At 36.5% G+C, this 72,089-nt stretch overlaps 4 protein-coding genes across 4 annotated transcripts in view; 1 reads left to right on the forward strand and 3 right to left on the reverse strand.

Annotated features, from left to right (window-relative positions):
* The window catches only part of MS3_00011159 (uncharacterized protein), a gene marked incomplete at both ends in the record, with an annotated part of 3,962 nt that extends 245 nt beyond the window's left edge, over positions 1–3,717 (forward strand). The window contains 3 exons of the mRNA XM_051219571.1: positions 472–538; positions 1,971–2,045; positions 3,554–3,717. Coding sequence (XP_051065173.1) covers positions 472–538; positions 1,971–2,045; positions 3,554–3,717 — 306 coding nt within the window. The remainder of the gene's footprint in view (positions 1–471; positions 539–1,970; positions 2,046–3,553) is intronic.
* A 30,232-nt stretch (positions 3,718–33,949) lies between these two features.
* Positions 33,950–38,961, reverse strand: MS3_00009369 (uncharacterized protein). The gene is made up of 2 exons (XM_051217734.1): positions 38,462–38,961; positions 33,950–34,938 (listed from the first exon to the last, which is right to left on the reverse strand). Exons 1-2 carry the CDS (start codon positions 38,733–38,735, stop codon positions 34,838–34,840), a joined length of 375 nt encoding a protein of 124 aa, XP_051065174.1. The 5' UTR covers positions 38,736–38,961; the 3' UTR covers positions 33,950–34,837.
* Positions 38,962–41,270: 2,309 nt separating this feature from the next.
* ALKBH7_1 (Alpha-ketoglutarate-dependent dioxygenase alkB 7, mitochondrial) lies at positions 41,271–57,179 on the reverse strand. Its single transcript, XM_051217735.1, has 4 exons — positions 56,913–57,179; positions 48,737–55,355; positions 44,360–44,645; positions 41,271–41,534 (listed from the first exon to the last, which is right to left on the reverse strand). Exons 2-4 carry the CDS (start codon positions 49,318–49,320, stop codon positions 41,379–41,381), a joined length of 1,026 nt encoding a protein of 341 aa, XP_051065175.1. The 5' UTR covers positions 49,321–55,355; positions 56,913–57,179; the 3' UTR covers positions 41,271–41,378.
* ALKBH7_2 (Alpha-ketoglutarate-dependent dioxygenase alkB 7, mitochondrial) lies at positions 53,930–57,170 on the reverse strand (the record flags this gene model as incomplete). The annotated part of the gene is made up of 3 exons (XM_012944961.3): positions 53,930–54,316; positions 55,128–55,355; positions 56,913–57,170. The coding sequence occupies 3 exons, from the start codon at positions 57,168–57,170 to the stop codon at positions 53,930–53,932; spliced, it is 873 nt and encodes a 290-aa protein (XP_012800415.2).
* Positions 57,180–72,089: the final 14,910 nt, after the last annotated feature.

A 72,089-nucleotide genomic window follows, 5' to 3' on the forward strand; every position in this document is an offset into this window, starting at 1 on the left:
TTTCAAAAGCAATGTTGTGTTCATGCCGAATAGTAACAGACAGTGTATGTTATATGATACTGAACGGAAAGATGCGTTTTTTTCTAAAGCCTTCTTACATCTTCTGATGATCGGCTATTCGGAATGTTTACTGTTTAAAATTCCGAGCGTCGAATACCTGCAGTCGTTCACAATCACATTTCATTTCAACTGACGTAGATATTCATCTCACATTTCACGATAGATAGATAGAGAGTTCATCGACATTCACTAGAGTTGTCGACTGGAATGATTCAAAATATCTATGTATATTAGGTGAAACATACATCATAAAAAGTTTGGGAATATCAGTATGCTTAATGTAAGTGTAATTAGTTGTCTGTAAATAAGATAATCTGAATGATGACACATTACTTCAAAGAATAATTGGTTTCAATATAAACGGTTATGTGTTGAGATAATTTGACTTGAACTTCAAATACTTTTTTCCAGATTCCTACACAATTTGAGCAACATAACATCACAGGAGAAATGTTCCGTCAATTCCAGTGTGAAAAGCGTAAGAAACATTTCAACTAATGTTGTTAACATTTTGATGTACAGTGAAGTACATCATCAAACACCTATTTACTAAGGCTCACTCAACCAGTTTACTTGTGTGAATTAAGTAAGACGGATGAATGTCTTTATTGGAAAAGCTTGGATGGCTATTTGGAGACATTTTATGCCTATGATTACTTATTGACTAATGTGGACCTGCGATAATTGAACGACGGTATTAACCAGACGATATTCACACTCATTTATTCACTCACAAAGAGTACGATAGTCACACTTGCAGTCCTCAGTTACATCATTCTTCAATGCAAAAGCAAGTGTGTCTTGCATGACACATAAATAAACGAATGTTACTTGAAGTTGATATTTTCTTTATAAAATGCACAATCAACATGATTCACTGAAATGTTCACGTGTTATTGAAAGATGTAGCTGAGTTTAAAGACAAGTACTGAATGTAGGTGATAGGGTGTTACATAGCGTTTTATGGTTGAATTTGAGAAACTGAACTAAATGTTAGGTCAAGTGGTACATGTTGCTCGGTTAAAATGTATTACTGAATCTTTATCATGCCCTGACAAGTATATGTGTGACCAGATTGTTCGAAATGTATAGCGCTAATACATCACATTTTTCAGATCAACTCCGTCTTCTCATTGTTCTATCGAAATTTGTAAAAGGGACTAACTGCTTTAAATATCATATTTGTATTGTTTGTTTGAATTTTCCCGTCGATATTTATAACTGCAACTGATCAGTCTGTTATAGAAATACATATGCATCCTAGGAAGATTGTCTGGATGTTGCTTTACGTCACAAGCCTTATGGGAGAAACTGTATAATGACTAGCAGTGGAACCAATTGCAGTCCTGAACATCAATGGGAAGATTCAATAATCAATAAGAAGATGAATTAAAACATCACCCCATTGTACAAGTTATTGTGTATCTGAAGTGATCAGCCTAATGTGCATAACGGGACGGCGTTTGAAGTGCATAGTGCTAGGTTCCAGTCTGAGAGTGAACATCAATTCTTAGATGCAGGAATATCCAGCTGGCAAGTCCTACATAAGACGAAGCACACGCCTCGGACTACACTGCTAGTCATTATTCTTCGTTGGTTTATGAATTTCTATTTTGCCTATTTGCAATTTGAAATGTGAAATGTTGATTGTATTGATTTCTGCGCAAAATAACACAGAACATTTATCGATTTGAGTTTTTGACTTACTGGTTGAATACTGATCAATTTCAAAACCCAGAGTGTGATACACAATAATTTTTGGAAATGTTAGATGATCTCTACATTATCCTTTATGGCAAATGTTCAAGTTTTCTATTTTTATCGCCACTTAGATTATGCAAACAACTTGTCATACATAGAAAACAAATCAAAATCCTAATTGTCTTTTTCTGTTCAATTTATCAAATCAGCTGCATTACATCAATTAACTATACCTCAAAAATGGGCGAAAACTGGAACGTTGGTTGAATTCGAAGTTATCGGGAGTATGTTAAACCTTATCTAATCGGCATTATCTATTTACATATTAAATGGTATCACTATTGTTTAATCAAATTACTAATTTTATGTGTATATATAGTCAGCTATTAAATCATATACAGGTAATTGTGTCAAACGACGTTTCAATTAACATTAATATCTACACGCCGACTTATTGATGAATGTTACAAATGATTACGAGTCCATTTTGAACTAATATTAAAGTGTTCATTTAGATGAAATAAACTTAAGTACATAGTCACGAAACAATAGATGAGATTATGTTAGTCTCGAGAAAGATTAAGTGTCAATCATTTGATGGTGCATTGATGCCCAACTGTCTGTTGTTTTTCATTCGGTATGTGTAACATCAAAGTTAACCTAAGTATTGAGTTTAAATGAACAACCCAAGTCTTTGTCATTACTGTGGAAACAATAGACTGAATATAAAAGTCTCTGTTTCGTTACACTTATCCGATACTTTGAAGGTCTAGTTAGAGGTCGGCTCCAAACAACAATTTATCGTGGATAGTTTAAGAATTATTTTAACTGTGTGAAAATGCATTCCTTCTCATGAATATGTAAATTGAGTAATCACAAACATATTTCAGTTAACCAATGTTTTAGAGAATCACTCAACTATCCAGTGATCAAATAGACTTCAATATTTATTGAATAAAATACGACCATATACTTTTCAGTCAGACAACATGTGACTTTATTTCACCGATATCAATTATAAAGAAACTGTAAAAACCGTCAAAAAATGAATGTACTTCGCAGTGATGTGTAGCATGGTGTCGAGTCGCGACTGACTATGAACGCCACTACAAAGGAACGCGTGCCAGGATATCCATAAAATCCCCCGGAAGCCAAATATCAGAAGGCAGTTAATGGACCAAGTCGAGATATATTTGCTGGCGATCTCGTGGTATCGAAAGGATGCCGAGATCGTGTCAGGATACAAGCTTGGTTACAGAACGTAACCGAGTTCGCGCTAGGTCACAATCGATGTGTGTGAATAATAATGGAAGCATAATATAGCTGTCATTAGCACAGCCAAACAAAGAGCACATTAAACAAGCACAGGTACAATCGGTTATAATAATAATAATAATAATAATAATAATAATAATACTTGTTTTCATTAAACCAATCGTGTTTTCGTGATAAAAAGGAGTCACTACAGATGAACCCAGTGACGGCATCGTGTGTGCATGTCTGAATATCAACAATTATTGAAAAACAGCAAAATTCACTTGTCAAAATTCAATCACCATACTTGACATTCAAAGCAGTTTCATTCAATTCAAAAATGCTGTTGTGAAATGTCAGTGAATCTGGAAGTGTACTAAATATTGCAGTACGAAATGTGATAACAGTTTTCCAGTGAATGAAATAGTCACTTAATTCCAAAATCAATATTGCATTAATGAATTATTGTTACATGTTAACAATTCACTTATCTTTTGTTTGAAAAATTGAAAATTAAATTACCTTACTCTATTTACAGCATACTGTCCGAAATACAAAACACCTGAAACATGTCAAAATGCAGCAACAATGAATACAAAATGCTTCTGGTGTGGAAGGGCTAAAACATGCATTGAAAGTAACGATAAGGCAACTCATGACTTGAAAGTTAATGATTGCCGTGTCGAGGTAACTACTTGTTAAACTTATCAGGTTGTTTTCAATGTCACCAAGTTCCACATTGCGAGTAAATACATCTACTCGAAAGAATATTTTATTGCTATCAATAAGAACTGACGTGTATTCTACTCTGAGTGACTAAACTATAGCTTTCTATACATTGACCATTTCTAATCAGATACAAGTAGCATGCTCTAGTTGCAGGGAAACAGTTAACAATGGATTTATTCACAATTTGGCATCAACGCTTGAAATCATTATAATTTTTCAGTTCATTCAATGTGTATGATGTTTTGAGAATTAGTGAGATTTAGTCAACTCACATTGTTGAAATCCTGAACAAGGATTTCTGATTCTCTATTGAGAACCTGGATAGATTGTTTCAATAAAGCTGTTAATGTTTAGTTTATTGATTTATATTTGAATGGTGATTAGATGTGATATCCAGAATACAGATTTCATCACACAAACGAGTCGTCAATTAGTTGTTGAATGATGTGTACTCATCATTCTGATTGCTCAATTGGTACCACGTGTTCAAATGATTGTACAAATGCGAATTGTGAATAACTAATTGTGGAATCCTCTTCTGTCATCACGACTGACAACATTGTATAATGAATAATTTGATGTTAATAAATGAATGTTACTGTTTTAATTATTCAGAAGATCTCCGAGGTTAATGAATTGAGAACACCAACACCCACTATTCCAAATGAAAGCACTTTGATGAGCACCGAAGTTCAGGTAACTGAAAACGTCAATGAAACTACCGAGGGAACCGGTCAAGACTCGGTAAATATTTATTATTTTCTGATTCATGCAACCGTTATTTTGTTTTTCTTTAGAATGTCATAGTTGAAATAAGCAAAGTGGAAAGTCATAGCAAATCATCCGTCTACTTATATATCGTGATACCATTATTTGTATCATTATTAGTTATATGTATCTGTGGTATTATTTGGAGATGGGTATATAAAAAGAGAAGAAGCAATGAGTGATTCATAGAAGCATCTCATAACTCATTTAAATATTCTGACACGGTTTTTTCTATTCGCTGTTTCATTTGTAAACTTCAGATTTCTCTATTCATTTCTGTAGTTTGTACAATTTCTTCATGGAATTCTTATACTTGATTATGTAATAACTGATGCACTTTTATTGATTAAATAATAAACACAGTTTTTATTAATTATGTAACTGTTTTCATTCAATTGAAACGACTAACTTGTTTTATAAGAGGTTTAAAATATTTAATTTGAAGTTTAGTAGTATCGTGTATTCGTGATTTTGTGACAACTGCAATCAACAATGAGTCCATTGTGAATGTTTATTCTGATGAATTCTCATCACTAGGAAATATCATTCCGTATTAACGACAGTGAATGTTATAAAGTGAGTCGTCGAAGTATCTTATCAATAAGAAATTAGGAACTTCCGTTTTTGGTCACTTGATTATTCATTGCTCAATATATTCTGAGTGACAAGCTATTTTATCTCAGTGTCATTTAGACTAATTATGTTTTCTTCCGTTATTTTATTATTGACACGGCCAGCATACGGTCACTTGTTTCACTCAAAGCTTAGTCTTTGGAAAGGTCTAAACCGGAGTTGTCTTTATCAGGTTCATCCAAGATTCCGATGCTCTGATTTAAGAGTTGATATATGCATTTAAAAAATGATGTAGAGGGATGAGCAGTCAGCGTTGCACATTGAATTCCAATTTTACGGGACACGTATACTCCACAGTTGATGCTGGAGTTGTTTTCAGTTAAGTTCATTATTCTGAAGTGTGCTGTGAAACACATTTCAAGGACGCTTGTCTACAGACCTCGGAAGATAAATTTTTAACAGTTTTGACGACGATTGCCAGTCTTTGTGGTTTATTGAAACACAACTAATAACTGCTTGGTTTAGGTTTTTCGTCAACCGTATTTCAGGAAAGGACATAAAGCTCAGTCAGTGAACTAAGAAGTGTTAAGGCTTTTGTATCCCTCATGAAATATCGTTTGTTCAGAGACTTACATCTGTCTTACATTATGTGGTGAAGAAAAGTATGTCGTACTTCTAAGTTGGTGATGTATTTAGTTTCGAAAGGCCAGATCAACATTTGACGATCATTATTTCGACATTGACATACAGCGACTGACTTCATTTATAAATTAGTCTCCTGAGAATGCTCTCAAAGACTTACTCTCCAGTAGACGCTCTTCAGTATCGCTAAAGTTTTGTTTCCGATTTTCCTCATCGTGGCAGTTCTATTTTTAGTTTCAACATTTAACTCATTTTATGGAGTGTAGAACAAGAGTCTGGTTTTATAAATTCACCCAAAATTCGCTAAAGTGATGGTGTACATTTAACTTACTCCCCTTCTGTAGATTTTGTACTTAATACCTTGGGTGTTGTTATGGTTCCGAGGGATTGAACGATACTTTAAATGTATACAAAAGGGCATCAGTTAACATTGAAATTCTCATCTGAAACGTGAATTTCCTGTCTATTTCGCCAAGTGTCAATGATTATCCACAGGTCATGATGGCATTTCGGCCTAAGTGATTATCCCGTTATCCATATTTTGTTATATTAATTTGTTTCTGGCAATTCATATAGAGCACATTTAGTGTTGGAACAGCTTCATCTTTCACAAGGTTGACATTTCGGCGGCCAGAAATACATTCAAGCATGTATCGCACAGTGAACACTTGTGGAAGATATTATTAGCCAAAAAACCATCTTTCAAAATAGACTCGATAGTCTGTGTCATTTCTAGCCACTATTTGTGATTATAACACACAAGCACTCACAGCGAGTTCACATGGAATATTAGAGAACTGAATGTCAACGACACAAATGTCTTAAATATCTCTAGGTATGAAATGATATACAATTCTCACCGAACATTAGTGCACTATAACTGTCAACTACCTGTCAGGAACAGTTAATCTTTCGTGAAGTTGATCTTTTCATATATTGTAATGATATCATTTTGACTGTCGATTAACTGCTTGAATAACAGTGACTGCCAATAACAAATGTAAATATAAGGAATAACCAAAAGAAAAATGAATACCGGCCAAAGGAAATTATTCGTGCAGTTTAGTTAAATCAGGTGTATACAACTAGTTTGAGTTTATTGTGACCCATCAGGTGTTGACAAATTCGAGTCCTTGCATAGTAGTTTTTTGAAACACTTACAGGAAACAGAATTCGAATTTGAGCGAACCAAAAGTAGACCGGAAATTATTTGGTTAAAAAAACGTGTCCAAATTGTTATAAGTTCTTTTTGAAACGAAAATGGACTCTCATACATTAGGCTTGACTACTCTTATCATCAAGAAGATTTCCGTTCATAGGAATGCTTCTACGTTATAATATTTTGCTATTGGAGATGGTCTCAATTATGTAGATGAAATAATAAAGTTCTTGGGAATGCGTGTATCATATATTCGCAATATAATGATTCAATTTTGTCCAGTGTAATTCATTTCATGGAATGGCAAATAGGAGAAAAAATATTCTGTTGACAGAATGTCATTTATAGTTAAACATTAAAGACAAATGGAATTTTATAGTAAAAACCAGATCCTTTGAAGTAGTTGCATAGGACTAATAAATTCTTGTATACATATGTTCCGAGGAGTCCAACAAGAATTGGTCGATTCAACAATTTGTCAGGTCATATATATCCACAAACAATAGGTGACCTGTCAAAATCAACTGCATAGATCCTATTTGACTGTGATAAAACACGTTTATTATAACCCTGATGTGAGCAGAATAAATGGAAAGACTAGGCTAAACACAAGAATTCAATCCATCACACGATCAAACCTTCAATTACCTTATAAGTTATCCGCAAATCGTAATAACATTCTTCCTCAGTTTGTCAACCATTTACGATAATGGATCTCAGGTTATACAACATTTACTGGCTAACTACGACGAGCGAACATTTATTCTAGCTGTTGGTCAAATCAATGTGAACATTTCAATCCAACATACCGCGTATTTTCCATGAAAATCAATGAATGTTCTAGCTTCATCTGATGTCTCAGCCAAACCACAATCTAGTCGCCTTTAAATTACATAAAATTGAAAGAGATGTTTTTAGCTATTTCACACTTGATTCTTTCTTGCTTAAGCATATAAAGTATGATTGCATAATCGCTTTGAAATTGGAGTTCTACACTAGTAATCAAAGCCAGATGAAACAAAACGCTCCTCATACATTTTAACAGCTAATAAAACGCTTCATTAGTTCCAAACACAGAATGGAAAATTCACGCGAGCATTCTCCATTTCTATGATAAAAAATAATCGTCGTCCAAAAATCGTCAACATTACCGTCAGCAAAATAAAAGTGTTATTAATAACAATAACCACCATTATTATTATCATTATTTTCATCTTTTCAGGTATTGTGAGCAACATTATCAATAACCTCAAACATTTTCATCAACATCTCGATCAATATAGTGATTATCATCAATATCATCTCTCTAAAAATCATCATCATCATCCCATTTGGTACACAAAAGCCAAGCGGAAAACGCGATGGCGTTTGAAACGAACGCCATTGGGTTTGAGTCACGGAGTGAACGTTTACTCTGGGATGTAGGCACTTCCAGTTGACGCGTGTCATATAATACCTGAGAATGATGAATAGTTTCTACAATCATATTGTCCAAATAAATCACTATCGCCACTGAAACACAAGAACCTTATTCGGAACTTTATTCAGCATTCATCCTCTATTTATTAATTTGCACCTAATTTGAATTGTTATTTCACATCTTACATAATTTTCGACTCGTTAATATGTTACCACCTCTCACTTTACCTAACCCACATTGTTTTCTGATCATTACCATGATGATTCCATTTCATGTATAAAATTATTACAAGTCACATGTGATCATTTCTCAACTATGCACTTCACTTCAAGTTTGACCATTATATGAATTTCGATAATGATATTACAAGACGAAGATTATCAGAACTATGTGATATATTAGCGCAATACATTTCGAACAATCTGGTCACACATATACTTGTTAAGAGCATTTATATATAAAAATAAAAGGTCAACTAGACAGGAAACTGGATAAGAGGAGATAAGGATAATGATAAGAATAATAATAGTACTAATGTGAACACAAAGCGAAACCTAATCACTCTGGATAATAAGTCAATATTACCAGGGTAGGTTTAAGGTAAGAACAAACTGTTTTTGAACACATAAGGGGGTTTGAATTTTCGTATGGCTAAGGCTTCAATGAACCTTAGTATACGCCGTTTTACACTTTTATACAGCACTACAAAAGCTGAATTTAGATCAATCTTGAAGCCTGTTTCAATTATATGTTTAGCAATAGAGGATGATGGATGTTTATCCTCTGCTTCTATTGGGTCACTTGATTGTATCTGTTTCTGAAGCCATTTGGGTACATGTTCACTCACCCTAATGTTGAGATCACGATTACTCCTCCCTATGTATGTGTGACCACACACACACACATTTAAATTGGTAAACACAGTGGGATGTGACGCAATCGTTTCCATGTACTTTAAGTTTTGAATGAAGCATGCACCTTGTTCTTTCTTTGATGTGTAAAAGGCGTATATATATGTGTAAAATGGCGTTTACTAAGGTTCATTGAAGCCTTAGCCATACGAAAATTCAAACCCCTTTATGTGTTCAAAAACAGTTTGTTCTTACCTTAAACCTACCCTGGTAATATTGACTTATTATCCAGAGTGATTAGGTTTCGCTTTGTGTTCACATTATTATTATTATTACTCTTATCATTATCCTTATCTCCTCTTACCCCGTTTCCTGTCTAGTTGACCTTTTATTTTTATATATAAATGCTCTTAACAAGTATATGTGTGACCAGATTGTTCGAAATGCATTGCGCTAATATATCACATAGTTCCTGCACATTATACGAATGATTAACATAAACGTAGTTTGGAATCTGTCTAGTAATAATTTACACCTTACATGACTTGAATTGATTTAACAATGAACTAAAAGTGAACATACATGACGTCTGGAGAAAACTTTTTAAAACAGGATCATATAATTCGCGGTGAACCGTGTTTCTGTACTTTAAGATGTCAATCATATCTTCTATGAACAATATTTGTTTGACCTGGACACAACATTTGCTTCTTTCGTCTACTCAAAACTATTCACACTGAGGACTGTCAATTGACGATTCAGTAAGGAATATATGTGGTTGAGTATTACACAGAATCATCACATCTACTAATTGAGTTCTTCTCGTCTAATATGCGTTTCCACATAAGAAATATTTTTCTAACAACAATGATAATGATGATGACCATAATAGTTTACACGACCTGAGAGTGTGATTTTGAGGAAAAAAACATCAGTCTGTTGACCTGCTTTGTTGTTTGTAGCAATGTTAATGATTTATACTTTCTTCTTCCCAATCATTAGATTCTATCTCAACAATCAAATAATATGAAATTCTCTTTTGTTTAATTAGCCTGATATAAAACTGAAATAGAATAAGGAATGTCGCTCACTAATGATGCACCCACGCATACGGAATGAAGATCAATGAAACTTTCATTTTACAAATGACTACTACTTTTCTATAGAGAAACTGAAGAGAAAACAAATAGTTTTCATGTGAATTCATAGGTGGTCTTACTTCAGCTATGCGTCAACTCTGTAACCATTTATACTCTTATTCAAATGAGTTTACTGAAGGTCTTCTTAAAGAATTGTCCACAGTTGACGTTCCGATTTCATCAATCAATGGAACTATGAATGATTATTCTGATGCTTTTAGAATCGATTGATTAATCCATCCGACTTCTATTGCTTATGAGACTAAGATCAGTATTCCAGATAATTACATTCGACTGTTTGACAAATTTGCATTGATGTTAAATATTCAATGAAGTTGAATGTCATGTTAAGGTGGGAGTGATCATAATTTATAGGTGATCAAGTACATTTTTAAATGCCATTTGACATCGAACTTCATGTTATGGATTTCATGGTTGTCTGCTAATTGAGTACCTATGGTCTTCACTTATTCACGTGTTCCAACAACACTATTTATGAATAATCGGCTATTTTTCTTTTTCTGACGAAAATGACGTGTAGAAACAGTTTCAGCCAGATATTTTTATTTGAAAATATTCGTAGATTCCACACAACTCTTGTCAAATCGAACATATATGTAATGAATTTCTCCGTATTGAAGCATTCGTAGTTTTTAATGGTGGATCAATTTTCGCATTACTATTATACGTTTGTTCTTGTTGCTACATTCTAAACCTAATTTTCACTTGAATGTCAGTTGATTGATTTGTTGACTCAGATTTCAACTTAATAACATGTTTTATATTAAGATCGAAAACCATCGATCAAACTAAAAGTGAGTGAGATAGTATCTATCTACCTATATATATATATATATATATATATATATATATATATATTTAGTCGCATATTCAGTAGTTAAACTATTAACGTTCTAATGTGGAATCGATCGTGGTCATGCATTTTGAGGTTTCTGTGTTGTTAGCACCGTGCGCGGTCCTCTCATTCCGAGCCAAAAACACAAAGAAATAGGTAATCACAATGAATGATATCCGGTGTTATGCGCCCACCAATGATGGTAACGACGACAATAAAGATCCATTCTATGACAAGCTGCAAACAATCATAAAGAAGTGCCCAATAAAAGACTTCACCATTTCGATGGGAGACCCAAGTGCCAAAGTCGGAATGGACAACATCGGATATGAAGATGTCTTGGAATGACATGGACTAGGAGAGAGAAGGACGCAGTAGATGCTTAACTTCGAGATCAACGAGCTGGATCGGTCGTTCATAAACCAAATTTCGCATAGACAATTATCGATAAACACATGTATATTCTGGATGATGACATTCGTAGTTCTCCAGGTTCCCGCTGTCTTGATATTTGTATTGGAAATCCTGACCTTAGTGTTGGTTAACAATTGTTTTGCGTTCTAGATGCTCTTCAGTTGTAAAGTTTGCTCTTGCTTTTCCTCTCCGCGCCTTCACATCTGCACCAGGTCCAGAGTGTTCATCATTGATGCTTCCAAATCTGCAAAGGTTGTTTCATCTTTCAAATCTTCTCCATCAGTTGTCATTGCGTTGGTGCACGTTGTTTTGTATCGGAGAATCTTGCTCTTCCTTTTGTGAATATTGAGACCCACTGCTACTGAGGCTGTTGCTTTACTGGTTTTCTTCCTCTGAATTTGTTGTTGTGTGTGCGATAGAACAGTCAGGTCATTTACGAAGTCTAGATCGTCCAGCTGCATCCTAGCTGCTCATTGTATCACATGCTTCCTCCAGATGTTGACGTCTTCATGATCCAGTCGATCATCAGCAGAAAGAGAAAGGGTGAAAGTAAACAACCTTGCCTTACACCTGACTTCACATCGAACGAGCCTGTCAACTGTCCTCCATGCACAATTCATCACTGTAATCCATAATAGCAATTTCTTATGAGATTGACTAGCTTATGAGACACGCCGTAGTGTCGAAGAAGCCTCTATAGTGTTGTTCTGTCCGTGCTATCAAACGCTTCCTCGTATTTAATGAATTTGATGTAGAATGATGAATTCCATTCAACTGATTGATCCACAATGATCCGTAGAGTTGCAGTTTAAACTATACACGATCGTTCCTTACGGAATTCAGCCTCTTGGACTCGGGGTTCGCCATCTTTTTTTCGCTGGTCGTTCAGATGACTACCAGCAAGTTTCTTTGATTTGTCATACAGTTGTCTCACGTTTCCTTCTCTTGCAGCTTTATCCTCCGTCATTGCTAAATCTTCCACATTTTTACGTTTGTCAGTTCTGATGCTTCTCTTCACTTGCTTATGTACTTCTGTGTACTCAGCTCGTGCTTTGGCTTTTTCTGCTCTTGTTCGTTTGGTACTGACTGCTGCCTTCTTGTCCATCCTTTCTTGGATCTTATCCAGTGAATCAACAGTGATCCATTCCTTGTGATGGTGGTGACTCTTGTGACGCAGAACCTAGTTGCATTTTAAAGCAATTGCGCCTTTTATCCCTCTGCAGTTGCTCTCCATGGTAGTTCGCTCTCCATTGAGTCGAATGTGAAAGGCCTGGAACTTATTGTTGAGCGCTATCTTGAATTTGTTGAGTTTGTCAGTATCGCGATCCAAAGCCATATTAAACTTTTGTCAGCTCCGTTGTTCAGTGCGTCTTGAGTTTCCCGACCGTATGTGCTACTTAGAGGCGGTGGTTAGGCCTGATTAATATGATGAGCCAACCGAGCTGTATTGGCTGAATCACATGTTGGTGTAGGTTCTTCCATGGCAGGCAGGTCGGTTGGAGAACGGTAAGACTGAAATCAGTAACTCAAGTTCGTACCCCTGACATTAATAAGGATAATGGTCCAGTGTTAAAAACGGACTCATATACACAATACTACTAATTTAGAAATGAAATGTTGAGGAATTGTTGTGCAATAATGCAGTGACAATTTAATGAATACTATTACGCATATATTAAAACCATGAGTGCAATTTAATTTTAAAAAATTAATCAGTTATTAGGAAAAGAAACACAAGAATGTAAATAGTTCCATAAGGACATTGTTCAAGTTATTGAGATATCAAATAAAAACTATTTCGTCAAAATAATAAGAAAAGTTATAAGACGTTTGTTTGAATCGTTCAATACGCTTTTTATAACTGCATATCCAAATAATACAACAAAGAAGGAGACAACCAAAGGTATTACAATATATAAGTATCGGAGTAATTTATTCTGTTGATTCTCTTCGGTAATTTCGGTAGTTATATTCTGAAGAAAAGCGAAACAATAGAATTCACTAGTAAATATCAAATATTAACAGAGTATTTTTCGGTTTCCTTGGCTGTTCCGTTGAGGTTTTCTCTTACCTGGACATCGTTGATCTCAAAAGTAGTTTCAATGTGTTCGAGAGGTGTTGTTGTGCTCGGATGGATAACATCCAAGCGCTTCTGAATAAATAACAGTACAATTCAATACTAAACATCATATATTATTCAGTTTATTCACTAATGATTATATACTGTTATCAGTAGAAATGATTGGAGAGAAATCAATAAACTGTTACACAATTTGCTTTTGACAATCAGTATGATAGGTCCACACTATCCTACAACTAACTGATGACTCAGTTGTGTGACAATATGTGACAATATCTGAATGTTATATGTAATCATAATCCGAATACATATAAGTAAACGTATATTTGTCGACTTTGAAGATAACTTAAGAGGTGACATATATCTCAACACAGAATCAGAAATTCATGTTCTGGACTTCAACAACAAGAGTCTACAAACTCAAACTAATTACCAAAACGTGATGCAAAATTTCCAACAGGTTGAGCTTCTCCACTCTAAACTGTTTCATTCGTTTTTGTAACAATTTATAAAGATTCATGTATTCATGTTAGATACGAAATGTTAGATGAGAAATAATCACAGATTCAATGAGCTGAGAAAATGTTGTATTTTTAAGCATTGATGTGAAGCGACGCTTCTATGGAAATAAAACACTGTACTTATATCTGATTAATTATCGTCAACGTATGCAAAAATTTAATTAAATTACTGTGGACAGAATGCAAGTCAGTTTTTTATTGATAGGAATAAGTTATTCTTTTGAGTGAATGTATTGACACTGATTGTGAGATTTGATAAAATTGTAAACGACCTCTGACGTCAAACAAATACTAACCTTAACCCGACAATCATTTTCTTTTAAGCTATGACTATACAGATCATTACTGTCAATGCATGTGTTAGCTTTTTCACACCGAACACATGTTTTATTTGGTGTTGTTGCTTTTTGGCATGTTTCAGACGAACTGTATTTTGAAAAATATTCTGTGAAAAGAATAAAGTGGTTTCATTGTGAGTTATGAAACAAAATTTGGATGAATTACAAAACATATACCAATAACTCAAATATATGATGATGATTTCTGCAAAAATTGAGCATTTCATTCAACCGAAAATTGTGGCCACGATGCATAATTCAATATTCAGTACAGTATTAGTTTCACTCACAGCATGTTTGAAATGAATGGGACTACGTTGATTGTTAATTATAAGTGACAAATAACGACAGCTGAATTTTGAAAAGAGTAAAAACATAGACTTTAGCAGAATAACATGAATTTGTTTTATTTCGTCGATTCTCGTTAGCTGCTTGAAACCTGTGATATCTGAAACCATAATTACATAATAGGTTTAAATTAATTACACTTAAGGGTTTAGTCGGTAATTATGTTGACGACACATTAGTATAATATAGGAAGGGTGTAAGTGTGTTTAAAAGTCTGAACATTGTGAATATATAACTTATGTGAAGGAAACTTTTACAACATCGATCGTGACAACAGTTCAAACGGCCAATAACAGGTGACTACATAATGAGTAAACGTTTATAAGAATAAAATGAGTAGAGCTGCCTTTATAAAATAAGATTACTAATGTGAAAGGAAGTTAAAATAAAACTCAATAATATAATAAATTCAAGAAAGAGTTAATAAATGTTAATGGTGCAACGAAAAAATATTAAAAACTATCAACTTTTGAACACATAAGTCAGATTTTTAACAGCTGTTATCAACGGCTTCTTTAAACGTCAGAAGACTGGAGTTTAGCTGCTAACTAATCAACTTGAAGGATTGCAAGTTATCAAACTGATGTTTGGTAACTGTACTGTTTACTGACTTTCTTTTTTTCTGGGACTCTTTGTGACATGTTTAAAGGATCTACGATATGCTTTCATTTCCGTTCGGCCAATGTAGCTGATTTCGCAGGTGCACGAGAACTTATAAGTACAGTTGGCGATAGCATGAAAGAGGGTGCTTGTCAACCTTTGATTGAGTGATTGAACATGTTGTTTTATTCAAAACTAAAAGTTTGACTACCGTGAAAGTCCTCGCTAGTGCAATGTTCAGTCTCTTACTGACTGTGTTTGCGACATTATCACCTTTGAAATCCAGATTGGTTTTTTATTGACCGTACTCTTTTTCGTTTTGTTTTCTTTAGGCCCTTTATATTTATCAATGAACTTATGTAAGTATCAGTTGGCGCTTAGGCATTTTTGTAGCTTTCATAAATTCTTCTTCCAGTTTGTCAGTGACACATATTCTTTGTACCCTAAAAAATAGTGTTCTAACCAATTGCTTCCTGTAACCGATTAGAAAAAACTATTGCAATTCACGTAAAAGTCATTCTAAGCACGTTTCCTATAAATCAAACGTTCGGATGTCCTGTTTCTATTATATCTTATGGTAATAAAGTGGAACACGTCGTTCTGTTAGTGGTTCATAGTGAATTGTATGTTAATCTGCGCAATACTGAGAAGGTTGAACAGGTGAATTACATACTGTTTGTCGTTGAAGACAGTGAACGTGTCGTCAACATATCTGAAGTGTTCCTTCGTTTTGCTAATCGCCTGTTTAATCACTGTGTTGACAAGGTACCCCATAGAAATATCTGGCTTAATTAGACCTAGTAGTCTTTCAATTGTAACGCTATCGCTTTGACAATGTACGGTGTTATTAAACTGGAATTGAATGTCTAATTTGCATGTAAGTAGTGGTTTTTTTAGTGTAGGAAATCACAGTACTGAAAAACTATATCAATAGTTTCAAATGTGGTATCTTGGTGAAGAAGGATGCTACATCAAAATGAACCACGAACCTATCGGCAATACTAATAAGATTTAGTCTATCAGCGAACTGTGACAAAACTCTTAACGTACATGCTGCTAATGTCCAACTGATCGGCTTTATTTTCTCTGCCAACCAACGTGCAACTTTGTGATTAGGTCAGTGGATCATTGGTAAAATAGGTCTAAGGTGAACGTCATGTTTGTGAACTTTGGCCAAATCATACATATGAGGTAGACGTGAGCCATGTGAGCTTAGTTTATTGTAAGTAGAATTGACATTTTAGAAGTTCTCTAAGCATGCCTGCGATTCGTTTTTCCGTTAAATCACTCAAGGCTTTTCTGGATTCATGTACCTTGAAATTCGGTTGATCGTCTACGATTGACTTAATCTTAGTGATATATTCAGCCGTATTCATTAGAACGACAGATGAAGCTTTGTCTGGTCGTCGGACTATCACCTCATTATTTTATCTGAAGTTTCTGTCAGATGTTCATTGGATGGAATATTCGAATTTAGTGTCCATAACTTTGTAGAATTTCAACAGCTGTTTACATTTCAACAGACACACACGATTCTGTTATTAGGTTAAGCAATGCTTACTAGATTGAATGTTCGATGGATGTTCAGTTTCTTTTCATGATATCAGTTTTGTGATTGAAATCAACGCATGAAAATCAGTTCTTCCTAAACACAAAATTCATTTTCAGTTATGTTAATTCAGTTGAATAACAAAGGCAGAGTGATGTTTTTTTCACAATCATCAACATTTTTCTTGAAAACATTCCAGTCGACCTGATATGATTGGAGGTATCAAAGAATGTTGTTACATTCCGCTTGTGTGTTGTCAATTTATGCATCAAACTAGCTAGATCAATGAAAATTCATCGACGATAAAAGTAAGATGTTATTCAACGAATTTAGAAGGCAATGTGGGTTATTTATAGTTTTATATATTCAACACTGAATAGATGTTTAATCATTATTGCTGATTGAAACGTCATTGGAGACGGATGTCTAGATCTCTATTTGTGGCCGAATTCAGTTACATACGGAAGTTTTAATTTGATGAAACAAAAGTGGTTTTTTCAAGTGTAAAAATAGTTAATGCTCAATAAATAAAATGTAACATACTGCCGATCGCTTCATACTCCACTTATGTTCCACTTTTGATCCATTTTGAAGGAACAGGTATTTTATGTTCTATCTCATCTTGCACGAAAAATTTAACAGAAAGAGACACTTAAAACATAGATTACTTTTTAAATATAACGAATTGTTTGCACTATATAAGAAGCGGTCAAATTAAAAAACAGAAATATTTCTCATAAACGATTACGTGGTGAATATACAACATCTTCAAATCTCACAGTTTAAATTCATCTGAGTTTTCAAAAGTGATCAGTGTTTACCCGGTAATTAAAAAGTAAAATCGGTCAACTTCAGTCCTGAACATTTATGTGATGTTAATTGCAAACATTACAAAAGTGATAATTATTTTCATTGTTTAAAATCTCAGCAGTACACCTCAACCCATCAACGTATACCACTTGACTAAAGATTTAGTGCACTATCTCTTATTTCATCATAAAACACTTTATCATACCAAATAATTTACACTCAGTGCTCCTCTTGAAACTCAGCTTCATCTTCCAGCAACAGATGATCATTTCAGTGATGCATGACAACTGAGCATTTCATAAAGGAAATATCAGATCCATGTACCACTGTTTTATTTCAGTTTCATAATAAACACACTTCAATTTGCAATGGGTGGTGGTATGAATGCGGAGTGCAACTGTGACTGTTTTACTAATAATGAGTCAGTAAATAAATGTGTGTTTATATCGTCTGCCTAATGCCATCATACATATATCCTAATCTGGATGAGTTTATTCATAATTATAGGCGTGAGACGTCTGCAAATATCACTCCAAACATTTGCAATAAATACATTCGTGCAGTTTGGTCATTCTACTAAAAATATCTAGTTAAGTAAGCATCAGCTTATGTGGATCGTAAAATCCATTATCTATAGTACTTAGCACAGAAAGCTTAAACAGCAATAGTACAATCTCATTGCAATCACTCAAATCATTTGTGTGACATTATCACGAATGATAGTTGTTAATTTAGTTTATTAAAGTGATCCTGTTGTTAAAAGACTTGGTCACAAATATCAAACACTTTCAGAATTCCTTGACATTGTCAGTCATAATTAGGTATCATAATGCAAACTTGCCTCAATAGTCGTGAACATTTATTTGACATGAAATGACCGATATTCAGTAACATTGTGACATTGAGTTTACAAATAGTATCCTAACGTCATTTTGCACAAATATCAGCAAAACCTTCAATGACGTTTCCTTCAACTGAAATATAAAAGAGAACAAATGGTTAACGTATACTGTAAGAAAGCTATAATAGATCACTCTGATAAAATTCACGAATAATATGTACATCAAAATGTTAACAACATGCGTCGAAATGTTTCTTACCTTTTTCACATCTAAAAAATCTTCCGGTTTCCGTTAGTTACCCACCTATTTCAATTTCTGTAGGAATCTGAAAAAAAGGTATTCGAATTTTGAGTTTAGATATGTCAATAAACCACCATTATTATAGTAGCCAAATAATCTTTAAAGTAATGGATCATCTTTCAGACAAACAACCACACTCACATTAAGCATGTCGACATTCCCAGATTTTTGTCTGTGTTGGTGAAACTATAATGTGTGAACCACCTTTGCGGGACGCCGGAGTGACCTTGAGTGTATCTTCCGACGAACTGTGACTACATGAGTGTTATAAAACAGTTTGAAGAATAAGGTTTATGATTTACAGTTGATAGTTAGGAATCAGATTTAGCGTTTACATCATGAATTGACATATAATGCCATAGTGTCCAGGTCCTATATCGCCAGGAGAACGAATGAATTTCACTCCAAAATCTAAGACCTGTTATACTATGTCTGATCGATTCGTTCGTAAATTAGTCACGCAAATGTAGGTTTCACACAATCTGCATAGATATTTGAATCACTCTAGTTGTCGACTTCCGTTAATGTCAAAGAAATATCTGTTTGTTAAGAAATGTAGGGTGAATATCTCCATCAGTTGAAACGAAATGTGATAGTGAGTAACTGAAAGGATGATGAGATCATAATGTTCAACAGCGAGCATTCCGGTCTTCAAAAGTCGAAGTAAAACATGACAGAATATTACTCTGTTTGCACAGTACTCTAACATACACTGTCCGCTAACATTCGAAAAGAACATATTATTGTTTTCTGTGAGAGCACCTAACTTCAAATTACTATTTTTATAAAGTGCTTGGATAAAGTGTGTTCTTAAGGGATTATTATTAGTGTCAAATTGTCTACTTGCACATTACAAAATGTTGATCTATTTTTATCGTGTTCAATCTAACTTTATTTATCCGACAGTACTCATAATCATGAACTAGTAGAATAATATGAAGAACTTGAAAAAATTGTATTTCCATTCAATTGTGCAACTTACGTTCTCATAATAGATAGATATCTTCCCATTCGGTTGTATCTGACAAGTAATTGTGACTGTATCCTCTACAAGTAGAAGATTATCCATACTTTACATTTGAAAAATAAATAGTAAGCGGGCTATTGTCATGTGAATGAAACGATCATGCACCTTTTGAAATGAATGTCAAATGCTTGGTTTTTAAAGCTGTATTACTATTGTATCATTATTAAAAGAATAAATCGTCAAGTTTACCATTAAGATCTGATAGTCGGAGTGGTATATATGCACAATTCGCACACACTATGAGTAATCACAAGGAGTGAAATAAATAAATGTGTAGGTTTCACATGTGAACAATAAAGCGTTTGATGTTGACTCACGTTTACCATTATATTCTACTTTAGAAGACCATCTGACAGCGACTAATTCATATGAAATGATGAAATAGATGTTTCAATGTCAGCAAAACGAGTATCTACCTCTTCCAATAAATGTACGTTTTACCAAGGACTGCCATTGTATACAAATTATCATCATTGTCCTGCGATTTAAATGACTCTAGAAGAATAAATTACTAATCACTTACTATGAGGACGTTGCAAGAAATAATAACAGTCGAACGATATGATGAACGTCTCGATGCAATCAACTGAGAAGAATATTTCACTTCCGTAAAATTTGTCCCATAAGCTTTTGACTGAGCAGGAGGCCGGTAATTTTTACCTTACAATACCCATACAAGATCAACTTCTGACATTCTGATAACTGGCAAAATCGAACAGGTGTAAACGTCAAGTTTCGAGTGTTCCAGTTCGAGTAATTGAAATTGTACTAGCAGACAATTCAGATTCGTTTGTTGTTCAGCTATTTTAGGATGTGACTGGATTCGAACTTGATAATCATGCGACTATGATTACGAAGATAGGGGTGAATATTTGTTGACTAACAGACAGTATCTCAGAAACTTTAAACTTTCATGAATCTGGTAAGTGCTAGAAAAGTATTGGAGGAAATGAAATATGATTTGGCAGGTCAAAGGTTTCAATAATCCAAACTGACTTCTGTCACATCATTGCTTATTGTAGCACATGTGATTGATCTGATCCATTTCGGCAGCCGAAAAGAACCGTGTCGGTAAGATATCTCCTTTACTGAGATGTTGAATGACAGGAAAGTCGGTCATTTCCACGTTGACATTTGGGTCATTTAGTTGGTAATTTCTACGCATTCAGTTTCTGTTTATTTTGAGAAACCTATCTTCTTTAATTACCATAATCATTTAACGGTATTCTATATGGGTTCAGGACACATATTCTGGTTCGAAAATAACACGAACCAAATAGTCTCTGTGTACTGGTCAACTCTCGTGTAATAATCAAGTTCATGGGTTAATCAGTTATGTGGACTAAATGTGACAAAAAAATGTAGGATATATTTTACTGAATAATATGAAAACTCACTCTCAGAATCTCATGTTCATAATAAAAAAACTGCCTGGTACAAAATTTCCATTTTTCCACCGTGAAAGTACGTTTCGCTCATGACAATAAAAAATTTTTGAACTTGATGAAAACATACAAGTTTGTTGATAATTTTACATTCAATGAATAAATGATTTTGAATTAATCTACTGACTTAAATAAATTATACAAACTGTATTTGGTCTACTGTAAGACGTCATACTATCGACCCTTCAAACAGGAATAGATATCCATAAACTATTTCCAAGTCACAGCGGGCATAGAAATTGAATCAAATTTTATTAATGGGATGAAATAGAATCAAGAAAACTCATTATCAATTTTAGTTCAACGATAATTATTGACTTCCCACTAGAGTAAATTGCAAAGTTATCAACGTCAATATCGTAAATTGGAAACGGGAATTTCAGTTCTACATCCTAAAAGGATGCGAACATATATTTATATACCTCTTCTACAAAATGTAGTCAACTCACTTGACGATCACGATATTTATTGAAACCACAATTCACAACTCGATGAGACCGATTAATACTAATTCTCACTGAGTAATTATAATAATGAGACTGAGTATGTGGATTAAAATTGAACTGATTACCTACATAATGATATGAGACATTCTCAAAAACTACTACCTTATAGTGCTGTAATCCAGGTTTCGCACAGATATCCTGACACTCGAAGAATTTGTAAAGCAAAACGATGGCAAAATAAAGTGGTATATATAGATTTGACGAAAAGGTATATCTAAAATGATTCAGATGAACAAATCAACGTTATCTCATCGAATCAACTTTCAATTTTTATGATACACTCATTTAGTTCGCGTGTTCAGCTAACACTCACCTCATCTCCTTAGATGTACTGAGTCAAATTTAACTGAAACTCTCCAGGTTTATATACAAGTTAATTGAGTTTTGTCTCTTTTTATTCGTTGATTCAAAGTAACTGTCTAGAAGATAAATTTTGTTAAAATCACATGCTCACTGTTAACCAATCATGGAGCAAGATGAACTAATCGTTATTCCATATTCTTATGGCTGTTGAAAACACAAGCTAATATGTATTGACCGGTGGATAGAATTCTTCATCCCTATGGGTGAAAACATTTTTGGATATGATTATCAATACTCTAAAATAAGTGATTGGTTAACTTGGAGTTCAAAATGTGTGCTCATATGTACGGGAATGAACATTTTGTTGCCTGTTATATGCTGTCAATTGACCGTCGCTGACTGATGTGTTGTTTTGATTTGATTGCACAAAACTAGAGTAGCACAAACTGCTTTGATTCAATGCCTAAATTTTCACTTTAACAAGTGAATGAAAACTTTTTGTCAGACGATTTAATCATCGTTTAATATGAAACCGTAACTCCTGAACAAAGCCACGTCTATTCAATCAAACCACTAACTGTCAATAGGTGTTCAGAATAAAACAGATCATCAATTTGGTATTGATAACAAAGAAATGGATGTGAATGTTTTCAGTCATGAAGATCAAAGTTGCCAATGATTGTAATAAGAATAAAACGACTCATATCATTGAATCTGAACTGCTGATAATTGAGAACGATTTCTTGAACCAGACACACATTTGCCAATACAACAGTGACTGTTGAAAGTGAAAATCAATAAAAATGAGTATAAACCGCTGTGATCAGATAATGTGGAGCGTATATCCCACTCATGGTAAATATGAAAGAATGATGAATAAGTAAACAAATAATAATTTCAGCGAGATATTTCAGAAATATTTGTGTCTCAGTGTTATTTGCACATAGCTTATCTCTTTGTATAGTAGAGGTGTGATGTTTCACTTTAGGAAACTGTTGATAATGATCAACATGTTTCACTGAGTGTGACCTGCTGTAGTTGGATAAACACTTGTTGCGTGTTTTCGTGAATTCATCAACATCACAATTGTTTCCATTGATAAATTATCCATTTTTGCCCTTGGTAAATATCTCATCATGAGATGAAAACGTATCTGCATATGTAATAGTGGAAATCATTACTGTGACCAGAAACAGTATAATTCAGATTATGACATGTCTCTTTATACCTACTTGTGAATTTGACATATTGTTAATAGCAGACCCGTATTTGAGCAGTATGACTTACTTCATTTTGAGGTTACATGCTTTTTAGGATGGACGACATGAACTGTTACGATTTACTAATTCTTCCATATAATCTATTATTGTTTACGGTCGCCTATTATCCTTTCAAAGGCTTTTGAAAGAAATACTTTTCTGGATTTATAAGAGAGCCGAAGGCACCTAGCAATATGTGTGTTGAATCTTTCAAGGTGATCAATAATATGGTTGTGCATGGACATCTAATGTCTTGCTGAAGCCTGACAGGTGTTATCTTAATAGACACTTACCATCTATTAAATTCATAGCTCTCTACTTGTATGCCTTCTAGTAGATCGCGACGTCATTACATTAAAATCTGTGTATGCAACCCAAAGCATGAAAGCCAAACAATATCTTATCTAGGAAATATACTGTGTGACGAACAAGTTGTTTGAGTTTACCTGGTCAATAACATGTATTCTTACACATTTGTATACACGAAAACGTTGTTCATCACCTCACATTGACACCTCATTCAGTTACAATCAGTTTATCTACTCAATCAGTTAATTTCAATTTTTCTCATTTTGTGGAAGAGTGTTCCAGTTGTCATCCTCAGTAACTTGTATTATCATATATGTTTTTAAATAGATTGCCAATCTTCTCAAAAAGACATTTCATTCAATTCCAGATAGTTTATCTATTCAACATATGTATGCGGTTATAAGTGATATTCATTTATTTGGATACTTTGCGCTGAGAATTCTACATTGAACCAAACAAGTAATATCGAAAAATCCATTGATCATAACAACAACAAATCATTAACTCAATTGCTCAATGTCATTTCAAGATAACAGCACAATTGATTGTCATGTTTTAAATGCCTACAATTACAGTTCGCGGATTGATCACGATCTACTTAATGTCGTTGAGTTTTCATAAAATGTCATTTAAAAACAACTCATTCGTTATATGCTATATTCTTCAGTAAGTTTTATTAATTCAAAGATTATTCGGTGGTAGATCATTGCATTCTTCCTCAGTGAATCTTCAAATGAGACTAATAAACTATTTGTACTTATTATCAATCTGTGAATATTTTAATGCCGAACCCAAAATAGCTCTACTTTCCGATGAATAACGAGTTTTCACAACTAACGAAGACGTAGGGAGTATTAGGTGTGAATAAAAGGGAATTGATCTTATTTGTAATGTCCGTTGTATTATCAGCTGATTAATTGTACTGAGGTTAACTGTTTAGATTGAAATAAGCAGCATGTAGTCCTGGTCTTAAAAAATACCTGAATTCACCAGATGAGCAAAATTAATAAGATGAAAATTTGCTTTCCAATATTACATTTATTAATCATTTAGGTACACACACGTGTTACTTCTCTTGAAATGGCATATGTGGCCACCAGTATTCTCTATCCAATCCTGTCCTAGTAAATTAATCCCAGTTGTCTCCAGTCGCTGGTCATCGTTTTGATGTCCCCCACTAGTTCACGACTCAGTGTGTTCTTTGTTCTTCCACTTTTCTGTTTCCTTCAAGGATTCCAAGTTAGCACCTGCCTTGTGATGCAGCTAAATGATGTCCGCGATAATATGAACTATTCACCTTCAATGACGTTTCTTGATTTTCCCTACATCTCCTTCAGAAGGCTGTTGCTGATTATATCCAACCAAACATCTTTGAGCATCTCACGTAGACAATAATTTATTAATACATGTACTTTCTTGGTGACGATTGAAACAGTAGAAATAATGGTATTTCATTCGACACCAAACTGTGTTTCGCAACTAGAAAGAATTATGGAAGTTATCTAGAAGGAAATACTGTCCAACAAAAGCATATTATCCTCAATAAACAGAATTTATTTGACATGAACACAATATGCAACGAGTTTGTCCTCCAAAAAAAACACTCAGATTGAGGACTATGACTTGACGATTCAGTCAGGAATTTGTGCCTGAATATTAAATGTAATCATTACATCTACTTTTTGAGTTTTTCTAATCTAATATGCATTTTGGCATAAGAAATATATTTTTCTAAAACTGAAAACAATGATAATAATATTTTACATTATCAAGGGAAATGATTTGCTAATATTTGTCTGTTGACCTCAGTTGTTGTCGGTAGAAAAGTGAATGTTGATACTTTCTTGTTGTTTATCAACATATTCTATCTTAATAATGAAATTACTTGGCATTGTCAATTTTGAAGGAAGCGTGATGTAAACCGTAGTCAGAGTAAATATTTCGCTTTCTTATGTTGTGTTCATATGACTGAAAACTACAGATAAACATAGAAAAAATAATGAATGAAATTCTCATTTTACAAATGATTACTACTTTTCTGAAGAGAATATAAATGAAAAAACAAATAATTTGCCCGTCAATCTGCAGAGATTCTTTCCAAAGCTCTGAGAAAACAATGTCGCCATTTATTTTTAAAATGCGTTCACAGATCCATCTAGTTTTTACATCTTCAATATATCAACTACTTTGTCACTTTAACAACAACGGACCTCATGTACGACAGAGATGTTCATATTTATTGGTCAATGCAGAATTATGGATGTCGTGTTTGTCTAGTATACAAGTACTTATGAATTACTGCCAATCATATGTCCGATTAACAATCATTAATATAACTAATTATCGTTCATTTTATGATGAAAATGACATCTCGTGAAGGTTACGAATAGATATTTTCATGTGGCAGTTTTCACAGGTTTCATACAACACTTTACTCATTCATGAAAATGTAATGCAACAGAATAACATGAAGTCACTATATTTCGCTTGTTTTTCGTCGTCTGCTTACAACTTGAAATTATGACAAGTGAACGTGGTACTTAAAAAGGACAGCGGCATTTTACCTATCAGTCCCACTTGCACTACGTATGATTAAATAGCTGGTAGAAATACAAAGTTAAGCGAAAGGATCTAATTTCGACAAATTTACTGTCAAGCCGTATAATCGTATATATATGAAAATGTTTTATTAATGTACTAATTCCGTGGAGAAATGTGAACATAAATAACCAATATGACGTAATAGAAAGATTATAATACTAGATTACGTAATACGTATAATAACAACAGATTTAGATTTAGTGAATGTAATCAAATGTTTTTGTAACAATCATGAAAAGTCATAGATGAATAAAAATAAATAAGGCAATATGATAAACAGAAGAAATAATTAAAGGAGAATGCAGTAATAATAATGAATAAGTCAAAGTAGCGATGAAGATAAGATGTAGTTCTTTTCTACACACAGTTCTGGTTTGATCTCATGGATGGTAAGAGCTCCAGTTAATTTAAGAAGTTGGATACCAAAATATCTAGGTATATATGAATGATTCTTATAAACAAACTTGTAATCAAACTGTGGATCGATAGAATGAGAACAGTTGATTAGATGTTCATATATAGAACTCCTAACAGCTTTCCTTCCACCCTTGTACAACCAACGTAGGACAAGTTCTCGTATTCGGTTTGAAATCAATCGCTATATACGACAAATGTGTCTTCCTACAAAAGAGCAGGTGCACTAGAAGATGCAAATGAAGGCGACCAGATGAGCAAGCTTATAGTTTATGGATACAGGGAATAAGTTCCTACTGATGATGGTTGTTTGAAGTTTTGGCTCAATAAATAATCTCTTGATCATGTATCAACCTTCACAAAATTTATGACAATTCTTCCACTAATATTATTATTGTTTTCACCAGTAATTTGATTGTATTGATCTGTTTCCGTGCTATTATTCAATGTTTTTTCTTGTTGCTCAATTCAAAATCAAGTATTCATTGAGATGTCAGTTGATTTATATACCTTCGGATCAGTTTGCTTGTGGCATGACGTTTACTAATTTCATTCAATAACAGACGGAGGAATGTTAGGTAATTCAACAAAGTCATCACTAATCGAATAATACTGAGAGAGGAATTGTTCGGACATATCAAATATGGGAAAATGTTGTGTAGTGATCTTGTAGTATCGTCTGCAATGCCAAATCCGCATAGCTTAATCATGCTTCCGAACTGGCTAATTTAATAATTGTTCTTGAGTCACATTGGTATTGATACAATTAAAACTATTATTATTCTTAACTGCTCTAACTGAACTAAGTTTTTTCACCATGCTTTAAATGTGCATCGTTCGTTTGATTATTACTCTGAATACAACTTGACATCTCACAACGAATCGTTTCAACCTCTAATCAATATCCTTATCAGATTACAAATCAGAAAGATTATTCAACACTATATTCCTGATTTGCTTCCAATAGTGTACGTCGATTTCCGAAAATCATAGTCTGCATAAACATGTGTTCATAGACAGCGGTATTAAATTGATGTATTGAATAAGAGATTGATAACTTGAAGGCGAAAACAACAATTACAGGTTTCTAGCAAACATCATTTAACTGATGATTATCTTCATTGTTTAAAGAGGAAGTATTGCAATCCAACAAGTCAACATATACCAACTGACCAAACACTTTGTGCATTTTCTCACATTCAATCATAAAACGCTATATCCCACCGAATCACACCCACTCAATTCTGGTCCTCAAACATATCTTCATTTTCGAACAACACATAAGTAATTCAGTAAAACATGATGATTGAGTATTGTGTAAAAGAAATATCAGTTTCAAATGAAAAAAGCATATTTCTCTTCCATACAAAACACACTTCCTTTTGCGTTGAAAGGTGATATGTCTGAGGACTGCAAGTGAGACTGTCATACTGTGGGTGAGTGAATAAATGTGTGGATATATTGTCTGCTTAGTATCGTCATTCATACATCCCTTTCACGTTTACTCAATTGGTAACCATAAGAGTGAGACGTCTCCAAATAGTCACCCACACCTTGGTTACTTCACTCTGTATACCGGGTTAAGTTAGCGTCAGCAAATGTGGACCGTGAAATGCATTGTCGATGGAATTTAGTAAAGAAAATTGAAACAGTTGGGTGAATGTTATGTTCCTGATACACACATCACAAGCGCAGTAGCTCATTTCAGCGTGATTTTACTTCAATGATTATTTTCACAAGTCATCACCACTGATCGAATGACACTGACTGTAAAATGAGTTATGTAAAGAGTCCAACGAAGTGAAATTCATGCAGACTGAAGTAGATTTGGGTTGCATTCGTCTACACTGGCATTTTCGTTGTTCACTCCTTTCTTCTCTGATTTCATACATCCATGCATATGGTATCAACTGTGTGAATAAAATGATCGAAACAATACTGTGAAATCCAAACAACCACATGTAACCTGTTATTTATCACACAACCAACACGAACGCACATTCATATATGTGCACTCAAATTCTCCCTCTACTTCTTCACATTACAAATGCTACATTTCAGAGATACACTCGATCAAACACTCAAAAAGAAGAGCAGTGATGACTCGCACATAATATTTTTGATCCAAATGACATGAAATTTACATGATCAGACCTATTTTGAATAAGATTGATTTAGATTCCTAATCTCCTTGAAAAACATTTCATTCCATATTAGGTACTTTATCTATTCACCTTATGTATGCGATCATCAGTTTCTTTCACTTTTTCTGTTTTTGTTAAAAAAAACTTGTTGGAACACCTTGTATTGAGAATTCTACATTGTATCAAACACATAATATTGATTGAAGCCATTAATCACAATCATAATAATGAATTATTATCTTAATTTCTCAATGCGATATCATGATGACGCTTCGAACGATTGCTATATTTTACCGGTTGAACATTACCGTTCAGAGACCATTACTGTCTATATAATGTAATGAAGTTTTCACGAAAATTCATCTAGACAACTTGCTCATTAGATGTCGTGTACTGTAGTGTTTTTTGTTAATCCAGACAGAGACTATTCTTTGTTAAATATTTCATTCTCCTCCAGTATATTTTCAACAAAGACTGATAATTTCTTTGTACCTATCACCAGTATGTGAATACTTTAGTGTTGAACTCAAAATAGACTGCCACAAGTATTCTCCATCCAACACTGTCCAACATGAAACAATTCAGTTGATTCCAGTTACTCTTAATACTTTTGATATCTGCTTACAATTCATGACACATTGTGTTCTTTGGCTTTCCACTTTTCTGTTGCACTTCACATTAAGAATTAGTGCATGTGTGTGATGCGGTTTGATGATTTCTACAGTATATGTCCTATTCATCTTCAATGTCTTGTTCCAATTTTCTCATCAGTTGAAAGCTGGTTTGTTCTCACAAACGGTAGACTGTTGCTGTTGGTATCCGACCAACAAACATTGATTATCTTGTGTAGACAATTATATAAAAATGCTTTGAATGTTTTGATGACATTGTTAGTGGTAGAATGGGTTAATGAAATTAAATAAATGTTAATGTGGGTGAGGTGTTAAAATGCAATGAGTCAATGTGACATTGATCGACAGAATAGTTTGTCTGAGAAATTAGATATTTGTTGGACCATTTTGTATTCGAAATGTTTTATTTTCCATTGATGTTTCTTTGATTTTCTTAATGAAAAACACAATGATTTGTTTTCTTCATCTGAAATACGTTGGATTGAACGTTCTCTACAACTCAAAATAAGCTTTGCATACAACTTCACACTGATCCAGTGGTTATGAAAAGTAATTTTATAAATAGTTGTGACGAATGATGAAGTGATGTTATAGACACCGATTTTAGTCCAGTCCATTACAACGGGACTACATCTCATAAATCTCATCACTTACATTGAGCAGCATTGGAATGGTTTGTACTGCAATCCGTAATCAGACGTGATCATGCAATTTTGCTGCAAATAGAGTAAACATAAAATTGACAGTCAATACTCATTGCACAGTCACGTTTGGACAGTTTGTTTACGAAACTTATTCCGATTTTATGTCACTTAATTGTCATCAACTCTTAATGGACATTCCGATCAACTTATTTTATCCACCAAACAATTGCTCAATGACGACTTTAAGAAAGTTATATAAGGTCACTCTGATGGAATCCAGGAATTTTCTTAGCTGACCAGTCGATTACCGAGAAAAACTGGACAGAAGATTGTAGAGGTAGATTACTGTACATCGAAATATTAACAACAGTAATTTGCTTAATATCCGTAAGAATCTGAAAAGAAGTGAAGAGATCATTCTCCATAGTGTGTGCTAAGTACCTCGACTCAATCACAGCGGATTCAATTCCACAACCATGAAATCATTTCATCTCACCAACCATTGCTAGTGATTTAAATGAATAAGATACCACTCATTCACATTTTATAAAATACACATTCCGAACTGATCAAAACTTTTATCACTGAATCGCTATCGGAAAATCAGCAGTGAACATTTTGAGCAGTTTGTCTTCTTCTCCCTGAGTGTGTGGAGCATTTTCCTCTTCGTTACTGGAGTATAGCAGCATCTCTCCCGTAACTCGCCTTTGTCGTCCAGCTTGGGTCCAATGGGTTTTGTTGATTCTGATTACTTCCGATTTGTATCTCCTCCTTTCCGTTGCTGTTTGCCTGATATTCCCGGTCTCCCACATCTTCCGGACGTTCCATGTACAAATAAAAATTGTTGCTCTGATTGTCAGAAGAGAAAATCGGCCTCGTGACTTCCGAAGAATATCGATTTTCATCATGAGGCATCATAATTCTCCTTTAAACTACCGGAACAGAATTTAAATAGTTTAATCTGTCTAATCTGTTTGGCGTTCTTTTAGCAAGATTTTTTTCAACGAGATCGCCAACCCCATGACCAACCCTCCTCTTTTTCCCGGGCTTGGGACCGGCAGTAACTTCAGGGGAGCTACAGGCGGAGTTATGCAGGGTAGTGTTTTATCGAATAAGCGTTCGCGTGCGAGACCAAAGGTCCCAGATTTAAATTCCACACGTATGATGCGTACAGGTAAAGAGTTTCATATTAGAAAGAAACGACTGTCCGTCACTTCCAGGTTTTCACTGGTGTTTTAGCACTGTTAAGGAATCCACCAGTTGTTATGTCACGATAAGCATAATGAATGGTAAATTTTGGGATCCATTTATGGACCAATACTATGCGTATATTTTTATCGTAAAATTGTTAAACAAGTAATCTGTTCATGTGCATGTCCGTCTTATTATGAGCTTTATTTCGACCTATGAACTGTTATTATACGATTTACCATTCTGGAGTTATGCCCTGTCTATAATTACTACCTCCCACATTCACAGCTACATTTGGCTAAATCTTGTGCAAATGCTGTTTTCTATTTTATGGTGCAATGCGGTCTGTTTGGCTGTTGTATATAAGCCCAGTATTTTTGAAACACATGGCTCATATTGCAGAGGCTGAGATTAATGTTCTGGACCTAACTGTCTGGGCCAGGCAGGAAGCAGAGCCGACAAGTACTCTAGACTGCTCCCACGGGTTTTATGTGTCATTGATCCGACCGATAATTCACTGCTCCCTAATTGGCGGTATCATTACATTATATATTAGCAGGCACTCGAGCCACAATTTATAACACTAATTAGCATTTATGACCGTCAAATGTTTGGGAGAAAATGCTCAAGATCACGAAGTGAAGTACTATGCAACTATCATTTGCCCTACTTAAGAAAGGCAATCATATGGGATTTGTCTTTATATTGTTTTGTGAATATTGTAGAATTCATGTCAAAAAGAGTATTAGACAACATGGAGAAAAATTTTATTTTGAAAGCTGCAACATATTTTTTACATCACTTCACGTGCTTCTTTGCTGATTGGCTAAATGTTTTGAAAAGTTTCTGGGTTGATTCATACATCTTTAAGGTCTGCTTTTACAATTTCATTTACCTAACAAATTGTTCCCACCAGATAATGCCAATGATTAGAGATTGGTAGATTCATCAAGTCCGATCAGTAATCGGATGGATTAATGAGACACTATGAAGTGGGAACGACAATTTTGTTAATTCCAAACGTTGAATACTTAAAAATAAATTTAGAAATCAATGATGATGTCCATCGAATGGCTCGTTTACTCCAAGATAACTATTTTATGAAACCATTTTAATTCTGATTTGAAAACGAATTATTGATTGCTTTGTGGTGTCTATTACTGATGTAGACAGATATAAGTAGCATATATCGCCAGTCGAAAGTAAAATATCTGGTGAAAGAAGCTTAATGAGTTTGAAGAAATGAGAACGAGGACAGAGAATAATTGGTGTGGAAACAAAGAAACCATCAAGTCTGAGACGATTGATTGTCATTTTTCAAATCAACACTTTACCACATGATTGCCGGATTTTAAAAAAAGATTTTGTAATTTTGTATTCAAGTACATTTGGTTGTCTCCACCTGTATTCTCGTTCACTACAATAGTAGCAAGCGATAAAATGAAGGAGAGAATTTTTGAATCATCTAGACCCAACCTATTTCGAGTTTCATTAAATCACTGTGATAAATAAAAAATCCGATACAATTATTAGTCTTTGATAATTCATTTTCTCAGTCTCAAAACATTTTTTTAAATTTAACTATTTTTGTATTGAATTTAATTGGTATTGCTTTTTTGTATCTTCCAGTTCTAGTTTAGAACTGCAATTGGTCAGTCTCTTATTGACATATATGCATCCTTTGCGGACTCCCTCGATATTGCCTTAAGTCATATACATTATAGGTAAAGATAGATGGTGGCTATAAGTGGAATCCGCGAAACGCATTTCGTCTTATTTGGGACTCGTCAGTTGTATGTACCTAGGATCTAGAAACATCCAGCTGACATGTCTCACATGAGACACACATACAGTAAATACGTTAATCATAAAATATCAATCAGTTGTCACAAACTTGACTATTCCTTTTGCCAATATCAGTAAATCGTCTCAGACTTCAATATTCCTGCATTTCCATGCCAATTACATTCCGCTACAGTTCTTTCCTTCTCGATCTTCTCAATCTTCCGCTGTCAGACATTCTATTCCTGACTCGCGATATATACTACTTATGTCGATATAAGTGGCACACAGCACATTAGTTAATAACTGATAGATACAAGTTCATTCAATGTTAACCATGGTTAATATCAAAATTCATCGTAATTATTAACCTGTTTTTATGAAATAATTTACTCATAGATGTGTCCAACTCATTGATATGAACATATCAATGATCTAAACATCAGTTTTGTTTTATAAGTAAACGTAATTTTGTATTTAGTTCAGTGAGATTCTTCAATAATAAAGTCAAGATAGTTCTAGTGTTCGAAGCTGAAACATGGAAGAATACTAAAACATAAAGTATTTCAAAACAAATGTCTACTCGTGATACTCAATATACGTTGGCCGGATACCTTCACTAACAGCCTACCATGGGATAGAGCAAACCAATTTCTATTTGAAGAGGAAATTACGAAAGGACTTTGGAAGTGGATTGAACACACTTTGAGGAACTCAACAAACTTCATCATGATGGAAGAACTAACTTGGAATCCCTGATGCAAAAGAAAGGGAAGGTCAAATAGCACACTTTGTCTGGAATTCGAAGCAGACATTAAAAGGATGAATAACAACTGGAAATGATTGCTTAGGAAAGAGTGTAGTGACTCACATTTATCACGAGAACACGACTGGTTTAATAAAAACAATTATTATTATAACCAACTGTACCAGTGTTTGTTTTAATGTGCTTTTGTTTGACTGTGCCAATGACAGCTATATTTTGCTTCCATTGTTATACACACCCTTTGATTGTAACTTCGCGCGAATTCGGTTACGTTCTGTAACCAAGCTTGTATCCTGGCACGATCTTGGTATCCTTTCGATGCCACGAGATCGCCAGCGAATATATATCTCGATTTGGTCTATTAATTGCCTTCTGATATTTGGCTTCTCGGGGATCTTAAGGATTTATTTGGTTACGTTCAACCTTCGCCTTCTGATCAACTTGGCACGTGTTTTATTGGTAGCGGTGTTCATAGTCAATCCCGACTGGACGCCACGCGACAAGAGTTGGATGGAGAATGTTGTTGAGCGACTTACGTTCATCCACGGAGTGCAACAGTAAGTAGGTAAGTACGGTTTTACTTACTTCTTTATAAGGCAATAAATATATGTGGTACCATTTCTAATTAGTCACTCAATTTTAGGAGTTGTTATTTTAAATCTGATTCTTCGCTTAGTCAAATGAATACCTTTATAAATTCGAATTACTCCTGAACCTGGTTACATTTGTCAATGGACTTGAAGAAGAAAGAAACAAGAAATACATCTCAGTACATTTTAATGAATATTTATTTAACCAAACACAATATATTCAACATAATGTGACAAGAATTTCCTTTCACAACACAAATACCACTCCAACTACGATTCCTCTAGATCATCGATATCACATTTTAGATTTAAATGAAATTCTGGAATATTTTTTAAGGTTGTAAATTGATTGAATGAAGAACTTGACGAAACTATGAACATTGACAAAACAGTAAACAGTAAATGGGATGTTGTGATTTTCAGAAATAGACCATGTTTTCACTGTTGAATTCACGAGTCGAACTAAGCTAGACCAACAGTGAAAACCTGAAGCATTGGATGGTCTTTTCGTCCTAGTGAGTGACTCCTCAGAAGTGCGGATACGCGATCCTGCACACGGGACTCAAAGCCAGGTCCTTCGGTTTCGTGGGCTAACTCACAAACTCTAGATCACTGAGTCGGCATCCAATTGTGTTAACGTCTAACCTAAACCAATACACGGTATTTCACAACCCTTCATCCATTGTTTGAGGTGGACAAATGTCTCACATTCGACACAGATTTGACTTCACTTCGATCGGCTCGTGAATTCAATGTTGAAAATACTATAATTTACACAAATTATTATACTGATAAAAATTAGTTCTGTAAAATTACGAATCAAAGCACAATTCAAGAACTATTTAACAACTAATATGGAGTGGATAATCATTTGTGGTATTTCAGCAGAATACAACAAATGACTGAAGCCAAGTTATTAATTCGCATAATGATTGAAAAGATTTGATTAAATTTTGCAAATAGGTCAACGGACTCTAGTGGTTGTTATTAAATGTTGCCCTAAGACGAAACATTAGGGATCAAGGCATCTTATTGGAACTGTTGTCACTGTCATGGATCCAATTACTAGTGGATACATGAGATCTAAATATCATGGGTTCAGTCTTATATTTACTGAAGTGTTCAATGATTTTAATAGATGTTAAACTATAATAAAACCCGTATCTACTATATCTTGATTTAAAATGATCAATTTCTGCTACATATACTCTTATGAAATTGGTTATTGCATAAAATCTATACCAACTATGGTGCAAACAGAAAGCGTGTGAAAGATCTTTACAGACAGTCTGAACATTTCAACGAAATACTGTTGACAAACAGTAACTAGTTGAATTCAACCATTTCAGATGATGATAGCACAATATTGCAAATCAATAGAGATAAGATCAACAAAAGTTCACTTTAATGTTGACTAGCAGCATACCTATCAAGAACATAAACGGTTGTATATCCAATTATGCATTGAATTGATAAATGAGCCTACCTAAAGAGAATCGAAAAAAACGACATTGCTCTCATGTGTCTCCATCGATTACAAACAATTCAACTGCTTCTGACATCCCATAATAATTATCCTCTGTTCCTATTCTATTCGATTCGATGTTTCTAGTTTTCTTCTGCTATACCTTTCATTATTGTTTGGTGTTATATACTACTTATATTTGTAGACACAAGTAACAAACATCACAATGTGATTTTAAAATATCATTTTATCGAGACTGGAAGCTCCATTACTATTACTCTAACACTGTCAAATATGGCTTATGAAATGCAAGATTCGAGTAGATCTTGAGCAATTCATAATAGGTAAGAATCAAGTTATGGGAAGGGTACTAAGTACAAATGGCAATTCGATAGGTGTGGCATCAAATCTTCATTGATTGTGATAGTTCAGAAATGTATTAGTTATACCAAGGAGTAGCCCACAGAAAAATGAAAAACTGGTTACTTTAGAAGATGAGCTCAACGATAGGGTTGACAAGACCTTAACGCAATTACTGCACATTAAATCAGTGAATCGTGATGTTATTCATATTGGCGGGTGCAAACCTATTGATTAGAATTCATACAATAGTTGTAATGCAGGTGATATAAATCAGTAATTTATTAAATAAAAGTATGAAAAATGGCTAAGGTTGTGAACTGAATTAAGATCTAGGATTAGGAGTTGGAAAGAACAAGAATTCTAACCACCTAAATGAACACTTAACCAGTTGGTTCTTTGATTCTAACTATCATGAAATCGTAATCTTTATAACTTAGTTTTCTTGTTTGCCAGTAATCAGTATTTGAGTCCCCATTTGCCCCTTAATATAACTAGTAGTGAAATCCAGGATATGTTTGCTTCATTTTCGGCACTTGTCGGCTGGATGCACTTCATTCCCAATGTTGATGTTAATCATGAAACTCGAATCTAATACATATCACTTCAAAGACCAACAAATTTTATATCAATTTACTGAGTCCGACAGCCTACTGGCATACTCTCTGGGTATAAAACTATGTGAACGTAATTCTTTGGTAATTCTATGAACTGAGAATGGTTAGCCTCTGTTGGGGACGTTTTTTTCTCTGAACTGAATGATTCATTTGGGAAGCTTCCATCGTTATTCCGAACAAATTCATAAGGACAAACTTCAGGTAAAAATTATGTATTCGAATTTCTCCGCGTATGACTGACGGCTTGTTCTGTCCACCTTGATCCTGGTTAGTCAGTACTAATCTTTAACCTATCATGAGATGTTATTAGACTTTTCTTCATTTGTCAGTTTATCATTTGATTTGCATAAGATTGATTCAAGTAATTTTGCTGGTTTATTTGCTACACTTATTTTAAAGTGCCTTAATAATCTTGCTGATGTTGTTGAGATGAAAAATGAAAGCTTGAGGATTAAATCATCCATCACAGAGAAAAAACAGAATGAAGATCATTCACTTGAGCTAAAACTCTCTACCATCTCTTGATTAGCCTCTGTTAGTTAATGCACATCGTGCTCAGATATCTCCTTTCAATTACTTTTATAACAGAACGAATATTCGCAAAGTTGAAACTCTCAGAGTTAATATTCGAATCATAATTATTTGTACTTTTGTTGTATAATAAGTAAATAACGTTATCACAGAATTTCTGACCTCCCGTGTTGTAAACCTTCATGGGACCCATTGACCATTGTGATACCTAACACCTTCCCCTCATTATTGCTAACTAGTTATATACTGTTTGCTCCACACTATTCTACTTATATTATTATTAGATTAAAAGTGAGTTTTCTTATTCGGTGTTTTGGGTGATCAAACACTTCAAATATATTATTGTATGAGTCTTGAGTCATGATCGAGTTAGGTAAAACAGAGAGTTAATCTGACTCCTATGGTCATCTTATTATCGACTACTAAGTCGAAAGGGACTGATAATCGTTTAGGCATTGATTACTGTTCTTTGATCAGTGTTTAAATTTTTCAAATAGCTTACCAGTTCAACTGGAGATACAGTGCGTACAATCAGTTAGAATTTCTAGTCATAACACATCAACCTTTCTCAAAACATAACGGTTACAAGTCTTGATGCATTTAGAAAGTGAATAACAGTGGTATTTGGAAGGTGCTTCCCGACTGACTGGTTGTAGTTCTTAATATAAACAACAGAAAAATACAAATTATCGAATATACACTCGAAGAAACTAAAAACATGAAAGTTCGGATGATACATAACTCAAGATTTCTCGAACGTTGGTGAATGAATACATTTCAGCTACTCCGAACAGTTTGTGCTACATTACCTAACATTATTAAACAGTGATTCGGAATATTCTGCAGACTTCAAACAAGTAATCATCGAGTCTTTAACATTATTATACAGTTCAATCTTTACATATAAGATCAAATACTTACTTGAGTTAGGTTTCTGCGAACAAACACCTTGCTTCAAAAGAAAACGCTCATCTTTATTCATTTGAGTAACATATTTTGGACGATATGTATTTTCTTGATTGTTTTGCTGTTCTATACCTGTTCGCTTCATTTCTATTATTCTTTTGAAAATTCTATAACCCAATTCACTATTGAATGGATAAAATGATTTTCTATCATGATCTTGAGCAATATTGGATTGGTAACCACTTGGTGGTAATTTGTTTGGATGCCACCACTTTTCTTCTTCAGACATACTACTTTGCACCTGGGGTAAGAAAGAAACAAAAGAGAAATGAGATAATTTGCCATATGGGCCGGTACAGGCTGTCGTGTTAACAATTGTTGGCAATATCTTATGCAGTGATACTAGGTTCAAACCTCACATGACGAGCCCGCGTTGCCAGGCTCCGTTCGTTCTCAAACTATCTAGCTCAGGAAACTCTATCTAAACTAACTCATCCAAATGAGCTACATTATACTCTCTACACTGATCAATTAGTAGTTATTCTAAAGTTATTGTCGATAACATATGTAATTAATTTTCGGTGTTCTGTAGCTGGAGACAGTTAGCAAGAATTTCTAGGCTTTGGTTTCAAACGAGTCAGTACTCACCAGCAAGCAGAATCTGCTGCCTTGATGGAACACTGCCCCAAGTACGATCTTAACCCTCATACCAAAGATTTCAGATTGTGTGCACTATATTTAGAGTTCAGGTGTCAACATCAAGTCACTTCAACTGGTCTTCACACTGGAACTTCGTTGAAAGAACTGGACAACCGTTTAGGTCCAGGTAAACATGATATTGATAACTATTTAGTGATCGTAAATTATGCTACTACTACTAATTAGTATATATTTCCAAGTAGAACAAAAGTGTATCAGTATATTTTTTGTTATAAACGAATGAATAGAAAACTTCCATTTCTGACGTTTCGTAACTTCGTATAAGCCACTTCTTCAGGACAAATAAATAACCGAATTGGGTACAATCACTCTATTCATCAGGATATAACAAACAAAATATTTATTATGAACTCTCTACCCAATACTCAATTTATTTCAAACGATCAGGTCTAACCTTGGCATTGATACATATAAAAAGTGAATCAGCTTTGAAACCCCTGGTGACGTTGGCTTCCATGAAAAACTATAAATTACAAGACTTATTCGTCGTAACACACTACCGTGTTTACTTCAAGCCATCATTAAACGTCTATGGTTTATCTAGGAATTTACTTTTGTTGAAGATTCCAATAGATATCTTTGGTTAAGATCAATTAGAAGGAATTAAAAACGTACCAAATAGATCATTCTTAATCGTACACACACGTTGATTGCTCTCATTGGATATGTGTCAGTATCCCCAACCTTCAACATCCCTATACCTTGACAATATACATTTTCCATGAGAAACTAATCAATTTTTCATTGCCATTTCAACAGTTATTCAAGTTTATCTTAATCCGTTTGTCTTTATAATGTCGGTTTTCATAGGATTCAAATCAAAACCCATCATTGCGTGCAAACGTCCGACGGTAGCTCATTTAAACTTGGTTAGTTTAATTTTACCTAAAATCACTAAATTTACAGCTTGTCGAACCTGACATTTTCACCCACATACAACCGAACGCTAGTACTGCATATATTCGAAAACAAAGCAATCGAAGTACGATAAATGTATCCGAAATAACGATACAAATGACAGCGATTTATTCTATTAAATAAGAGGAACAAGTCTTTAAAAATAGTGGTTAATTTATAGTTTCGATCATGGAACAGTGTACCTTCTTCACCTGGACTTATGCACCTTTCGTCAGCCAGTCAAAAGCAGGAGACAACCTGGCACATGTAAACATCAGTTCAAGTTTTCATATCACATTAGCACCAGATGAAAAAACCAGTGAAAATAAAATAGTAGCAGAGTTGGTGAGAGGAATTGCCATAATAAAGATTAAAGACCGATAGTACGATTTGGGTTAGTGAACTGAAATTTCCTTTAGGTAATCTAGGAACTTAGGATTTCAGAAAGACAAAGAATGAATGTATTCGAAATCGTCAGAGCGAATTACAAGGTAGTGAATAAAGTGACATTATAAAAGACTAAGTATTGAAGATATGACTCAAGAAAGTATAAGTTAGTAAAATAAAAAGATTATGTGGGACCTAAAAACCTAAAATCTGAGGACGTGAATGAAAGTGCGCGATTGTAAGGGATTCTGAGACGTGCCACCCAACGTCTTTGATGATTGGTTGTGATAATCACGTGGATCTAACAGAGCCCACCACAGGAGAGTTGTTGTATCTTCCAACCACATCTAAACATATTAGGTAGCCAGAAGTAGTTGGCAGGAAATCCTGTACCTACCTTTCGTGCTAGTTGTCACTTACCAACAATCTTGAGGCAAGTGATATTCTAGCCAGCATAGCTTACTTCCGTAGTCTGAGGCATTAACCGCCTCACTATTCTGGAGCGATTAACGTACGAGGGAACTAGAACACTAGCGTTTTTCGATCACTCAGTACTGACTAATGTGTCATAGATTTCCCATCTCTCTAGAGAGTTTCACATAAAACTACATCCAACCAACTAACATGATAACTACGTGCATATGATCCTAAATCCCTTAGACGAGTGATTATATTGCCGTACGTTCGATCGAATATGACCACTTGGATTAAATGACTAGATGAACATGACTTTGGTCACTAACCAGTGATTAATCAATTGTAACAAATAAGTTGAAACAACTCTAACTGTAAACAGAACGCGTAAACTCAGAACAAGTACTTAAACAAGTGTAAAACAATCAACATATGTTTTATTTACAAGAAAAAATAAACAAACAGAAAAAAAGTAGACATTTTACAAATTATATTTTGTATTTGTCAGAAATGACTATATCATTCGAGCTTCTTCAAGTGCAGAACCATGTGGATCAGATCCAGTTGTTGTTGATGGTGGTGGTGGACCAAGTGGACGTCGCCCAGATGACCAACCACCTAAAGAACCTGGAGTATATTCAACAATTGCACAATCCACATAATCACCAATCTGAAGAAAAAGTAACAACAACTACAGTATAATTACGTTAATCAAAATATGAACAGTAGTATACTATATCCAATGAATAATTCTGATGAATTGTTAGATTATTGATCACAATCACCAAGTAAATGTTTTTAGATTCAGCATAGAGCGATAAATCAACATGAGTTTAATTACTGGCAACATCGTTCGAGTGGAGCAGGATACATAAAGATGACATAATTAATACAACTGACAAATCAGCGTTTCTAACTGATCAGGGATTTCCCATGAATTAAAAAGTGTTCTAATCTGAAGTCATTGATTTTATCCTTTAGAATAAACTGTAAAACATGATGTATTAGCTAAAAATGCCGATTAAATCGAACAATCTTCATAATATCCTGAAATAACAAGTACCATGGTATATACAAATCACCAATTTCAACAGGTAAATTACAGAAATCTATTAGGAAATCGTCAACAGAGCAGTTATTTCACCACATCAAGTGTGAGGCAAATACCATCAGTGATAATGAATGAAAGTTATAGAATATTGTGAATTAAATGAAGTTGGGAATTGTTGTGAACGGGGAAATAAGAAGCCCAGACAAACTACGAAAGACATTTCTTGAGATGTTATTTCATTTCATTCAAACCTTGTAAAACACTTATATTTATTTTTGTCCCTATTTTATTCTACATAACATGAGCTTTCGTTCTATGTAACATTTACTGCCATATCCTTTTTTGTTCCGAAACTATTGTAATTTAAACATAATATTTTGCATCTTATTTTCTACCCTAATTCCCAGTTTCGGGCATAATTGTATTTTTCCAAATTATCGTACGTTGTGGTCAGGATATTCACTTGTTTATTCATGTACATTTTTGCACTAATCCGAATTCAGAATTCAGAGTGTTCCAACTGTCTTGTGTCCTCTCACTTGCCTGCTTGCCAACCAATCAGGTTCTAAAATAGTTCTCTCTCTACCCCATCTCGAACTCACGCGTACCAGACTCAAGGTTAAGCCGATCAGCCTATCGCGCAAAGGTTATAATCTAGACTAGACAGATCAGGGTCAAGTCATAGCAAAATATCGACGGGGTAAAAGCGATTCAAGGTCATGACAGGAATGTAAACCACTGGATGTCACCTTAGTCAACTGTAGGTTAAGAAATCACCACAAAGCTTAAATTACCTAAGTTTGTTGATAAGATTGTGAATGTGTACCACTAATGAATGGTATAATGCTCATCAGTGCTTCCTTGTATTGAATGTTTGTTTAACTGAAGTCATTCCATTATGCAGAACTTAGAAAGATGAGTTATTACATAACTAGAGACGCAACTAGATAAGTCCAATTCAATGGGGTTAATAAATAATAAGATTGTTCCAGAATAGTAATGTTACCTAAACGAGAATAGCTTGACCTTGTTTTCAGTATTTGTTCTTTCTAAATTGTAAGTACCAAGTAGTACATATCACTTACATTCAGGTATAGAGACTTTGTTGAACATAACTAGAATCATTTATTACAATCTTTATTTAATATTGGCTTTGTAAATATGTAAAAAAAAAAGATCAATGATCTCATTTTATAATTGCTTTCATAAACATTTCATATAGTATGTAATCTAATGTCACCAAAGTTATTTAACAAAACAACTAATCTACACATTTAATCTACTTTGAATGGATTCTCAAGAAAAGAAAAGAATTTGAATCTATATTGAAATATTGATGTGTTGTTAGTAAAAGTAAGATGTGATTGGCCACCGTCAGTAAACAGAAAGATGCTCAATGTACTTACTATTATTGATTTCTATTCTGAACACACAGAGTGTTCACTATTTGTAATTGTGTTAGATAAAGTAATGTCTAGTTTTCATTCTGCTTCTCTATATTTAGTCGTGAATCATGTATGTAGTATAAAATGATCCAGTCTGTATACAGAGTATCGATGGAATACCTTATTTAGTGGTAGTCTGGTGTTTCAGCCATGTTCAGGATAGTTAGGCCTTATTTGATGTAGGCAATCGGCTTTTCTGGAAATGGTTTAGGTTTCGCAAGGCTTAAAAACCCACCGTGTGGTTGTTTTTGTGAGAAAATCGTTACTCACAGGTGCTGGGGTGCGGGCATCGCACCAAGGGCAACTATAATCTGCTTGCATACAGGTAACACATACGTTTTTTTACTTATGCGTCGCTTAGCATACACATAGATATACTTATCCTGTGAGCAAATAAACGTTACAAACACATCGGTAACACACAGCAACGAAAGCCTATATTAATTTAAGGAAACATGTAGTATAACTAGTCGTTAAATAAGAACTGTAAAGGAATATAGTAGAGTATATAAACCTGATACATGGAAGATTTCACTGTTTTAGAAGCTGATTCATAGATGACAGATAATTTATTACACAACTGTTACTTTGACATGTAGAGATTGAGGTTTACGATGTATTATGTGCAGTGATCTTGTAATTAATGCACATTATTTTGAATAATAAAATATCGAGAGTAAATTGACCGGGCGTATTCGTATGCTGACTGAAACAGATAGTTTTATGATTACCAGTGTCAGTATACTTGGACGAAAAGACAACGGGAGCGACTCAATAAATTAATAATCGTATCAAGTGGCCATATCGAAGGGAAATCATATCACATTTGAGTCAAAATGTGTGAAGGCAGAGTTGAAATAATTTGCAGCCTGAACCGAAGAGGTTAAAAGCTGATACCATGGTAGTTGCGAAAATCAAATGACACTTATAACCACCAGGTCATTACGACATAAACTGGCTAATGTAAACCTTAAAAAAACAACTGGATAATCTAATTACCTGGAATTTTTTCGACAACAGAGTTACTGATGAGTCGTCGATCAAATTAGAAGGTCTCTGAATATTATTATTATTATTACGATTTGTTGTTGTATCAGCAGAATTATTATCAAATTCACAAGAGCTTAATCCATAACCAGTAATAACAACACCTAATTGACGACGTCCATAAGTACCACGACTATCCGGATAGACTATTGCAAAATGCATACGTGTACCACGACGTCTAGCTATGGGCACAACATTACGTACTTCATCAGCTAATTCTGCAAGCGTTGCGTCAATCCTAAAAAACGTAGTAAAAGAAAGGCATATCATTATATATATTACCGTTGATGAACTTCATAAAATCAGTCAAATACAACGTACAACCATTATATCGGTCCAGGTCACCATACTTCATTACCACAAAGATCAAATTTTCAGACCAAATCCCATAATAGTAGGAATAGTAACAGCATCAGTGGTAATGGGAAAAATTAGGCATCGGATATTATTCAAGAAAATAAAAATAAGTGAATTAAAACACTGGAAAGAATTAGGAGGTAATCAGAAGCTTAGGATTTTGACGGACCGATGCACCTGGAACGTCACAAACGAGTTTTAACGATGTGATTCAAAGTCTTTTACAAACGGTTACGATAATCACGTGGAATTGAACTGGGCAGTTTACACCTGTTGAAATCGCTCAGTTCAATCGTCCATGACTGATGTCATGTTTTGGTCTGGTCGCCCCTTATTATCTCGCAACCTACTTTTACACCAGGTAACATCGTTTGTCGAGGTAGGTGGTGACTAGGCATACGTAATACATGTCCCAACCACCCCAGCTGATAAACATCTATTACCCAAACAATCCGTTTACCATCCTTAACGTCACGAGTGATGCAAGTTGCCAAGAAACAACTAGGCCCACCGATACCTCACTGAGAATTCGTCAGACACCAGACCATCAGGACTGATGTGACTCTCAAGATAAATGAAGCGGTCGATATGTCCAACTACTTCATTCTCTATCATTAACTCAAGGGTTGACGCAATCCTGAAGCAACATTTTGCATTTGGAGGGAGAGAATCGCATTGCAAGCATGCAAACATTGTTGCTTAAAATGGTCAGAAAAACGTCCTGACAACATCCAATGAACGATAGTAATGCTGTACAAATTAAGTATGATTTTCACCAGTTAACTATTACAGCTAATCTAACCAAGTGACAACGTTCCACACGCGAAGTGTCAGTTTCCACTAGACTAAAAAAATATCTTGTTGACGAAGACTAATTAGCGTGAAGCATAGCCCTAGAGGATCTCAGAGATGTCCTTCAACTGGATAACAACAAGGAGATCTAGAAGTGTTACAAGAGGTATGTGTGACATTATCACTTCACGACTGCTTATACAATGAGGGGTTACTTATTCTATGCGTCCCCCAACTGACCTGTTTCGGATAGTAGAACTTGAAGAAAAGAGCATTTTAGTTATTATAGATTGGTTGGATCATTAAGATAGGAGAATTCAAACAACATATCAAGATAGCAGATTAACGACCTGACATAACAAATATATCGATTTCAATAAACTAACGAAAATAATGAATCGGTAGAAAGCTCGATAGAGCGATGAGAAGACGGAGTTGATCTGACAAATATGACTTATTTGCGCTATACATTTTGAACGATCTGGTAATACATATACTTGTCAAGGCATTTCATATGACCTCATCAGCGAATTAATTTTGTGTAGGAGATACATGGATGATAGATTAGCTATATGTGATATTAGATCAACTAAATGGTGTACAGAATGATATCGTAATGACCTATGAAGCACATAGATATTGGTACAAGGAGGTACCAAATACATATGCGCTACACAAATCTCATTTGATTTGTGTGAGGGCTGTGATACTGCCCAGGTCCCCAAACCGAAGCAAATGGTTTTCTTAGGGGTCACACCCGGAGCCTTCGACTTGAAGGTCTGATCCACAAGGCAGTGGAGCAACGTCAGGAGATGCAATCTCATGGTAGCCGGTGACCAACGATTGGTTCGTACGCCATTTGTTCCCTCAGGATACTGCAGCGCATTTGCCCCATTGGTTTGGAATCAGGGTTTTCCAACTCCCCTAGGTGGACTCTCTATGTCCATCAACCCGGTTAAAGCGCCAGACATTCGCTCTTCGTCCTTTCACATGTTACACGCCCAAGGTGAATTGGGACTTCAAACAAAACGAATTTACGAAATCACTGACCGCTGGTCTCAATTATCCAGAGCAGTACTGAGTTGAAACAACATGGTTCACAATGGGAAATTCGTGTATTATAACTGTACTACTCACAAGTAGATAGCTTTTTATCGCAGTATTTCCTGGTGGTTCTTACATTTAATTGGATCGTAAACTAACAGTTCGCTAATAGCCTAGATGGAATGTGATTAGCAACGAAATTCAGGATCTGTTTTGTCCTATTTTGAAATTTTAAGCTGCATGTATATCCATTTAAATGTTGATGGTGTTCATACGAGGTAGTACTTTGAGCTCAAAACACCAAACGTGTCCCTCGCTGATCTTTTGAGTTCAGATAACCAGCATCTTGTGCAACGGCGATGATATTTGTGTCATTACAAGTAAGGTTTAAATTACCCTGTCTATGGTAGTGAGACCTGAGTTTCAACCAGTCTTCTTTAGTAAATCTGAATTCTGTGCGGATTGTGTCGATATAACCACTGCTAGCCACAACCGATATATTCACCATAAGTTATTTATTTATTCCAACATAAACATTGGTACAAGAGGGCACCAAATATATATGCCACACTTCACCATGCGATTTGTGAGGGCTGGATTACTGTCCGGGCGCCCAAACGAAATGGATGGTTTTCTTAGGGGGATACACCCCGAGCCTTTGACCTGAAGGTCTAGTCCATAAGGCAGTACAACGGAAGGAGATGAAGTCCCATAGTAGCCGGTGATCAACAATTGCTTTATATGCCATTTTTCCCTCAGGAGCCCATATGAATAGTTGGTTTCGAATTACAGTATTCCAATTTCCCTAGGTGGATCCTACACATCCATCAACCAGGTTAAGGCACTGGATATTCGCTTTTGTCCTGTCAATTTTGTAAACAACATTCCTGCCGCGAGAAGGCATTGAGTAGGACTTCCCTGACAGTAGCTATATACGCGCGGCGATATGAGAGCATTTCGAGGATGAGTACACTCTCCCCACCATTAGCAGTACCAAGGCACTCGGGGGGCAATAAGAATGATATCAAGGAAATCTGTCTAGGATAACAGCATGTCAACAAAGGCTAATCAAAATTTAGTCCTTCATATTGACGGGATAACTTAGACATTGGTAATAATATATATTAGGAAACCAGGGGAATATTTGGAGCTTATTCGATAGCGTGTGTCATACTAACGAATCTAATGCAAAATCTAGCACAACACAGAGTATTATATTAAGGATATATCTGTGACCACTGTGAGTACAGTGCAAGTTTTTACATGACTAAGTAAAAATACAAACTAGCTCATTAAGGGTATTACTTACGGAAACAAAAAATCAAAAGACCGATTCCATTTGAACGGACATGAGTCAGTTTAACCTTGGTGCACTATACATTATTTAACTACTATTGTGATGCGTGCTACTTATACGGACAGATAGAAGTAGTATGTATAGGGAATTGAAAATAGGATTCTTACGGAAAGAAGAGGAAAATGAGAAGAGAATATAAAACAGAAAGCAATCGAAATCACAACAGGAAAGGAAGAACGGTGGAGTTTGGAGGGACGACTCAAAGATGTGCAAATAATGCATTACTCCTGTATTTTACAAATACAGTGTGTGAGTTTCCATGATACAATTATTTGGTTCACCTTAACCAAGGCTTCGTTCATTAAACTATCATTTGATGAAAATTGCAATTTCTTTGATCTGTAAAATAAACGACCGAAATTACGTCACACAAACTTTGATTCTAAAGAAATCAAGGGTGATTCGGCCACCGAATTTGATCACAAACCCTCTCAACCTATGAAACATGGTGTACCCCACCTTCTGGGATCAACTTCTATCTCCAAAATGGGAAGTGATGGTGCTGATAGCAACACTGAGGCGATGCAGCGTGAAACGATGGCGATGCTTGACTTGCGAGGACTTTTATGGATGCTGTTCTAAATATTAAAAATGGACACAGGAGGAAGGCTAGTGGACTGCTAGATATAAAAAATTAAGTTTGGAGGAGGAAGATAATTGTTGCATCCTATATTCTACACAGAAAACGTTTCCGTGACTGTATTTTGTGTACGATTATTAAACAAGCTAAACACACACATTGAGCATAAAATCGAATTAGTTTAAATCAAACAACTTACCATGTATTGAATTGTATCTCATTTTCCGGTGTACGACGTTTATTATAATCTGACAATGAATAATGACGTGCGTTTGTGGAATAAAATAAACGAAGCAGCATAGGACAAGTATTCTCCCGGTCAATTCCACATGGAGCAGTGATTGGTACAGGACGGTTTTTGAAGAGAATAGGTCGTGGCATCAGTTTCTTTGATCGTTCATCTCTTAAACGCCGTTTATTATCATCAATATTCGATCGTGAATAATCATTAGGTTTTGACTTTGACTGTTTTTCTGTATAATCTTCTACTTCCTCTTTTGTATCTTGTAAAGGACGACGTACAATAATACGTCTAGTTTCTTCACTTGGCTGTATCTCTACACCACTAGTAGGTCCACTTGAAGCAAGATGTACAGAAGAAAACAACACTGGGGAACGACTTCTACTTCGACGATCTAAACGTTTACGATCAACACCACCTCTTCTTATTTCATCATCATCGTTATCAGCAGTATCAATTGGAAGTGGTGGTTTTTGCCATCTGGATAATGGTGAAACGGGTCGAACAAGACTTCGAAGATTGGTATTTCTTCCGTTTTCCATTGAAAAAATATAGATGTTTTCTATTTTGAAACAATAAATCAATCAGAAATAAACTTTGAGTATGTGAACTGAATAAAGTAGGAACGAATAGTTTCACAGCATTTGGGCGCCGAGCTAATGTGAGACATTAAAGAGAAAAAAATAGATGTAAAATCTCAGTGAAAGAATTTGAAGTAAATCCAACGTTTCGCCTGGCAATCTGGTCCAAGCTTCTTTATATTATATTATATTTTCCTTGAAAAAGCTTGGACCAGATTGCCAGGTGAAACGTTGGATTTACTTCAAATTCTTTCGCTGAGATTTTACAAATACATTCTTCCTCCTTAATGAATAAAGTAGGGTTTATTATATTTATAAAACAGCAAAATATAGAATTATGATTTAATCAGAGGTTGTAGGCTCGAATCCTGTGTTCCACTTACTTTGGTCTGCGTAAATTGAACGAAAACTCACTAAAGCTTTAATACAAATAACATAATCACAAGCCAGTTACATAAACTTGTAATTTATTAAAATAGGTTTAATCTACTAGTGTAGTAACTGTTGTTGACATATACATTTGCTTAATGTTATACTTCAGTTTGACTAACTGATTGACATAATGATACAATCACATTTATTGAATATTATAAATTGTGGCACAGCGAGAAAGTCTCAGAACCAATTGTGGAATGTTATAGTAAATATCTCATTGACGTAATTTTAGATTGTAATTAGTCAGGACATATTTTGTGTTCATAACAGTCTGTGGCTATCACTTGTATTCAATTATCAAACTCCCATCCGTCGTATATAGAGTGCTTAGACTCCAAAATATTTGTACAGTTGAAACATTAACGATTCAAACATTTGAGTAGGCCACCACGAAACTATGCTCACCCTTATTCAAGATCAGTGGTCAAATATTCAAAAATCTATGAATTTCTTTTATTGCAGTTATAAAAAACAATATACAAAGACAAACACACAATTGACCACTCAAAGTGATCCACAGTGCTATCAGACGTATGACAGCAGTCGTCACTTTCCGGATACCCACACTATAATAAGATATTTTGTCCTTTGACAACTTGAAAAGAAACTGGACTGGTAGTAATCTCGCCGACATGTGCGTATGATCACAAAGACCAAGAACAACTGCTTCAGGTCGGTGGTCACATGTCCTTTTTGTGAGTACTATTCTCTGTTGGCCCTGTACTTACCGCCGGCGATGGAAATTCGCGGAGCGTCGTGGTGTGTTAATTTGAGGACTGATCTTTTTAAACCTTGTCCTACAATCTTTATAAGGCAATGTCAACTCAGATACTGGTCGTCTGAGGCAGAGATTTTACCTTCACCACACTCCAGTACAATCAGTAATGTATATCCACACCCCTCAGAATTTAATTTGTTGCTTTTAACCTTACAGCTCCAAAACAAATCATTCGAAACATAAATACTTGAAACAGTAATGATTGCTACGAGAACTTATCTCAATAAACTGAAAGAACTGGATATTTTTCTGTAAACATGAAGTCTGTTAGCGGGACATAGACTGGATTAAAGCATGCTCAATACATGATTGCTTTAGTGCACGCTGATTGGCTAATTCTTATCCAATCAGCACTAGTCGATACTTGGAGAATACTCTAGAATTTTCTCATGCCCCCAAATGCCCTGGTATGGCCGAGAGTGAGGAGAGTTCGCTCTCCCTCTTGAAATGCTCTCACATGGCCACGCGTATATAGCCTCTGCCAGGGAAGTCCTACTCACTGCCTACTCGTGGCTGGGGTGTTGTTTACGAAAATGAGAGGACGAAAAGCGAATGTCTGGCGCTTTAACCGGGTTCCAAACCAACGGTGCACATGAGCTCCAGTATCCTGAGGGAACAAATGGCGTATGAACCAATCGTTGATCACCAGCTACTATGGGACTGCATCTCCTTACGATGCTCCACTGCCTTGTGGATCAGACCTTCAGGTCGAAGGCTCCGGGTGTGGCCCCCTAAGAAAACCACCTGCTCCGGTTTGGGGACTTGGGCAGTATCACAGCCCTCACACATATTGAATGAGATTTGTGTAGCGCATATGTATTTGGTGCCTCCTTGTACCAATATCTATGTGCTAAAATAAAATAATAAGTAAATAAACGTTTTTCCTATTGTGCTTCTTACTTCCATGTAACCTTGTAATTTGGAATATAATCTCTTTCCTGTTCAATTGTGTTTTGATTTGGGGACTTGTCGAGTGAATCGCTGTCCGAGAATACTAAGCAATAGGAATAGCTGGGTCATAACCGTAAGAGAGATTATAACAATGGCGACGGGGAAAAAGGAAAACAAATTCAAGATGCCCATATCAGATGACCAGCTTAAACGAATACTACAACAACAGCAAGCACAAATTGGTGCCCAAATGCGGTTGCTGGAGACTCTGACTCAACAGCTCAACATCCACAGCTCGAGTTCACATGTTATTTCAAGCAAGTCTTGTGATGCAGTTGCTAGCAGCATCCCAGAGTTCATCTATGATCCCGAAAGTGGAAATACTTTTCTCACGTGGTTCAAGCGTTGGGAAGATACATTTAGAACAGAATTCTGTAACCAAGACGACGCGTGGAAGACTCGATTGTTGGTACGTAAGTTGGGAAGCAATGAACATGCACGTTATACTGGCCATATATTGCCAAAGTTACCTCGAGAGCTCAGTTTCAAGGAGACGGCAACTCAATTGTCAGAGATATTCGGTGAGTCATCCTCATTGTTTAGTATTCGATATCAGTGTCTAAATTTGGTGAAACGCGAAGCCGATGAATATGGTGTTCTAGCAGACATTGTCAACAGAGAATGTGAACGGTTCAAGTTACGCTCGTTGACAGAAGACCAATCTAAATGTTTAATATTCATCAAAGCTCTTCAGTCACCACAAGATGCTGAAATCAAGACTAGACTTTTGACTCGACTGGACCAAGACCCAAACATCACACTCAAAACATTGACAGATGAGTGTAAGCGGCTACAAAGCATCAGACACGACAATGAGTTGGTTGAATAGGCAAATCCTGATTTATTCTGCAGTGGTGTCAATGCTATTACTAGGTTAAAAGTTCAGAAGCCGATAACAACTCGCAACAAACCAACGACTGCATGCTGGTTATGTGGTGAGTGGCATTATGTACGATTCTGTCCATTTAAGAAGCATAAATGTCAGGTGTGCAACAAACGTGGACATGAAGAAGGTCATTGTCCACCAAATCGTACGTCTCGGCCCAAGAAGAAGCGTAAACGTCCTCGACACACCAGATCCTATGAATCTGCTCAAAGGGGAGGTGTTAGCGGGACATAGACTGGATTAAAGCATGCTCAATACATGATTGCTTTAATGCACGCTGATTGGCTAATTCTTATCCAATCAGCATTAGTCGATACTTGGAGAACACTCTAAAATCTTCTCATGTAAAAACTACAAATATACTAAAGTTTTTCCTATTGTGCTTCTTACTTCCATGTAACCTTGTAATTTGGAATATAATCTCTTTCCTGTTCAATTGTGTTTTGATTTGGGGACTTGTCGAGTGAATCGGTGTCCGAGAATACTAAGCAATAGGAATAGCTGGGTAATAACCGTAAGAGAGAGATTATAACAAAGTCTTTGTAAAAACCTGTAGAATTAGAAGATAACATGGATTATCACCAGATTTAAGTTGATCAGTTAGTCGTGGTTACAGTAAATCATGATACGTGTGTTAGCCTAACTTACTACACCAGATTACCACGAGATGAATTTTAAAAAATGAATGTCAAGGGAATCGAAATAATGTAGCATCAATGGTAATCGCAGAGACTAAACATTGGAGATATGATTCAAAAAGACATACACTAAAGAAATATTGGGACTGAAGATCTAGGAAAAGAATAACTAGTGAATGCATCTGCCCCTTTGTGACTGATCTCGAGTCATGTTACTGAATGTTTCTCAACTGCTGATCGTGGTTATCACGCGGATCCAAACCAGGTAGTTCGGGTATCCCGAATGCTTGGGAACGAAAATCAATGGCTTCGAGAACTGATAACAACCGTCAAAAATTACGAATTAATCCAGTAGCTTTATCCTGATAAATAACTAACTAGCAATGTGGACCAACATGACCCCATCTGTGACCAAATTCAAAATTGATGCACCTTGCTACAAACATACAGCTCACCACTAGACAACAGTCACACAATTTAACGAGAAGCGACTGAAGTTGAGATTGTAAATTATTCAATGGTAACAAAATACAACATATTCGCTGAACGTTCTAAAAGTCCTGAATTCCACTCTCTTTTAAAGAGTTGTGGATGCATATCTCTGAGTCGCATATATTCAAACCAAATAGTCATTTATTAGGCCTTACCAGTGGTTTTACATAGCTATTTGTCATTCCGTGGTATGAATTGCCTTCAAATACTTTCTTAAAAAATCTGCTATAACACAATTTTTAAATACATGGGACAATAATTCAAACACAAAATCCACTAAAAGCAAAATATAAAATTAGTGAGAATAATTATATTGTTCAAAATAACAATTACAGTACAATTAAGTACACATGTACGTGCATATATACAGTTAACTTTAACCGCATAAAATTAAGTATTTACATCATTCGATGACGCTTCAACATTATCATAATAAGGAATAAGATTACAGACTGAATGTGTACGGCAAATAACCGATACACGTCGTCCACGGTGTAAATTATATAAATCAATCGACTGTTCATTTCGCATTTTATCGACTTGTTCATTAGACAAAATAGCATGTGTTAATAAGTAGCGTAGTGCACCACGCATAATATACACGGATCGTCTAGGTATAAATATATCTATCCATGAACCAATCGGTGGTAAGTTTAGTGAATTTAAATAGTCATACTGATCTTGCGGAACACCCACTACTTCACTTTGTGGAGCGACAGCTAAACGTAAAATTGAATCAGATAATAAACTTAGCACAGCGATTGACTCCCCACAGAACTGGAAATAAACAACATGAAAATTCTGAGTTCTACCGAGTTAAGTTATTACAAAGAAAAAACAACTAACCTAACATGCATGAGACAGTCAACATGGTGACCTTGAGTGCCTTTACAGGAATGATGACGTTTGCCGCTTATTGGTTGGCCATACTGTACAAGACCTCTTCTTTAAACAACTCAAAAATAAACCGAATAAGTTGAGGTCTTGACGATATAAAAGCGTGACCACAGGGACCAAAGGACAACTGTCTCATGATGATCACATGGGGTTTTGTGACTACTTTTCTGTTAGCCTCGTGCTTCTGAGGCCTTACCACCAATAATGGAAGTCCGTGAAACAACGTGACATTTGGTTCCCTTAGGATTGATCTTTTCCAACTCCTTCCGACTTCATGAAGTAACATAGATCCATATACTGGTTTTGTTACGGAAGCATTCTACCAATGTCACACTCCAGTACAGTCATCAGTATGACTTCGTTATCGGACCTCATGTTGCTACTTTTGTTCTTACACCTCTCAAACTAGCATGTCTGGGATCACACAAAAGAACAAGTACTTTGGCTAATTAAGCTCAACAAGGTCATCACGAAATGTAACTCAGCCTACCAGATTGAAGTGGCAGATACGACTGAGATTTCTAAGATAATCTAATGAGGAGATGGAGTTTATCAGAAACCTATGTGATACATTAATGCAATACAATTTAAAAAACAATCTGACCATACATTAATTTAAAATACTGAATGAGAAAGAAAGCTAAAGCCAAACATATAGAAATGTATGGGTAAAAATGGCATCACAATATACTTTAACGCTATCCACATGCGCCATTATCTCCCCATTTTCAGCTAAATCCAAAACGTGAATTAATGGAAGTACTAATTGGTCAATATTTGCAACATCTGCTTCCACAGCCGTTGTTGATGCCGTTAAACCATTGCTTACAGTAGTTGATGCTTTCAATCGATTGATAACAAGCTGGTTGGTCGTTGAATGCCAACTTTTGCGTTCCAACTCACGAAAATTCTTAATAGCCTGGAAGAAATATAGAGAAAAAGAAATAGCATTTCGGAGAATATACAAAACTTGTGCAGGAATGCATAGAAAAATTATAGAAATCCCAATTTAAAATAGACTGACTGTTCAAGTAAGGTTTCAATGATAACGATATCCTAGGACAAAACAAGTAATAAATAGTGTCTATATGTAATGTCTCTAAATGCCCTGGTACAACCGGGAATGAGGAAAGCCAACTCTCATTCTCAATATGCTCCCACATGGCTACGCGTACATAGCCACTGTCAGGAAGTCCTACTTAATACCTTCTTGCGGCAGGAATGTTGTTCACGAAAACGACAGGACAATAAGCGAATATCCAGTGTTTTAACCTGGTTGGTGGATGTGTAGGATCGACCTAGGGGAGTTGGAAAACCCTGATTCTAAACCAATGGTGCACATCGACTCCAGGATCCTAAGGAAACAAACGACGTATGAACCAATTACTGGTCACCTGCTACCATGAGACTCCATTTCCTTACGTTGCTCCTCTGCCTTGTGGATTAGTCCTTGAGGTCGAAGGTTCAGGGTGTCCTCCCAAAAAAAATTATGTTTTGTTTGGATGCCCGGACAGCAACTCATCCCTCACACAAATTTCGTGGCAAAGTGTGGCGCATATATTTGGTGCCCCCATGTACCAATATTTATGTCTAAACAAATAAATAAATAACCATTAACCAATAAGCTACTGCACCACCTAATATTACTATACAGCAATCACAATCGAATGGTTGAACGTAAAGTAACCAGATCGACTTCTCACTATTGCCACATTAAAACTGTAGGAAGATATTATTCTTAAAATCAACTCTCAATATAAATTTTACAGTTAAAACTAGCTGTTTAGCTTGGATTCATAAATTAATCAGCGACGTGGGGATTTAGAAATACTATACACTGATACGGGTTGTCTCAGACCAAGAGGAATGAAAACCCAAATACGAGAAACATTTGAGAAAGTAATAAACTACAATAAACTTTTCTCTTTTCTAAGTTCTAGGATTTGAAAACATGCACGATTTTTGTGGATAAACTCAGCCTCAGATGTAAACAACCTACAGCTCAGTAAAGGTGTCCACATCTACAAAACCAAAGGGAAAACAGTTGATTAAATATGGTTATACCAAAAGAAAGATGGCAAACTAGATGGATAAAAAGAGCGCAGAATCAAGAAAAAACTAGGACAGAGAATAAGCGAAGAAAAACAAGCGCCCACTGCACCAAAATCCTTCTGATAGCCTTAATTGTTTCAAGAATTATTAAGACTTTGTTATGACTAAAAACAAAAGCGCAGATCAACAGAGCGATTATTTCATTACTATGGCTGTTTATTCAAAATAGCCCAAATGACTGGAAGCGGTGTAAGCGTCGAACGAGTTCATTTTCTCCTTACGCCTTAGATAAAGTAGGGTATATTAATTTTTTAGAGCTAATGAAACGTCATCTAGATGGCAATTGCAATCTCAAAACTTTTTCATTTTTTGAAGGGTAGGAGCCATTTCGAAGTGAAAAAAAGCAAATATTTGAATAACTTACATAATCCCAGTGCTTTGTTTGGTACTTTCGTTTGCAAAGTACAGAATCAAGTTCGCTTATCAAACTTGACTCTTCCTTCTCTGTAACAAAATCCTGTTTGAGTATTAATTCATTAGACACAATTTTGACGAGACTATTATATTCTGAGTTCAATTTTGTCAACCATGCCTTTTGAGAAGTTGAAAACGTAGTAGAATAGTAACCAGGACTAAAACTACGCGCTGACAGGAAATCAAGCCGCCGCGCCGCCAAACTCATAACCCCGCCACATAATCCCAACAGACAATGGATAGTGACTTTGTGACGAACTTGACAGTCAGTCAGTTTGTTTGCACTTTGATTTTGATATTAAACCACTGCTTTGAAATATTTGGAAGCGAGAAATGTTTTACACCTAGCTTCTTTCATAAATTTGGTAGATTTCACATATGTGTAGTGACCCGCTTTTATCACGAAAACACGATTAGTTTAATGAAAACAATTATTATTATTATAACCAATTGTGCCTGTGCTTGTTTAGTGTGCTCTTAGTTTAACTGTGCTAATGACAGCTATATTATGCTTCCATTATTACTCTAACACTTTGTGACCTCGCACGAATTAGGTTACGTTCTGTAACCAAGCTTGTATCCTGGCACGATCTCGGTATTCTTTCGATACCGCGAGATCGCCAGCAAATATATCCCGACTTGGTCCATTCACTGCCTTCTGATATTTCGCTTCCGGGGGATTTTATGGATTTATTTGGCACGCGTTCCTTTGTAGTGGTGTTCATAGACCACCGTGACTCGACACCACGCTGTAACTGGTGAGCCTAACTCTGGAACACGACACAACCTCCGGTCGAATCTTCCAAAGAAGCCAATTCGGTGAGTCTATCGTTTATCTACCCACGTCTGTCGTATATTTTCATATTATTTTTTGATCTATAATATACTCGACATGGCGGATAGCGAATAGAGTAGTATTATTATAATAGACTTTCATGTATGCGTACCGAATCCTTGGCACTTTTTATTCGGGTGACGATAAATTCCACGCTTTATTCTAGAAAGTTTCCCCTATTAACCATTCTCCTCGCTCACCCGGCTGCTTGATACGGAACGCATACGCATTACCGTCTACCACCAACCATCAAATGGATAAATTGAACGGTTTCATTGCCAACTTAAAAATGCTCTTCGAGCACACGAAAACGACAACTGGTACGAAACCTACCGCTCGTCCTTTTGGGCATCAGGACGAGCTTGAGGGCAGATATCCAATATCCGCCGCTGAACTTGTATACAGCACGACATTGCGTCTGCCCGGGGAATTCTTCACACCACGGAGAAGACCTGATTTCGGTAAATCAGACCACGCCCAACGACTGTCTGCATTTATGCGAATGCTGTCTCCGGTGTCAACACGAATACAACATCGACAGGTCGCTCTCTCTCGAGAGTTGTCTACCTGTTCACATGTTTTCATACGAGTAGATTCGGTACGCAAATATATGCAACAACCTTACGAAGGCCCTTTTCACGTGATCGCTCGTCACAAATAGACCTTCAAGGTTGATCGACATGGCCGCGTTCAGATCGTCAGCATTGATCGTCTTAAGCTGGCAAGCGTCAATGACAGTGCCCTACCCGACCACCTGAGACTCAATGCTAGACATGTCAAACCTACTAGCGGGATCCGCAAACCATCTTCAGGTCCCACACTAGATACATCTGAGACCTCATTCTCACGTCCCGGTCAGCAGCACGCGTCATCTGCACCGTCTACGGACGAGACGGCAGTCTCATGTCCAGATCAGCAGACCACGCCGCCTCTGACCTTGGATGAGATTGCAGGCTCACGCGATGCGAACGAGACTACCGTCTCACGTTCCGGTCGCCGAGCACGGTTACCCGTACGCTTCCGCGACTAGTCGCACAGTCAACAACCGATATGGTTGGTCTCGAACTTGGTCGTTATGGTCGCTTCTGGTTCCTCGGCTCAACGTGGTTTCTTTCCACGTCTGCAGCGTATCTGGTCCGCATCCCTACGAACGTAATCTTCAGATTATGGATACAAACCACTCTGGTGTGGCATACCAACTGAAGCAACAAACACAGCACACCGCCACTGGTACCGTTCTCCGAAAAAGACCTGCGTTGGCAACTCGACGATCAATGATCGCTTTCCTGTTCCGCCAATTCCACCGTCCTACAATCGCTCGTCAGCCGGTCAGGCCCACGATATAATACGCTATTTATCGAAAGTGTAAACTCTTTCTAGCGGGGGGGCTCCTGTAGTGACTCACTTTTATCACGAGAACACGGTTGGTTTAATGAAAACAATTATTATTATTACCAATTGTGCCTGTGTTTGTTTAGTGTGCTCCTAGTTTAACTGTGCTAATGACAGCTGTATTGTGTTTCCATTACCTTCTATCATTGTTCCGCGGTTTTTGGCACTGTTAGCATGTACTCCATTCTCCTGCTTTCGCTTGTACCATTTCTTGGCACGATCTTGCTATTCGTTCGATACCACAAGATCCCCAACGAAATAAATCTGGTTACATTCAACCTTCGCCTTCTGATTTGTTTGGTACGATTTTAATTGTAGTGGCGTTCATAGTCAATTACGACTCGACACCACGCTACATATGGATGATAGTTGATAAACTGCGAGGAAGGATGAGTCTGAATCTACTTGTATATTTTAAATTTAGATATTTTAAGTCACATTTCTAGAATTTGAACCAAATTAATAAACAATGCCTGTACAAGCTTCCTACAAATTGAAAGACTGTTAGAGCCGTGAAGCACAGTTATGAGAATCAGTTTGTTCAAACACAGAACCCAAAAGCATACGAAATAATTCTAGGAGTCTCTGGTATATTGCAATACGTCAAATAGGTTGAATTCTTCCAGAATATTTAAAGGTAAGTTGGTGTGTGAAGTTGGGGTAGAAGTAAATTGAATATAGCAACCGATATTCCAAAAGCTGTAAATGTACCAGAGATGGCGTTAAAGAAAAAACTGTAAACAAACTAGAACATATTTATCTTTTATTCCGATTGTAGCGCCTAAACATGTATAAATTAGTTGGAAATTAACAAAAATTGACTAATGAACTCAACTTTAATATCACTAAAATATCAACAAAATGCCAACTTCTGATAACATAGGTGTTAAAAAAATCTTTATGGATTATCTTCGCTGTGCACCAGTACTCTTCAACATACACAACGAGAAAATCAAGGTCCACAAATACAGCACGGAGAACAGCAATCCAATCACTCTTGATGGAGAAACTTTGGAAGATATAGAATCCTTCACATAGCTGGGAAGCACCATCGATGTGCACGGAGGTTCAGATGCAGACGTAAAGGCGAGGATTGGCAAAGCAAGGACAGCATCCCTACAATTGAAGAACATATGGAACTCAAAAAGCTTTCAACCAATATCAAAGTCAGAATCTTCAATACCAACGTCAAGGCAGTCCTACTGGACGGGGCTGAAACCTGGAGAACTACAACAACCATTATCAAGAAGGTACAAGTATCTTTAAATAACTGTCTACGCGAGATATTCAACATCCATTGGCCGGATACCATCAGCAACAGTCTTCTCTGGGAGAGGACAAACCAGCTTCCAGCTGAAGAGGAAATTTGGAAAAGACGATCGAAGTGGATAAGACATATATTACGGAAATCACCGAACTGCATCACGAGGCAAGCCCCAACTTGGGATCCTGAATTGAAGTGGAAGAGAGGAAGGCAAAAGTACACATCACGTTGGGAAATAGAATCAGATATGAAAATGATGAATAACAACTGGAATGAGCTGGAAACGTTTGTCCAGGACAGGGTTGGATGGAGAGTGCTAGTGGGCGGCCTATATACCTTCACGAGAAGTAACAAGCTTAAGTAAGTATGTAAGTTTAGTTAGTGATTGTGTCGGACAATTACTTTGCTTTCACTTGATTTTTATGGCCAACGATATGAGGAACAATGAATTAATTGGTTGCTGTGCAAATGACGAATTTAATAGCTTCATCTTTTTGGTGGTGGAATTGGGGTATCCACCTATGGATGTTGGAAATCCCTGGCTCCAAACGATTGGGGCATATCGGCTTCAGGATCCCAAGGAAACAAATGGCGTGCGAACAAACTGTTGGTCACATGCTATCATGGGACGGCATCTTTTTATGCTGGTTCTCTGTCTTGTCAAAGGCTCGGGTTGTGTCTCCCTAAGAAAACCACCTGCATTGGTTTGGGCGCTCAGGCATTATCACAGTCCACACACAAATCAAGTGACTCTTGTGGCGCATATGTATTCTGTGCATCTTTGTAGCAATATTTGTGTGTTCAAATGAATAATGATAAATAATTCCCAATCGTCTGTGACAAGAAATCAGATCTTGGGAAGTGACTATCACATGATTGCCTACATAGTCACATATGGTGTATGGTATGATATCGTGAATGTGTTCGCACTGTAATTTATTGACAAATGTATGTTAATTACCACCAAATTCAAATCGTATGTGTCCGAATTATCAGTATGGCTTTACGGAGATTGTTCAATTTCACTGAAATCATAAACTGATCTTAGTTAAACCACCATTGAAAACGTGGAAACATTGAACTGCTATTTTGTCGTAGTATTGGACTTTCCAGAATCCTACATCAACGATTCAGCGCGTGGGAATCGAGCCCATAATCTCCGGACTAGCAATCTGACGCCTAAACTATATGCCACCTATTCGGTACACAATTACAATTATACCTAACTTCATTCAATCCACGACACATCTAATAAATCAAACAGCGTTAAATATGGCTATGGTTATTATAAGGTTATTATTGGGTTCCAGGTTATTTTTATTGATTGTTAGTCTTTTTTATTTACAACAGGTAGTGAGATGACTTCTGGTTTTCAGTTGAAGTGATTTTGTGAATAATGGTTTAGGTTATCGGATGTATTCGTCACTAGATTGTCTAGTTCGGGGTACATTGCGAACCATGAGGCGCTGTATTGTTGTTTTGTTTGAGCAAGGGACTTTTCAGAAATGGACATTCACGATTTAGCCGGATATCCACAGCAGAAGTTGAACGTCTATCGGCGAAAACCGAACTACTAGAACAGATAGGTTGTTGTAAAATTTCAAAATCCTTTAATCTGCGATAATGGTGTGATGATAATCTAATGCGGCAGGTAACGAAAGTTTTACAACCGGTACGTCTGAATTTTTTTTAAAATGTATCGCCACATGAACTTCAGGAGTAAGGAGTAAGGAAAACCGCAGTTTCTGGATTAGGTTCGCAGTCGAGGCTTGGATGCACTCTACTGAGTCCTATAAGTGAATAACACAGTGAAGGGGTGATCAGCTGGATATACTCATGATGAATCTAAGAAGAAAACGAGCAATCGATTACAGAATTTTAGTTTTCTATTTAGGCGACCCCAAATTTCATTATTTATTGAATCCTTAGCTAGTAAAATAATTCGCTTGTGCAGTATGTGAAAAGAAAGTCGATTTTAATTCGCTCGACGTTTCCATATCTTTAGTACAAAATCTTGATTATGAATGTCACAATAACTGTTTTGGCCAATTTCAACGCACCATAATTTACTGTGGCTTTATAATATAGAATTTTGAAAAGCAAAGTCAGACAAGTTATTATTCATCCTGAATATAAAGATTTTTATATGATAGATTGGACGCGAAGAGTCTTGTAAAGTGGCGTTGTACTTTCTCAACTTTACGTCGGTTTATGGAATGCGTGCAACTAAATATAACTGAGTAGCCTTCCGGTAAACTCCGCTCGTAGCTGTTCTAAAGTTACTGCCGGTCCCAAGCCCAGGCAATGGAAGAGGGTTGAGCATCATGTTAGCGACCGCATCCCGTAGAAAACTAAGTCGCTGAATAAACGCTGACCAGAAAAAATAATTCAAACCCCTTAAACTCTGCCGCGGGAGTTAGAAGGTCTCCATTTGGAAGAAATATGACACCTCATGGTGAAAGCCGACTCTCTTCGGATGTCACGAGGCCAATACCCCCTCTAACAACCAGAGCAACAATGTTTACAGGCACATGGAACGTCCGGACAATGTGGTAGACCGGGAAGACCAGTCAGATATCAACGAAAATGAGGAAATACAAATTGGAAGTACTGGGAATCAGCGAAGCCCATTAGACCCAAGCTGGACAGAAAAGGTTAAATACGGGAGAGGTGCTGTTATACTCCGGTCACGAAGAAGAAGATGCTCCACACACTCAGGGAGTTGCTCTAATGCTGTCCAAAGTAACACGAAATGCACTTGTAGGATGGAAATCTCACGAATCCAGAATCATCAAAGCATCATTCAAAACAAAGAAGGAGAGGATTACAATGAATATTATCCAATGTTGTGCACCCACAAATGATAGCAACGACGACATCAAAGACCAATTCTACGAGCGGCTGCAATCAATCATAGAGAAGCGCCCAAAAATGGACCTCACCATTCTGATGGCAGATCTAAGCGCCAAAGTCGGAATAGACAACACCGGATATGAAGATATCATGGGACGACATGGACTAGGAGAGAAACGAAAATGGGGAGAGATTTGCAAATCTATGTGCATTCAACAAATTGGTCATAGGCGACACAGTATTCCCACACAAACGTATACACAAAGCTACACGGATCTCACCGGACCACACCACAGAGAACCAGATAGATCATATTTGCATCAATGAAAATTCCGAAGGACAATGGAAGATGTGAGGACCAGGAGAGGAGCTGACATAGCTTCAGATCATCACCTGGTGGTGGCCAAGATGAAACTGAAGCTAAAGAACAACTGGACAACTGGACAAACAGCACTACCAAGGTTCAATATAACCTTCCTTCAAGATGCTGACAAACTCAATTAATTCAATATAGCTCTCAACAACAGATTCCAAGCCTTACAGGATCTACTCAAAGAAGAAGAAACTGCTATAGAGGACAACTGGAAAGGCATCAAGGATGCATTAATTTTAACGTGTGAAAAGGTTCTGGGCCTAAAGGAACACCATGATAAGGAATGGATCTCTATAGAAACACTGTACAGGATCAAAGAAAGGAGGAACACGAAGACGACAAATATCAACAGCCGAATACGAGGAGAGAAGATCATAGCACAAGCTGAATACATTCAAGTCAACAAGCAAGTGAATGAGAGTATTATAGCTGACAAGAAGAAATGCGTGGAAGAACTAGCAACGACGACGGAGAATGCAGCAAGAGTAGGAAATATGAAACAGCTTTACGATACAACGAAGAAGCTGGCAGAGAAATATAGTAAACCAGAGAGACCGGTCAAAGACAAAGAAGGCAGGCCAATCACTGAAACTCAAGAACAGAGGAACAGATGGGTAGAGTACTTCGAGGGACTCCTGAATAGGCCGACTCCAATGAATACACCAAACATCGAAGCAGCACACACAGGTCTTCCTATAGATGTCAATCTACCAACACTGCATACAGTGGACAGCTCAGAACCGATAACATGATTTGGACTTCGCAAATGACCTAGCCTCCACATCGCATACACACGAACAAATGCAGATGAAGACAACTGATGTAGCAGCACTCTCTGCATCAGTGGGCCTCAGCATACACCAAGGTCCTCAAATACAACACGGAGAACAGCAATCCAATCACTCTTGATGGAGAAACTCTGGAAGATATAGAATCCTTCACATAGCTGGGAAGCACCATCGATGTGCACGGAGGTTCAGATGCAGACGTAAAGGCGAGGATTGGCAAAGCAAGGACAGCATCCCTACAATTGAAGAACATATGGAACTCAAAAAGCTTTCAACCAATATCAAAGTCAGAATCTTCAATACCAACGTCAAGGCAGTCCTACTGGACGGGGCTGAAACTTGGAGAACTACAACAACCATTATCAAGAAGGTACAAGTATCTTTAAATAACTGTCTACGCGAGATATTCAACATCCATTGGCCGGATACCATCAGCAACAGTCTTCTCTGGGAGAGGACAAACCAGCTTCCAGCTGAAGAGGAAATTTGGAAAAGACGATCGAAGTCGATAAGACATATATTACAGAAATCACCGAACTGCATCACGAGGCAAGCCCCAACTTGGGATCCTGAATTGAAGTGGAAGAGAGGAAGGCGAAAGTACACATCACGTTGGGAAATAGAATCAGATATGAAAATGATGAATAACAACTGGAATGAGCTGGAAACGTTTGTCCAGGACAGGGTTGGATGGAGAGTGCTATTGGGCGGCTTATATACCTTCACGAGAAGTAACAAGCTTAAGTAAGTATGTAAGTTTAGTTAGTGATTGTGTCGGACAATTACTTTGCTTTCACTTGATTTTTATGGCCAACGATATGAGGAACAATGAATTAAGTGGTTGCTGTGCAAATGACGAATTTAATAGCTTCATCTTTTTGGTTGTGGAAATGGGGTATCCACCTATGGATGTTGTAAATCCCTGGCTCCAAACGATTGGGGCATATCGGCTTCAGGATCCCAAGGAAACAAATGGCGTGCGAACAAACTGTTGGTCACATGCTATCATGGGACGGCATCTTTTATGCTGGTTCTCTGTCTTGTCAAAGGCTCGGGTTGTGTCTCCCTAAGAAAACCACCTGCATTGGTTTGGGCGCTCAGGCATTATCACAGTCCACACACAAATCAAGTGACTCTTGTGGCGCATATGTATTCTGTGCATCTTTGTAGCAATATTTGTGTGTTCAAATGAATAATGATAAATAATTCCCAATCGTCTGTGACAAGAAATCAGATCTTGGGAAGTGACTATCACATGATTGCTTACATAGTCACATATGGTGTATGGTATGATACCGTGAATGTGTTCGCACTGTAATTTATTGACAAATGTATGTTAATTACCACTAAATTCAAATCGTATGTGTCCAAATTATCAGTATGGCTTTACGGAGATTGTTCAATTTCACTGAAATCATAAACTGATCTTAGTTGAACCACCATTGAAAACGTGGAAACATTGAACTGCTATTTTGTCGTAGTATTGGACTTTCCAGAATCCTACATCAACGATTCAGCGCGTGGGAATCGAGCCCATAATCTCCGGACTAGCAATCTGACGCCTAAACTATATGCCACCTATTCGGTATACAATTACAATTATACCTAACTTCATTCAATCCACGACACATCTAATAAATCAAACAGCGTTAAATATGGCTATGGTTATTATAAGGTTATTATTGGGGTCCAGGTTATTTTTATTGATTGTTAGTCTTTTTATTTACAACAGGTAGTGAGATGACTTCTGTATTTCAGTTGAAGTGATTTTGTGAATAATGGTTTAGGTTATCGGATGTATTCGTCACTAGATTGTCTAGTTCGGGGTACATTGCGAACCATGAGGCGCTGTATTGTTGTTTTGTTTGAGCAAGGGACTTTTCAGAAATGGACATTCACGATTTAGCCGGATATCCACATCAGAAGTTGAACGTCTATCGAACTACTAGAACAGATAGGTTGTTGTAAAATTTCAAAATCCTTTAATCTGCGATAATGGTGTGATGATAATCTAATGCGGCAGGTAACGAAAGTTTTACAACCGGTACGTCTGAATTTTTCTAAAAATGTATCGCCACATGAACTTCAGGAGTAAGGAGTAAGGAAAACCGCAGTTTCTGGATTAGGTTCGCAGTCGAGGCTTGGATGCACTCTACTGAGTCCTATAAGTGAATAACACAGTGAAGGGGTGATCAGCTGGATATACTCATGATGAATCTAAGAAGAAAACGAGCAATCGATTACAGAATTTTAGTTTTCTATTTAGGCGACCCCAAATTTCATTATTTATTGAATCCTTAGCTAGTAAAATAATTCGCTTGTGCAGTATGTGAAAAAGAAAGTCGATTTTAATTCGCTCGACGTTTCCATATCTTTAGTACAAAATCTTGATTATGAATGTCACAATAACTGTTTTGGCCAATTTCAACGCACCATAATTTACTGTGGCTTTATAATATAGAATTTTGAAAAGCAAAGTCAGACAAGTTATTATTCATCCTGAATATAAAGATTTTTATATGATAGATTGGACGCGAAGAGTCTTGTAAAGTGGCGTTGTACTTTCTCAACTTTACGTCGGTTTATGGAATGCGTGCAACTAAATATAACTGAGTAGCCTTCCGGTAAACTCCGCTCGTAGCTGTTCTAAAGTTACTGCCGGTCCCAAGCCCAGGCAATGGAAGAGGGTTGAGCATCATGTTAGCGACCGCATCCCGTAGAAAACTAAGTCGCTGAATAAACGCTGACCAGAAAAAATAATTCAAACCCCTTAAACTCTGCCGCGGGAGTTAGAAGGTCTCCATTTGGAAGAAATATGACACCTCATGGTGAAAGCCGACTCTCTTCGGATGTCACGAGGCCAATACCCCCTCTAACAACCAGAGCAACAATGTTTACAGGCACATGGAACGTCCGGACAATGTGGTAGACCGGGAAGACCAGTCAGATATCAACGAAAATGAGGAAATACAAATTGGAAGTACTGGGAATCAGCGAAGCCCATTAGACCCAAGCTGGACAGAAAAGGTTAAATACGGGAGAGGTGCTGTTATACTCCGGTCACGAAGAAGAAGATGCTCCACACACTCAGGGAGTTGCTCTAATGCTGTCCAAAGTAACACGAAATGCACTTGTAGGATGGAAATCTCACGAATCCAGAATCATCAAAGCATCATTCAAAACAAAGAAGGAGAGGATTACAATGAATATTATCCAATGTTGTGCACCCACAAATGATAGCAACGACGACATCAAAGACCAATTCTACGAGCGGCTGCAATCAATCATAGAGAAGCGCCCAAAAATGGACCTCACCATTCTGATGGCAGATCTAAGCGCCAAAGTCGGAATAGACAACACCGGATATGAAGATATCATGGGACGACATGGACTAGGAGAGAAACGAAAATGGGGAGAGATTTGCAAATCTATGTGCATTCAACAAATTGGTCATAGGCGACACAGTATTCCCACACAAACGTATACACAAAGCTACACGGATCTCACCGGACCACACCACAGAGAACCAGATAGATCATATTTGCATCAATGAAAATTCCGAAGGACAATGGAAGATGTGAGGACCAGGAGAGGAGCTGACATAGCTTCAGATCATCACCTGGTGGTGGCCAAGATGAAACTGAAGCTAAAGAACAACTGGACAACTGGACAAACAGCACTACCAAGGTTCAATATAACCTTCCTTCAAGATGCTGACAAACTCAATTAATTCAATATAGCTCTCAACAACAGATTCCAAGCCTTACAGGATCTACTCAAAGAAGAAGAAACTGCTGTAGAGGGCAACTGGAAAGGCATCAAGGATGCATTAATTTTAACGTGTGAAAAGGTTCTGGGCCTAAAGGAACACCATGATAAGGAATGGATCTCTATAGAAACACTGTACAGGATCAAAGAAAGGAGGAACACGAAGACGACAAATATCAACAGCCGAATACGAGGAGAGAAGATCATAGCACAAGCTGAATACATTCAAGTCAACAAGCAAGTGAATGAGAGTATTATAGCTGACAAGAAGAAATGCGTGGAAGAACTAGCAACGACGACGGAGAATGCAGCAAGAGTAGGAAATATGAAACAGCTTTACGATACAACGAAGAAGGTAGCAGAGAAATATAGTAAACCAGAGAGACCGGTCAAAGACAAAGAAGGCAGGCTAATGACTGAAACTCAAGAACAGAGGAACAGATGGGTAGAGTACTTCGAGGGACTCCTGAATAGGCCGACTCCAATGAATACACCAAACATCGAAGCAGCACACACAGGTCTTCCTATAGATGTCAATCTACCAACACTACATACAATGGACAGCTCAGAACCGATTAGATGATTTGGACTTCGCAAATGACCTAGCCTCCACATCGCATACACACGAACAAATGCAGATGAAGACAACTGATGTAGCAGCAGTCTCTGCACCAGTGGGCCTCAGCATACACCAAGGTCCTCAAATACAGCACGGAGAACAGCAATCCAATCACTCTTGATGGAGAAACTTTGGAAGATATAGAATCCTTCACATAGCTGGGAAGCACCATCGATGTGCAAGGAGGTTCAGATGCAGACGTAAAGGCGAGGATTGGCAAAGCAAGGACAGCATCCCTACAATTGAAGAACATATGGAACTCAAAAAGCTTTCAACCAATATCAAAGTCAGAATCTTCAATACCAACGTCAAGGCAGTCCTACTGGACGGGGCTGAAACTTGGAGAACTACAACAACCATTATCAAGAAGGTACAAGTATCTTTAAATAACTGTCTACGCGAGATATTCAACATCCATTGGCCGGATACCATCAGCAACAGTCTTCTCTGGGAGAGGACAAACCAGCTTCCAGCTGAAGAGGAAATTTGGAAAAGACGATCGAAGTGGATAAGACATATATTACGGAAATCACCGAACTGCATCACGAGGCAAGCCCCAACTTGGGATCCTGAACTGAAGTGGAAGAGAGGAAGGCGAAAGTACACATCACGTTGGGAAATAGAATCAGATATGAAAATGATGAATAACAACTGGAATGAGCTGGAAACGTTTGTCCAGGACAGGGTTGGATGGAGAGTGCTATTGGGCGGCTTATATACCTTCACGAGAAGTAACAAGCTTAAGTAAGTATGTAAGTTTAGTTAGTGATTGTGTCGGACAATTACTTTGCTTTCACTTGATTTTTATGGCCAACGATATGAGGAACAATGAATTAAGTGGTTGCTGTGCAAATGACGAATTAAATCGCTTCATCCTTTTGGTGGTGGAATTGGGGTATCCACCTATGGATGTTGGAAATCCCTGGCTCCAAACGATTGGGGCATATCGGCTTCAGGATCCCAAGGAAACAAATGGCGTGCGAACAAACTGTTGGTCACATGCTATCATGGGACGGCATCTTTTATGCTGGTTCTCTGTCTTGTCAAAGGCTCGGGTTGTGTCTCCCTAAGAAAACCACCTGCATTGGTTTGGGCGCTCAGGCATTATCACAGTCCACACACAAATCAAGTGACTCTTGTGGCGCATATGTATTCTGTGCATCTTTGTAGCAATATTTGTGTGTTCAAATGAATAATGATAAATAATTCCCAATCGTCTGTGACAAGAAATCAGATCTTGGGAAGTGACTATCACATGATTGCTTACATAGTCACATATGGTGTATGGTATGATACCGTGAATGTGTTCGCACTGTAATTTATTGACAAATGTATGTTAATTACCACTAAATTCAAATCGTATGTGTCCAAATTATCAGTATGGCTTTACGGAGATTGTTCAATTTCACTGAAATCATAAACTGATCTTAGTTGAACCACCATTGAAAACGTGGAAACATTGAACTGCTATTTTGTCGTAGTATTGGACTTTCCAGAATCCTACATCAACGATTCAGCGCGTGGGAATCGAGCCCATAATCTCCGGACTAGCAATCTGACGCCTAAACTATATGCCACCTATTCGGTATACAATTACAATTATACCTAACTTCATTCAATCCACGACACATCTAATAAATCAAACAGCGTTAAATATGGCTATGGTTATTATAAGGTTATTATTGGGGTCCAGGTTATTTTTATTGATTGTTAGTCTTTTTATTTACAACAGGTAGTGAGATGACTTCTGTATTTCAGTTGAAGTGATTTTGTGAATAATGGTTTAGGTTATCGGATGTATTCGTCACTAGATTGTCTAGTTCGGGGTACATTGCGAACCATGAGGCGCTGTATTGTTGTTTTGTTTGAGCAAGGGACTTTTCAGAAATGGACATTCACGATTTAGCCGGATATCCACATCAGAAGTTGAACGTCTATCGAACTACTAGAACAGATAGGTTGTTGTAAAATTTCAAAATCCTTTAATCTGCGATAATGGTGTGATGATAATCTAATGCGGCAGGTAACGAAAGTTTTACAACCGGTACGTCTGAATTTTTCTAAAAATGTATCGCCACATGAACTTCAGGAGTAAGGAGTAAGGAAAACCGCAGTTTCTGGATTAGGTTCGCAGTCGAGGCTTGGATGCACTCTACTGAGTCCTATAAGTGAATAACACAGTGAAGGGGTGATCAGCTGGATATACTCATGATGAATCTAAGAAGAAAACGAGCAATCGATTACAGAATTTTAGTTTTCTATTTAGGCGACCCCAAATTTCATTATTTATTGAATCCTTAGATAGTAAATTAATTCGCTTGTGCAGTATGTGAAAAAGAAAGTTGATTTAAATTCGCTCGACGTTTCCATATCTTTAGTACAAAATCTTGATTATGAATGTCACAATAACTGTTTTGGCCAATTTCAACGCACCATAATTTACTGTGGCTTTATAATATAGAATTTTGAAAAGCAAAGTCAGACAAGTTATTATTCATCCTGAATATAAAGATTTTTATATGATAGATTGGACGCGAAGAGTCTTGTAAAGTGGCGTTGTACTTTCTCAACTTTACGTCGGTTTATGGAATGCGTGCAACTAAATATAACTGAGTAGCCTTCCGGTAAACTCCGCTCGTAGCTGTTCTAAAGTTACTGCCGGTCCCAAGCCCAGGCAATGGAAGAGGGTTGAGCATCATGTTAGCGACCGCATCCCGTAGAAAACTAAGTCGCTGAATAAACGCTGACCAGAAAAAATAATTCAAACCCCTTAAACTCTGCCGCGGGAGTTAGAAGGTCTCCATTTGGAAGAAATATGACACCTCATGGTGAAAGCCGACTCTCTTCGGATGTCACGAGGCCAATACCCCTCTAACAACCAGAGCAACAATGTTTACAGGCACATGGAACGTCCGGACAATGTGGTAGACCGGGAAGACCAGTCAGATATCAACGAAAATGAGGAAATACAAATTGGAAGTACTGGGAATCAGCGAAGCCCATTAGACCCAAGCTGGACAGAAAAGGTTAAATACGGGAGAGGTGCTGTTATACTCCGGTCACGAAGAAGAAGATGCTCCACACACTCAGGGAGTTGCTCTAATGCTGTCCAAAGTAACACGAAATGCACTTGTAGGATGGAAATCTCACGAATCCAGAATCATCAAAGCATCATTCAAAACAAAGAAGGAGAGGATTACAATGAATATTATCCAATGTTGTGCACCCACAAATG

Source organism: Schistosoma haematobium, chromosome 5 (assembly GCF_000699445.3).
Source record: "Schistosoma haematobium chromosome 5, whole genome shotgun sequence".
NCBI lineage: Eukaryota > Metazoa > Platyhelminthes > Trematoda > Strigeidida > Schistosomatidae > Schistosoma > Schistosoma haematobium.

Excerpts from the sequence above, each read along its gene's own strand:
- MS3_00009369 (XM_051217734.1), bottom strand. The coding sequence starts at position 38,735 with ATGTCTGAAGAAGAAAAGTGGTGGCATCCAAACAAATTACCACCAAGT. Across the intron at positions 34,939-38,461 it reads TTCGCAGAAACCTAACTCAA|TTTCGTCAAGTTCTTCATTC; the intron begins GTAAGTATTTGA and ends CAATGTTCATAG.
- ALKBH7_1 (XM_051217735.1), bottom strand. The coding sequence starts at position 49,320 with ATGGAAAACGGAAGAAATACCAATCTTCGAAGTCTTGTTCGACCCGTT. Across the intron at positions 44,646-48,736 it reads GAGATACAATTCAATACATG|GATTGACGCAACGCTTGCAG; the intron begins GTAAGTTGTTTG and ends TACGTTTTTTAG. Across the intron at positions 41,535-44,359 it reads TGTTGTCGAAAAAATTCCAG|ATTGGTGATTATGTGGATTG; the intron begins GTAATTAGATTA and ends CTTTTTCTTCAG.